Below are 70,982 nucleotides of genomic sequence, written 5' to 3'. Positions count from 1 at the left end.
CTTTGAGTTATTATATGGACACCTCCCCCATGGCATACTAGATATCGCAAAAGAAATCTGGGAAGAGGAACCCAATAAGGGGAGAAATATAATTGACCATGTATTGCAGATGTGAGAACAGATAGCCCAGGTCACCCCTATTGTACAGGAATATTTGGAAAAGGCGCAGGAGGCCCAGCAAATCCATTACAATTGCCAGGCAAAAGTCTGACAGTTCCAACCAGGGGATCAGTTGATGGTGTTGGTACCCATGGCAGAAAGCAAGCTTCTGGCCCAAGAGGCCCTGATCCAAGGAAATAACCTACATGAGCAGATCAGGATATCCCCTGATCTGACACTGAACCAGAATAAGGAGGTAACTGAGATGATCAACCAGTACCAGGACGTGTTTTCAACCACACCAGGCTGGTCCACTGAAGCGTATCACCACATTGTCACAGACCCTGGGGCAAAGGTAACTTTAAGGCCCTACTGGGTCCCCGTGGCAAAAAGGGAGGAGATCAAGGCAAAGGTAAAAAGGATGTTGGAACTGGGAGTCATAGAAGAGTCCCACAGTCAGTGGTCGAGCCCGATTGTGTTGGTGCCCAAACCCGATGGCACCACTAGGTTTTGTAATGACTTTTGCCAGCTGAACGAGAGATCCAAATTTGATACATACTCCATACCCTGTATTGATGAGTTAGTTGACCACCTGGGCAATGCCCAATTTTTGACCACCCTTGATTTAACAAAGGGATACTGGCAGATTCCCCTTGTCAAAGATGCAAAAGAAAAGATGGCATTCTCGACACCAGTGGGTCTCTTTCAATATAGTGTTCTTCCTTTTGGACTGCATGGGGCACCTGCCACCTTCCAGCATCTTATGGACAAGCTCCTGCGGCCCCATACCAGTTATGCAGCTGCACACCTGGATGATGTAGTTATCCATACCCCCAACTGGGAGATCCACTTGGAAAAGGTGGAAGCAGTTCTGGACACGCAAAGATGGGCTGGCCTTACAGCCAATCCAGCCAAGTGTGCTAGCTGAGGCTAAATATCTTGGCTACATTGTAGGAAGGGGCATGGTCAAGCCCCAACTGAACAAACTGGAAGCTATCCAAAATTGGCCCCGGCCAAATTGGAAAAAGCAAGTCCAGGCAGTCCTGGGCATGGTAGGGTACTGCCAGAGATTTATTCCCCATTTCGCTACCAGAGCGAGTCCCCTGACAGACCTGATAAAAGCCCAGGGTCCCAATATGGTGAAATCGGCTGATGCTGCTGAGAATGCATTCACGGATCTACCAACAGACCTCTGCAGTAACCCTGTGCTTATAGCCCCAGACTTCAACAAAGAATTCATTTTACAAACAGATGCATCTGAAGTAGGATTGGGAGCAGTCCTATTGCAGATGGTCAGAGACGAAGAATACCCAATCCTCTACCTCAGCAGGAAACTCCTCCCGAGAGAGCAGAAGTATACCATGGTTGAGAGAGAGTGCCTTGCTGTGAAATGGGCTATGGAAACACTGTGTTTTTACCTGCTGGGACAACGGTTTACCCTGTGACCGACCACACACCCCTCCAGTGGACGCAGCGAAATAAAGAGAAGAACGCAATGGTGACCAGATGGTTTCTGTTCCTACAACCTTTCCAATTCACCATAAAACACTGGGTGGGAAGCCACCATGGCAATGCAGATGGTTTGTCACGGGTACACTGCCTGACGTCCCAAGTTGTCCAAACCCGTGGTGTTGAGCAGAGTGGGGGGGATATGTGACAGGGTCAGGCCAGATGGCTACAGGAGAGTGATCCTATTGGGATCCGGGAAGTGGGTGGGCGAAACCCACCCACTGCTAAAGGATCCCCCCCCCAGCCTAAGAGGGGGATCCACAGAACCTGGACACCAAATAAATATGGGGTACAACTAATGAAATAACAGGGACAGGAGTGTGGTCAAAGGGTCTGTCATAAATATAAAGGGAAGGGTAAACACCTTTTAAATCCCTCCTGGCCAGAGGAAAAACCCTTTCAGCTGTAAACGCTTAAGCAGCTAGGATAACCTCGCTGGCACCTGACCAAATTGACCAATGAGAAGACAAGACACTTTCAAAAGCTGGAGGGGGGAGAAACAAAGGCACTCCCTGTCTGAGTGACACTTTAGCTGGGGACACAACAGGAATGGAGTCTTAGAACTTAGTAAGTAATCTAGCTAGATATGCGTTAGATTCTGTTTTCTTTAAATGGCTCAGAAAATAAGCTGTGCTGAATGGAATGTAGATTCCTGTTTTTGTGCCTTTTTGTAACTTAAGATTTTGCCTAGAGGGATTCTCTGTGTTTTGAATGTGATTACCCTGTGAGGTATTTGCCATCCTGATTTTACAGAGGTGATTCTTTTACTTCTATTAAAATTCTTCTTTTAAGAACCTGATTGCTTTTTCATTGTTCTTAAGATCCAAGGGTTTGGGTCTGTGTTCACCTATGCAAATTGGTGAGGATTTTTTATCAAGCCTTCCCCAGGAAGGGGGATGTAGGGTTTGGGGAGGATTTGGGGGGAGGGGAAGACGTTTCCAAGCAGGCTCTTTCCCTATTATATGTATATGTTAGACGCTTGGTGGTGGCAGCAATAAAGTCCAAGGGAAAATAGTTTGCACCTTGGGGAAGTTTTAACCTAAGCTGGTAAAAATAAGCTTAGGGGGTTTTCATGCAGGTTCCCACATCTGTACCCTAGAGTTCAGAGTGGGGAAAGAACCTTGACATGGTGGCAGAGCAGTGGGATTAATTTGAAATCATTTTGAGATCAATTTGAGATTTTTTGAACCAGAAGCACAGATTTTAAAAGGAATTATTTTTTCCTTTGGGCTGCTGGAAAGCAGGTTTTAAGCTGAAAGCAGTTAGAGTTTTTTTTCCTCTGCTTTGGGGCCAGAGCAGAGACAAAAGGGAATTGTCTTTTTGTGAGCTGGAGTTTTCTCTACCTAAAGGCAGGGTAGTTAACCTCCTGCAGGGAAATTTATAAATCTTCACAGACCTGAAGAAGTTTTTTTTTTCCTAAGAGCAACTAGCGGGGTTTTCTGCCTATTTACCTGGAGACAAAGGTGTTAGGTTTTTTTTTTTTTTAAGGATTTTTCTGAAAGCTGACAACCACTATCAGAGAACATGGGTATCCAGACAGCACCGCAAAATTTTACAAGCCAAGGTTTTTTTTGTTTTGTTTTCTTTCTAACTCTCGGGTATAAAGTTAGTTAAAAACAGAGAGGTTAGGATGAAGACTGCACTGTTCAATAGAAGCTGGAATTACCCAGATTTGAGGCTGAGGAAAGACAAAAGGAACATGAAAGACGGGTAGAACTCAGACAGATGGAGATGGATGCACAAGCAGCCAAAGAAAAAGAAATGGAGGCTGCCCACAGGAGTGAACTGGAGGCAAGGGACAAAGAACTGGAGGAGAAGGAAAAAGACAGGAAGCATGCACTGGAAATGGGGAAGGCAAAGGCTCAGCAGAATATACCAACAAACCCTAGCAAGCCTTCTCCAGGTACCACTTCCCATCCCAGAAAGTTCCCCACCTACAAGGCAGGCAATGATACCGAGGCCTTCTTAGGAAACTTCGAAAGGGCCTGCCTTGGGTACAGCATCTCTACAGACCAATACACGGTAGAGCTGAGGCCACAGCTCAGTGGACCCTTAGCTGAGGTGGAGGCTGAAATACTTAAGGAACACATGAACAAGTATGAACTGTTTAAAACCCAGGCGAGAGTCAGAATGCGGCTAACACCCGAGCATTCCCATCGGCGGTTCAGAGCCCTAAGGTGGAAACGAGACGTGTCATTTACCCGACGTGCCTACCACATTGTGAAACATTGGGATGCCTGGATATCAGGAGCAAGTGTTAAATCTCCAGAAGATTTGCCCTTCCTAATGCAAAAGGAGCAGTTCTTAGAGGGTGTTCCTGAGGAAATAGAAAGATACATCCTAGATGAGAAGCCCAAAACTGTAATCGAGTGGGGGAGATTGGAGCCAAATGGGTGGAGGTGGCAGAGAAGAAAAAAACTGGTCACAGTTGGAACGGATACCAGAAGAGACAACCTCAGACCACCCCCTACTACCAGGGGCTGCCCAAGGCCCCAACTACCCCCCAAGGAACCCTCCAGACACCTTATCGTCCCGCCACACCATTCTCCAGCAACCCACCTCGCCCCAGTGACCCGTCAGCTGGACGATATTTTAAATGTAACGAGCCGGGGCATGTAAAGGCCAGCTGCCCCAAGAACCCCAACAGATTACAGTTCATTGCACCGGAATCACACCAGAGGTCCTCAGGCCCAGATACCTCCCAGAAACCCTTGGAGCAGAGGGAAACTGTGAGTGTGGGCGGGAAGAAGGTCACCGAATAGAGGGACACCGGAGCACAAGTGTCAGCTATCCATGCTTCCTTAGTGGACCCCAATTTCATCAACCCAGAGATCCCAGTGACAATTCAACCCTTCAAGTCCAACTCTTTCGATTTGCCTACAGCCAAGTTCCCTGTCCAGTACCAGGGCTGGTCAGGAACGTGGACTTTTGCAGTCTATGATGATTATCCCATCCCCATACTGTTGGGGGAAGACTTGGCCAATCATGTGAAGTGGGCCAAGAGGGTGGGAATGGTCACCCGCAGCCAGGCTAAACCAGCCGTCACGCCTAGCTCTGTTCTGGAAACTTCTACTAGGACCTGGTCAGAGGTGATGGACCCGGACCCCAGGCCAATGTCTGCAACAGCAGTAGTGGATCCAGTCCCAGAGACCCAGACAGAGCCAGTCCCAGAACCAGAACCGGCGGAACAACTAGCACCAGACCCATTGCCAGCACTAAACCCAGTACTTGCAACCCCAACACCAGAGGGCCCCACCAAACCTGAACCGACAGCAGCCGATAACCCTACACAAGAGGCTCAGCCAGAGCCTGAACCCCAACATAGTGCACCAGGAGAGAGCAGTTCACAGTAAACGGAAACAGCCCCATCCCCTACATCGCTTCCAGAGGGACCAAGTATAGGTCCACAATCCAATGAGGAACTGATGTCTCCAGCATCAGGGGAACAGTTCCAGACTGATAGGAAGCAGATGAAAGCCTCCAGAAAGCTTGGATGGCGGCACGGAGCAACCCACCGCCTCTCAGCTCTTCTAATCGATCCAGGTTTGTGGTAGAAAAAGGACTTTTATATAAGGAAACGCTTTCTGGTGGACACCAGGAAAACTGGCATCCTCAGAGACAGTTGGTAGTTCCAACTAAGTACCGAGCTTAGCCCATAATCATCCTAGTGGCCATGCTGGGGTGAACAGGACCAAAGACCGTTTGGGGAGGTCATTCCACTGGGAGGGAATGGGCAAGGAGGTTTCTACCTATGTCCGGTCTTGTGAGGTATGCCAAAGAGTGGGAAAACCCCAAGACCAGGTCAAAGCCCCTCTCATTGAAGTTCCATTTCAGAGATTAGCTGTGGATATTCTGGGTCCTTTTCTGAAAAAGACACCCAGAGAAAAGCAGTACATACTGACTTTCATGGATTTTGCCACCCGATGGCCGGAAGCAGGAGCTCTAAGCAACACCAGGGCTAAAAGTGTGTGCCAGGCACTAGCAGACATTTTTGCCGGGGTAGGTTGGCCCTCCGAAATCCTAACAGATGCAGGAACTCATTTCCTGGCAGGAACTATGGAAAGCCTTTGGGAAGCAAAGGCATGGTGGAGAAGTTTAATGGAACTTTGGGGGCCATGATATGTAAATTCATAAATGAGCACTCCAATGATTGGGACCTAGTGTTGCAGCAGTTGCTCTTTGCCTACAGAGCTGTACCACTTCCTAGTTTAGGGTTTTCACCATTTGAAATTGTATATGGCCATGAGGTTAAGGGGCCATTACAGTTGGTGAAGCAGCAATGGGAGGGATTTACACCTTCTCCAGGAACTAGCATTCTGGACTTTGTAACCAACCTACAAAACACCCTCCGAACCTCTCTAGCCCTTGCTAAAGAAAACCTACAGGATGCTCAAAAAGAGCAAAAAGCCTGGTATGATAAACATGCCAGAGAGCGTTCCTTCAAAGTAGGGGACCAGGTCATGGTCTTAAAGGCGCTCCAGGCCCATAAAATGAAAGCGTCATGGGAAGGGCCATTCACGGTCCAGGAGCACCTGGGAGCTGTTAATTATCTCATAGCATTCCCCACCTCCAACCGAAAGCCTAAGGTATACCATATTAATGCTCTAAAGCCCTTTTATTCCGGAGAATTAAAGGTTAGTCAGTTTACAGCCCAGGGAGGAGATGATGCTGAGTGGCCTGAAGGTGTCTACTACGAAGGGAAAAGTGCTGGTGGCGTGGAAGAGGTGAACCTCTCCATGACCCTTGGGCATATGCAGCAACAGCAGATCCAGGAGCTGTGCACTAGCTACGCGCTGATGTTCTCAGCCACCCGAGGACTGACTGAACGGGCATACCACTCCATTGACACAGGTAATGCTCACCCAAGTAAAGTCCAACCTTACCGGGTGTCTCCTCAAGCTAAAACTGCTATAGAACGGTAGATCCTGGATATGTTACAGATGGGTGTAATCCAACGCTCTGGCAGTGCATGGGCATTTCCAGTGGTTCTAATTCCTAAACCAGATGGGGAGATACGTTTTTGCGTGGACTACCATAAGCTAAATGCTGTAACTTGCTCAGACAACTATGCAATGCCACGCATAGATGAACTATTAGAGAAACTGGGACGGGCCCAGTTCATCTCTACCTTGGACTTAACCAAGGGGTACTGGCAGGTACTGCTAGATGAATCCGCCAAGGAAAGTTCAGCCTTCACCACACATGTCGGGCTGTATGAATTTAATGTACTCGCTTTCGGGCTGCGGAATGCACCCGCCACCTTCCAAAGACTTGTAGATGGTCTCGTAGCGGGAGTAGGAGAATATGCAGTCGCCTACCTTGACAATGTGGCCATATTTTCGGATTCCTGGGCAGAACACCTGGAACATCTACAAAAAGTCTTTGAGCGCATAAGGGAGGCAGGACTAACTGTTAAGGCTAAAGTGTCAAATAGGCCTAAACAGAGTGACTTACTTGGACACCAGGTGGGTCAAGGAACTATCAACCCCCCAAAGACCAAAAAGAAACAGCCAAATGCTGTTCAGTGGACCGAAGAGTGTCAGAAGGCCTTTAACCAGCTTAAAGCAACACTCATGTCTGACCCTGCACTAACGGCCCCAGACTTTGACAAACCGTTCCTAGTAACCACAGATGCATCTGAGCATGGTGTGGGAGCAGTTTTAATGCAGGAAGGACCGGATCAAGAATTCCACCCTGTAGTGTTTCTCAGCAAGAAGCTGTCTGAGAGGGAAAGCAACTGGTCAGTCAGTGAAAAAGAATGTTACGCCATTGTCTATGCTCGGAAAAGCTACGCCCATACATTTGGGGACGGCGTTTCCACCTGCAAACCGACCATGCTGTGCTACAGTGGCTTCATACCGCCACGGGAAATAACAAAAAACTTCTTTGGTTGAATTTAGCTCTCCGAGATTTTGATTTCAACATCCAACACATCTCAGGAGCGTCTAACAAAGTGGCTGATGCACTCTCCCACGAAAATTTTCCAGAATCAACTGGTTAAAAACATCCTTGAGATGTGGAAAATATTGTTAGTCTTTATATACTTTGTAGTATATTTAGAGGTGCATGTGTCTTATTAACTCTGTTTTCTCCTAGAGCTCCAGGAAGAAATCACAGCCAGCGTTTCACCCTATCTGTGATTTGGGGGGTGTGTCATAAATATAAAGGGAAGGGTAAACACCTTTAAAATCCCTCCTGGCCAGAGGAAAAACCCTTTCAGCTGTAAAAGGTTAAGAAGCTAGGATAACCCCACTGGCACCTGACCAAAATGACTAATAAGGAGACAAGATACTTTCAAAAGCTGGAGGGGGGAGAAACAAAGGCTCTCTCTGTCTGTGTGATGCTTTAGCCGGGGACAGAACAGGAATGGAGTTTTAGAACTTAGTAAGTAATCTAGCTAGATATGCGTTAGATTCTGTTTTCTTTAAATGGCTCAGAAAATAAGCTGTGCTGAATGGAATGTAGATTCCTGTTTTTGTGCCTTTTTGTAACTTAAGGTTTTGCCCAGAGGGATTCTCTGTGTTTTGAATCTGATTACCCTGTAAGGTATTTGCCATCCTGATTTTACAGAGGTGATTCTTTTACTTTTTCTTCTATTAAAATTCTTCTTTTAAGAACCTGATTGCTTTTTCATTGTTCTTAAAATCCAAGGGTTTGGGTCTGGGTTCACCTATGCAAATTGGTGAGGATTTTTATCAAGCCATCCCCAGGAAAGGGTGTGTAGGGTTTGAGGAGGATTTGGGGGGGAAAGACGTTTCCAAGCAGGCTCCTTCCCAGTTATATATCTGTTAGACACTTGGTGGTGGCAGCAATAAAGTCCAAGAGAAAAAGGAAAATAGTTTGCACCTTGGGGAAGTTTTAACCTAAGCTGGTAAAAATAAGCTTAGGGGGGTTTCATGCAGGTCCCCACATCTGTACCCTAGAGTTCAGAGTGGGGAAGGAAACTTGGCAGGGTCAAATGAAGGGAACCAGATGGGGACACCGAGCAGAGAACCCCGGACAGCGCCCACTGCTCCTCAAAGGCATCAAGGGAGTCAGTGGATGCCGCCCAGAGGAACTCTGCCCGGATACGTGAACGGACCGAGGATCGGAAATAGGCCCCACAGTCACAAGAGACTCCATCGGCCAACCTCCTCACTCTGGTTTTATAGGTGGCCATTTTAGCTAGGGCTAGGAGGAGGCTGACCAGGAGATTCCGTGACTTTGTGGGGGCTCGGATAGGGAGTGTATAAATAAGAAGGTGAGGGGAAAAGTGCAACCAAAAATGTAATAAAATATTGGTGAGGAGCCGGATCCTGGCATACTCCAAATATATGTGTGCCAAGGTTTCCCTCACGCTGCAAAAGGGACAGGTATCCGGGATAGGCGTGAACTGCGCCAAGTACAGGCCCGTGCTCACGACTCTGTGAAGGAGCTGCCAACTGATATCCCCGGCGGGCCTCGGGACCAAGGTGGAATATAGGCTGGCCCACTGGGGGTCCTCACCTTCCAAAGGTGGCAGGAGGTCCTGCCATTTTGTATCAGGGTGGGACACGAGGGTGAGGGCGTGAAGGGTGTGGAGCATGAGCGTGTATAGATGTTTCCTTGGCGCGGTTTGGAAGCAGACCAGCTGCAGCTCGTGCAGCTGGCTCACGGTGAAGGGATGGGGAGGGTCGGTTGGGTCCACGGGGTAGGGGCCCAATTAAAAGGTCCAGTGGGCCTGGGGTGGAAGGTGCGGGGGGGAGCGCCCTCATGCAGGACCCGGTAGAGGTAAACCCGAGCAGCGGGCGGCAAAGCGGCCTTCACCTCCTGAAGTACGCACAGGGCAGTACGAGGTCTGGAGAGCCCCATGCGCTGAGCGAGAGTCAGGGGATCCAGCCAGTCTCCCTGGTCATAGTCCAGGAGGTCTCTGACTCTTGTGACTTCTGCCAGGACCAACCTCTGGCACACCGAGGGGGAATCCGCCACCTGCACATGAATCTGGGGGTTTTGTAGCAGGGGCTCCGCAAGGAGATCTGCCCCCTCAGTGGCCGCCATGGACCTGGTCATTGAAAGCAGTTTCCAGGTCCGGAAGAGGTCCTGGTAGAAGACCGGCAGCCCGGAGAGGTCTCGTGGAAGACCTCTCGGATGGAGATAAAGGAGCTGCTGGTCGTATCGGAGCCTTTGGAAGTGGCACAGGACGGTGTGCGCCAGTATGCTCCACGCCAGACTACCTGCAAAATAAGGAGCCTCTGCAGGGCCTAGAGGCGGAAGACATGGACCTGAGTGTGCAGACACTTCAGGCCCTGCCCTCCCTCCTCCAGGGGTAGATGGAGAACCTCTGCAGGGACCCAGTGCAGTCCTGACCAAAAGAACTCCAGAATCGATGTCTGGAGGTTGGCCAGGAAACCCGGGGCTGGGACCAGGGTGTTGAGCTGGTACCAGAGCATGGACAGGACTAGCTGATGAAGCACCAGTGCTCTCCCTCGAAGGGAGAGACACCGGAGTAGTTCTGTCCATTTCCGGAGCCGTTTTATCACCCCGCCCTCTAAATTGTGCTAGTTCTCCGGTGGAGAGGGATGCATGGCAGAAAGGTAAACGCCGAGATGGAGCAGTGGACCTGCGCTCCACCGGATCGCCTGAAGTGCGGGTGGGAGGGAGTTCGCCTGCCAGCCGTCCCCGACCACCAGGCCAGAGCTCTTGACCCAGTTGACCAGGGCGGAGGAGGCTGCCGAATAGATGGCCTGGCAAGCCTCCACCTGCGCTAAGTCACCCGGGTCCTGGACCACGAGGAGCACGTCGTTGGCGTACGCCGACAGGACCAGCCTCAGCTCCGGCTCCTGCAGCACCAACCCCATCAACCTCCTGCGGAGGAGACAGAGGAAGGGTTCGATCGCCAGAGCGTACAGCTGGCCCAAGAGGGGACACCTCTGCCGTACTCCTCGCCCGAAGCTGACCGGTTCGGTCAGGGTCCAGTTGAGCCTGACCAGACACTCTGCGGAGGCGTACAGCACCAGGAGAAAACCCACAAACTGGGGTCCGAAGCCAAACGCTTGCAGAATGCTTAGGAGATACCCGTGGTCCACCCTGTCGAATGCCTTCTCCTGATCCAAGGACAGGAGGGCGAATGACAGACTATCCCTACACCCGAGTTCCAAAAGGTCCCAGACCAGATATAGGTTGACAAAGATGCTGTGGCCCGGGATGGTGTAGGTCTTGTCTGGATGGATCACGTCTGCCAGCATGGACCCTACCCGCAGCGAGATGGCTTTTGCCACGACTTTGTAGTCCATGCTGAGGAGCGAGACAGGACGCCAATTTCGTAAATCACGGAGGTCCCGCTCCTTCGGCAATAAGGCGAGCATGGCTTGCCTGCATAAAAGAGGGAGAACCCCGCTCTGCAAAGACTCGGCCCAGATGGTGACTAGGTCTGGGCCGAGGATGTCCCAGAATACGCGGTGGAACTCCACGGTCAGCCCGTCCATGTCTGGAGATTTATTGGTGGGCATGCAACGGAGGGCTTCCGAGAACTCGGCCAGAGTGAGAGGCAGCTCTAGCCGGTCTTGGTCGCCCATGTTGACCGTAGGGAGCTCCTCCCAGAGCACTCTGCAAGCGTTAGGATTGATCGGATCCGGGGAGAAAAGGCTTGCGTAGAAGGCTCTCACCCTCCCGCACACCTCCACCGGATCCATGAGGGGGGTGCAGTCTTCTGCCAGAAAGCAGGTGATGTGTTTCTTGGCCCCCCTCTTTTTCTCCAGGGCATAGAAGAAGTGGGAGCCGTGATCCATCTCCAGAAGGAGGCGGAGGTGGGATCTAACAAAGGCACCCTGAGCCCAATGGTCCTCGAAGGCCCGGAGCTCCTCCTGCTTCTCCTGGCATGCTCTGCAGAGGGGCGGATCCTCAGGCCTGGCGGCCAGACGCCTCTCCACCTCTAAGACCTCCCGTTCCAAGTGCTCTATCGCCGCATCCCTCCATTGGCTGGTGCTCTGGGTGTAATCACGGCAGAGGAGCCGGGCGCGCATCTTCCCCAGGTCCCCCACCGCCGTGCCGAGGGAAAGGCACACCGCTGCCCAACCCAGGCCAGCCAGAACTCCCAGAAGGATGTCACAAAGCTCACATCCTCCAACAAGCTGTTGCTGAAATGCCAATAGGCCGGCCCCAGCCTCTCCACGCAGAGGGAGGCCATCACAGTGGCTAAATAATGGTCAGAAAATGGGGCCGGCTGGATGCTGGAGGAGTGGGCTCGTGAAAGGTGGAAGTGTGATAAATAAATGCGGTCCAACCGGGAGTGGCGTGATCGATGGGCCTCCACCCGGACAAAGGTGAACGTGGAAATGTCATCTGGGTGGTGGTCGCGCCAGACGTCTACCAGGAAGTGGTGTTAGACTATCTCCCGGAGGCAGCCGGGCACTGCTCGGTCTCCGAGTGGTCCTGCTCTTCGAGGGTGGTGTTGAAATCCCCGCCCAGGACCAGGCACTTGTGAGGATCCAAGGTGCCGAGGAAGGTGGATGCCTGCTGATAGATTTGCAGCCGCTCTGGGCCCAATGTTGGGGCATAGATGTTAACGAGGTTGACCACGAGCCCCTCCATACGGACCCGGAGGTGCAGCAGGCGGCCCGGCACAGCCTCGGCGATCCCCAGCACCTTGGGCCGTAAGTCAGGGGAGAACAGGGTCACCACTCCAGCCGTACGAACGGTGAGATGGCTAAAGTAGACCCTGTCCCCCCAGTCCAGCTGCCAGCTGTCTTCGGTGGCCGGATCCATATGGGTCTTTTGCAGGAAAACCACAGAATACCCCCCTCCCGAAGGAAGGAGAACACCTGGGACCTGCGGAGACCCATCCTACAGCCCCTAGTATTCAATGGTGCAATGATGAGAGGTGCCATGAGGAGGGCTGGGGGGGATCCTCGCTGGCAGGGATGTTCACGGCCCCCATTGGGCCACGCAGCAAACCGTGACCTATCCCGTAGGTGAGCAACGAGTCACAGAAGCTATGGACTTGCGGTGACCTGCTTCCCAGTCCTTTTACCCTCCCCCATAAGGGCCCTTGCGGCCCAGAGGATCTGATGAAAGTCCCCCCATCGCTGGAGAGCAAGCTGTACCTTGTTGCGGGAGCCATGGACGTCTTCTAAAAACTCCCGCAACTCCTCTCGCAGCGCATGGTGGGGTAGGGTTACTGTCTCCTGGTCATCCCGACGGGGCCCCTGGCACAGCCCCGTGGCCCACCGAGACGGGCAGGCAAGGTGTGGACCCCCGACGGGGCGCCCAATGGGCTGGCGCCACGTGGCCCGCCTCGAATCCTGGGGCAATAGGGGGCGGCAGAGGGAAGATAGCAGCCCCTAGTGGGTCAGGACAGGGAAACACGAAGGCCACTCCCTGCAGGTCATTTGTCAGAAAAGGGAAGGAGACAGGCCCAGGGCAGCAATAACATCGCAGGAGGTGGACGGGATAGGGACAGGGTCAGCATCAAGGGCAGGGCCAGCATCAAGGGCAGGGACAGGGGCGAGATTCTGGGCTTCAGAAGCCAAGCAGCTGGATGGTGGCACCTCCCGGTCAGGCTCAAAGGTTGGAGGGGTGGGGAGTGGGCTCTCAGCAATGCCGGGAGCAGGCTCTATGGTGGGTTTGGCAGCCACGGTATCAGGAGGTGGACTATCTTCTGTAGGGCCCCCGCCCGGGAAGGAGGTTGATTGCTCCACACCAAAGAGGGGTGCCCCTGGTGGCTCGGGTCCTGGCCGCGTGGCACTGGCCATCGCCTCAACAGGCTCGGCAGCCGTCTGAAGGGTGCCTTCTGCGGCTGGGTTGATAGAGGAGTCCAGGGGCTCCTCAGAGGTGGGAGTGGAAGCAACGGTTAGGGGAAGGGAGCATGGGGAAAGGGGGGCTGAAGGAGGTAGCTCAGATCGAGGCCCGCTGGCAAAGGGTTGTTCTCCCCCTGGGTGACCAGGGTCAGACCCAGGGCCTCGATCTCCTCATTATGGATCGGAGATCACTTTCCACCACTCCGTGGTTCTCCGCACTGGCACCTGAAGCGATGGTCGCCTCAGGGCTCACAGGGGCTTCAGATGGTACTGGGGCAGGAAGAGCTCCCTCGGGGGCCTCGGAGGGGAGGGACTACCGTGGAGGGGAGATACTGCCTTCTGGTGCTGCCACGTCTTCCCCAGCTGGCACCGGTGGATGGAATACACCCGTGGGCAAAGCGGAAGGCTCGGCATTGGTGCCCCCTTCCTGGTCTTCTAGGGGGCCTCCACAATGGATGGAAGAAGTGGAGCTCAAGCCTTCCACTTGCCCCGCTTCCCCTGAAGTAGGGCCCAGCCCTCCATGGCATCATCCAGGGGCTGGCTAGCAGGGGTCATGTCAGGGGGCAGAGGCGATGGCTCAGGGACTCGGGGGAGTAATGGTGGGGCAGCACGAGGGTGGGAGGATTCCCCCGGGGGGGGGCTCTCTCCCATGCCCGGCGGTGTCCCTGCTGCACCCTCCTTCACAGGCCCCGCCAGATTGCAAGCAGTGGAGGCGGGGCTCTCCCGCTCGTCTGGGCATAGTGGGGGAGGTGCCCCTTGGGTCTGAGCGGGAGCAGTGGTGAACTGGGAAGGAGGAGGAGTGGTTTTGGGCGCCGGGCAGCCAGGGGCGCCGGCAATGAAGGGGCCGGTGCCCTGCCATGGCTCGGGGGTCCCAGATGCCCCTCCTTGCCGGGCCAAGGGGCAGCCCCTCTGGACGCGCCCCATCGCCCGGCAGAGGTAGCACTGGGCCTCCCCCACAGAGTAGTGGACCTGGTAATGGGCCCCCTGTAGAGGATCAGGAATGACCCCTCGAGCGCCTCTCAGTCACGCGCTGCTGGCGGCAGTTGAAGCTGCACCTGCCGGTGGAACGAGAGGACATGACGGAGGGCGGGGTCTTTGCAGCCCAGTGGGAGAGGGCTGACAACGGAGATGGGTTTCCCCAGGGTAGAGAGGGTGGGTAACAGGGCGGCATTGGGAAGAAAGGGAGGGACAGAGGTCAGGACCAGACGGACGCCCAGGTCCTCTCGCAGCTCTAGGGGGACAAACCCCCCCCCCCCACCACCAGGCCCTTCTCCACCGCCCCCCGGGCGGCGGCCTCTGCTGCTAAGAAGATGACGACCTTTCCATACATTTTGGAGGCCGCCACAATGGCCGTGGGCCCCACCACCCTCGCCAACACCCGCATGTAGGTCTCCACGTGGGACAAGGCGGGGACCAGGAGGCAACGGATGCCGTGCTTCCTGGTCAAGGTCGGGAAGGGGCCTCGGCTGCTATAGGTGGTAGCAGAGGCGGTGGGCAGGAGAGATGATGTAGCAATAGGCGGGGGGACTGCCACCACCTGGGCATACGCCCTGGGGGCCGGACACCCACAGTGCTGGTGGAGGGAACAGCAGGGAGGGACGCCGCGGCCGGTGGCGGGGCCGCGGCAGTGGAGGCAGCTCCTGCAAAGGGGGGCTTGGTCTTTTTTGTAGGGCCCTTACCCTTCTTTTTATCCTGGCCCTTCCTGCCGGCTGCAGGGGCTTCCCCAGAGTCGGAGGGGGCGAGGGACGTGGCAGCAGCGGAGGTCACCCCGGTGTCCACCGCTGCCAGTGCTTCAGCGGGGGCAGTAGCAGGTGGTTCAGCAGCGGCAGTGGAGGTAAGGGCTCGGGAGGGGCAATGGGGTGGCAGGTCGGGGAGGGACGGTGGGGTTTTCTGGAGGGGCCCCACCCGTCTCGTCCCCTGCCATTGTGAGCAGGGAGGGAAGGGGAGACACCAGAAGGAGGAGGGGAAAGGGGAAGCAGGTCGATCACTCCTCCCCGCTAGGCTGCAGGCAGGGGAGGAGCGCGCCAAAAGGGGTGGGCGGATGAGGGGACAAACCAGGGGCTAGGGGTGAGTTGCCGACACGGGGTGGAATTCCGCCTCCCTTAGCTGCACTAGGGGAAGGGGGAATACAACAGCATTAGGGGTGCAGTGAAGAGGGTTTAAACTAAAAAAGGGGGGAGTGGCACAAGCGTATGGGAGGGGACATGGGCGCACAGAGCAAGGGGCTAAGCGGGCTGGAGTTAGGGCAGGGAAACCAAGGGGCTAGCTTCAGTGGCTGAGGCGGGGCAAACAGAACAAAGGCTGCAGAGGGAAATGGGTGGGGCAGGCAAACAAACTGAAGCTAGTAAGGGGGGCTGGGGTAAAAGGGGGGGAAGGCTGCAAGGGGCAAATGGGACAGGTAGCAAAGTGCAAAGCTGTGGGGTGGGCAGTCCGGGGGAGGCAATGTGCCCCCACGTGCTCTTGCACAAAGTCTGTTTAGGCTGGCTGCTGCTTCTGGCCCAAAGGGTGGAAATAGGACATAGCAAACCAAGCAAGCAGCTGAGTCCAGAGGCAAGAGCTGAGGCAGATGGTAAACAGCCAGTGGGGGTGGTGGAGGGGGCAACGGTGGTGGGGATTGAGGGGGACACAGGTGGATTGCGGGGCAGCTCCACACCACACCCCCTGTGTCCCTACAAACACAGTCAAAACTCCCACCACAAGAGCACAGTTTGAAAGTTACTCAGTTCGAAAGGCCCCCTCCATGGTAGTCTGCAAAGTCTTTAGTTGCTCCCCCACTAGTAGATGGTCCTCTTCTTCTCCTCCTCAGGGCTTCAGCAGCTCCAGGCAGCAGACTCCACAGCAGCAGCTCCAGGTGGTGGTTCAGGTAGACAGAAAGGACCCCTCTCAGGTGGTGGTGGTGTCCACAGCAGCAACGGCTGGGGCTGGGGTCCCTCACTCCCCCCCCTCTGGGGAGTGGGCTAGCAAGCCCGCCCCCCCACAAGGGGCTGCAGTTGGAGCAGTAGCAGCACCCGAGGGTGTGGGGTCCAGCAGCCAGCCAGCAACCAGGTAGCAGAGAAGGGGGCTGGTATCTGGCCCAGCCAGGGGAGTAGCTGAAGCAGCAGGGAGAGCTCAGGGCCTAACAGCAACAGGAGCAACAGTCCTTTTGACACGGTCTCCCACAGTATTCTTGTCAGCAAGTTAAGGAAGTATGGGCTGGATGAATGGACTATAAGGTGGATAGAAAGCTGGCTAGATTGTCGGGCTCAAAGGGTAGTGATCAATGGCTCCATGTCTAGTTGGCAGCCGGTATCAAGTGGAGTGCCCCAAGGGTCGGTCCTGGGGCCGGTTTTGTTCAATATCTTCATAAATGATCTGGAGGATGGTGTGGATTGCACTCTCAGCAAATTTGCGGATGATACTAAACTGGGAGGAGTGGTAGATACGCTGGAGGGGAGGGATAGGATACAGAAGGACCTAGACAAATTGGAGGATTGGGCCAGAAGAAATCTGATGAGGTTCAATAAGGATAAGTGCAGGGTCCTGCACTTAGGATGGAAGAATCCAATGCACCGCTACAGACTAGGGACCGAATGGCTAGGCAGCAGTTCTGCGGAAAAGGACCTAGGGGTGACAGTGGACGAGAAGCTGGATATGAGTCAGCAGTGTGTCCTTGTTGCCAAGAAGGCCAATGGCATTTTGGGATGTATAAGTAGGGGCATAGCGAGCAGATCGAGGGACGTGATCGTTCCCCTCTATTCAACATTGGTGAGGTCTCATCTGGAGTACTGTGTCCAGTTTTGGGCCCCACACTATAAGAAGGATGTGGATAAATTGGAGAGAGTCCAGCGAAGGGCAACAAAAATGATTAGGGGTCTAGAACACATGACTTATGAGGAGAGGCTGAGGGAGCTGGGATTGTTTAGCCTGCAGAAGAGAAGAATGAGGGGGGATTTGATAGCTGCTTTCAACTACCTGAAAGCCTGTTGGAGACAGAACGACAGAATGAGGAGTAATGGTCTCAAGTTGCAGGGGGGGAGGTTTAGATTGGATATTAGGAAAAACTTTTTCACTAAGAGGGTGGTGAAACACTGGAATGCGTTACCTAGGGAGGTGGCAGAATCTCCTTCCTTAGAGGTTTTTAAGGTCAGGCTTGACAAAGCTCTGGCTGGGATGATTTAACTGGGACTTGGTCCTGCTTCGAGCAGGGGGTTGGACTAGATGACCTTCTGGGATCCCTTCCAACCCTGATATTCTATGATTCTATGATTCCTCTCCCTCCTTTTCCCTCCAGGCCAGAGGGCTACAGGAGAGTGATTTTTTTTTTGAAGCAAAAGATGTTTTTTATTTGCATAACACACTTACAAAGTAAAAACAGCAGCATATGCAATGTATAACACAGCAACCAATCACAATTGTTTTCTCATTAGCTTCAGGGGAGAGAAGTGTTCAAGCTTGCCTGGGTCCAGAGTGGGGGGCTTCCTCAACTCTTGTGGTCTTCCACCCTCTCGAGTTACCTGGTGCCACGCCCGAGTGTCACCAACAATTCCCTCCTCTGAAAGCACCCAACAAGAGGGGAGGCTGTGGGGTTGACAATTGGGGGGGGGCACGCGCACCCACGTGTGAAAGGACCCCTCTAAAGTGGTGGTGTCCACAGCAGCAATGGTTGGGGCTGGGGTCCCTTACTCTCTCCCCCAGTCAATGGGTCAGACAAAGGGACTCGGATGGGGACACCGAGCAGAGAACCTTGGACAGCGCCCACCGCTCCTCAAAAGCATCAAGGGAGTCGGTGGACGCCGCCCAGAGGAACTCCGCCCGGATATGTAAACAGACTGAGGATTGGAAAACGGCCCAACAGTCACAGGAAACTCCATCGGCCAACATCCTCTCTCTGGTTTTATAGATGGCCGTTTTAGCCAGGGCCAGGAGGAGGTTAACTAGGAGATCCTGAAACTTTGTGAGGCCACAGATGGGGAGTGCATAAATAAAAAGGTGAGGGGAAAAATGCAACCAAAAACATAATAGGATATTTGCGAGGAGCTGGAACAGGGGCTGCAGCCTGGCGCACTCCAAATATACGTGTGCCAGGGTTTCCTTCATGCCACAAAAGAGACAAGTATCTGGGACGGGGGTGAACCGCGCCAAGTACGTGCCCGTGCTCACAGCTCCATGAAGGAGCCGCCAACTGATGTCCCCGACGGGCCTCGGAACCAAGGTGGAATATAGGCTGGCCCACCAGGGCTGCTCACCCTCCAAAGGTGGCAGAAGGTCTCACCACTTTGTGTCAGGGCGGGACACTAGGGTGAGGGCGTGAAAGGTGTGGAGCACGAGCATGTATAGATGTTTCCTTGGTGCGGTTTGGAAGCATACTGGCTGCAGTTCATGCAGCCAGCTCGCAGTGAAGGGGTGAGGGGGTCGATTGGGTCTGTGGGGCAGGGGTCCAATTAAAAGGTCCAGCGGGCCTGGGGTAGAGGGTGGGTGGGGCGTGCCCTCGAGCAGGACCCGGTCGAGGTAAGCTCGAGCAGCAGGCGGCAAAGCGGCCTTCGCCTGCTGAAGTACGCGCCGGGGGGTGCGAGGTCTGGAGAGCTCCATGCGCCGGGTGAGCGTCAGGGGATCCAGCCAGTCTCCCCGGTCGTAGTCTAGGAGGTCTCCGACTCTCGTGACTTCTGCCAGGATCAAGCTCTGGTGCACCGAGCGGGACTCCGCCACCTGCACACGGAGCTGGGGGTTGTGTAGCAGGGGCTCCGCCAGGAGATCTACCCCCTCGGTGGCCACCACGGATCTGGCTGTTAAAAACAGTTGCCAAGTCCGGAGGAGGTCCTGGTAGAAGACCGGCAGCCCCGAGAGGTCTGGCGGAAGACCTCAAAGACAGAGATAAAAGAGATGCCGGTCATATCGGAGCCCTTGGATGCGGCACAGGATGGTGTGAGCCAGTGTGCTCCACACCAAACTGCCTGCACCATAGAGGAGCCTCTGTAGGGCCTGGAGGCAGAAGACATGGACCTGACTGTGTAGACACTTCAGGCCCTGTTCTCCTTCCTTCAGGGGTAGATGAAGAACCCCTACAGGGGCCCAGGGCGTTCCTCGTTTTCTCCAGAGCATAGAAGAAGCGGGAGTGGATGAGGGATCGAACAAAGGCGCCCCGGGCCCGATGGTCCTCGAGGGCCCGGAGCTCCTCCCGCTTCTCCCGGCACGCTCCGCAGAGGAGTGGGTCTTCGGGGCTGGCGGCCAAACGCCTCTCCAGCTCTAAGACCTCCCATTCCAACAGCTCTATCGCCGCATTTCTCCGTCGGCTGGTTCCCCGGGTGTAGTCGGGGCAGAAAAGCCGGGCGCGCACCTTTCCCAGGTCCCACCATCACCGCGCCGAGGGAAAGGCACGCCGCTGCCCTTGCCAGGCCTGCCAGAATTCCCGGAAGGACGTCACAAAGTCTTCGTCCTCCAACAGGCTGTTGTTAAAATGCCAATAGGCTGGCCCCGGCCTCTCCGCACAGAGGGAGGCTGTCACGGTGGCTAGGTGATGGTCAGAAAATGGAGCCAGCCGAATGCTGGAGGAGTGGGCTTGTGAGAGATGAAAGCGTGATAAATAAATGCGGTCCAACCGGGAGTGGCTCGACCGATGGGCTTCTACCTGGACAAAGGTGAACGTGGAAGTGTCATCCGGGTGGTGGTCACACCAGATATCCACTAAGGAGTGATGTTCAACTATCTCCCGGAGGGTGTCCGCGGCGGCCGGGCTCTGCTCGGTCCCCAAGCAGTCTCGCTCCTTGAGGGTGGTATTAAAATCCCCTCCCAGGACCGGGCACTCATGAGAATCTAAGGTCCTATTGGGATCCAGGAAGTGGGTGGGCAGAGCTCGTCCACTACAAAAGGATCCCCCCCCCCCGCCTAAGGGGGAGATCCACAGGGCCTGGAGAGCCAACTAATTACGGGGGACAACTAATGAAAAACAGGGACGGGAGTGCGGTCAAAGGGTCAAACGAAGGGAACCAGACGGGGACACCGAGCAGAGAACTCCGGACAGCGCCCACCGCTCCTCAAAGGCGTCAAGGGAGTCAGTGGACGCCGCCCAGAGGAACTCCGCTCGGAGGCGTGAACGGACAGAGGATCGGAAATAGGCCCCGCAGTCGCAGGAGACTCCATCGGCCAACCTCCTCACCCTGGTTTTATAGATGGCCACTTTAGCCAGGGCCAGGAGGAGGTTGACCAGGAGGTCCTGCGACTTAGTGGGGCCACGGACAGGGAGTGCGTAGATAAGAAGGTGAGGAGAAAAGTGCAACCAAAACCGTAACAAAAGATTGGTGAGGAGCCGGAATAGGGGCTGCAACCTGGCGCACTCCAGATAGACGTGCGCCAGGGTTTCCCTCACGCCGCAAAAGGGGCAGGTGTCCGGAATTGAGGTGAACCGCGCCAAATACACGCCCGTGCTCACGGCCCCGTGAAGGAGCCGCCAACTGATATCCCCGGCGGGCCTCGGCACTAAGGTGGAATAGAGGCTGGCCCACCGGGGCTCCTCACCCTCTAGAGGTGGCAGGAGGTCCCGCCACTGTGTCAGGGCGGGACGCGAGGGTGAGGACATGAAGGGTGTGGAGCACGAGCGTGTAGAGATGTCGTTTTGGCGCGGTCTGGAACCGGACCGGCTGCAGCTCGCGCAGCCGGCTCACGGTGAAGGGGGGGGGGGGGTCGGTCGGGTCCGCAGGGCAGGGGCCCGATGAAAAGGTCCGGAGGGCCTCGGGGGGAGGGTGGGCGGGGCGCACCCTCCCGCAGGACCCGGTCGAGGTAAACCCGAGCAGCGGGCAGCAAAGCGGCCCTCACCTCCTGAAGTACGCACAGGGCAGTACGAGGTCTGGAGAGCCCCATGCGCTGAGCGAGAGTCAGGGGATCCAGCCAGTCTCCCCGGTCGTAGTCCAGGAGGTCTCCGACTCTGGTGACTTCCGCCAGGACCAACCCCTGGCGCACCGAGGGGGACTCCGCCGCCTGCACACGGAGCTGGGGGTTGTGTAGCAGGGGCTCCGCGAGGAGGTCTTCCCCCACGGAGGCCGCCACGGACCTGGTCGCTGCGAACAGTTTCCAGGTCCGGAAGAGGTCCTGGTAGAAGACCGGCAGCCCGGAGAGGTCTCGTGGAAGACCTCTCGGATGGAGATAAAAGAGCTGCCGGTCGTATCGGAGCCCTCGGAGGCGGCGCAGGAAGGCGTGCACCAGTGCGCTCCACGCCGGACTACCTGCACCATAAAGGAGCCTCTGCAGGGCTTGGAGGCGGAAGACGTGGACCTGAGTGCGGAGACACTTCAGGCCCTGCCCTCCCTCCTCTAGGGGCAGATGGAGAACCCCTGCAGAGACCCAGTGCAGTCCTGACCAGAAGAACTCCAGAATCAATTTCTGGAGGTTGGCCAGGAAATCCGGGGCCGGAGCCAGGGTGTTGAGCCGGTACTAGAGCACGGACAGGACCAGTTTGTTGAGCACCAGTGCCCGCCCTCGAAAGGACAGACACCGGAGCAGTCCTGTCCATCTCCGGAGCCGCTCTACCACCCTGCCCTCTAAACCGTGCCAGTTCTCCGGCGGAGACGGATGCGTGGCTGAAAGGTAAACACCGAGATAGAGCAGCAGACCCGCGCTCCACCGGATGGCTTGAAGCGCGGGTGGGAGGGAGCTCGCCTGCCGCCAGTCCCCTACCACCAAGCCAGAGCTCTTGACCCAGTTGACCCGGGCGGAGGAGGCTGCCGAGTACACAGCCTGGCAAGCCTCCACCCGTGCCAAGTCGCCCGGGTCCTGGACCACGAGGAGTACATCGTCGGCGTATGCCGACAGGACCAGCCGCAGCTCCGGCTCCCGTAGTGCCAACCCCGTCAACCTCCTGCGGAGGAGACAGAGGAAGGGCTCGATCGCCAGAGCATACAGCTGGCCCGAGAGGGGGCACCCCTGCCGTACTCCCCGCCCGAAGCTGACCGGTTCGGTCAAGGTCCAGTTGAGCCTGACCAGACACTCCGCGGAGGCGTACAGCACCTGGAGAAAGCCCACAAACTGGGGACCCAAGCCAAACGCTCGCAGAGTGCCCAGGAAATACCCGTGATCCACCCTGTCGAACGCCTTCTCCTGATCCAGGGACAGGAGGGCAAACAACAGACCGTCCCTACACCCGAGTTCCAAAAGGTCCCGGACCAGATAGAGGTTGTCGAAGATGGTGCGGCCCGGGACGGTGTAGGTCTGGTCTGGGTGGATCACGTCCGCCAGCACGGACCCCAGCCGCAGCGAGATGGCTTTCGCTACAACCTTATAGTCCGTGCTGAGGAGCGAGACGGGACGCCAATTCCGTAAATCGCGGAGGTCCCCCTTCTTTGGCAATAAGGCGAGCACGGCTCGCCTGCACGAAAGAGGGAGGACCCCGCCCTGCAAAGACTCGACCCAGACAGTAACTAAGTCTGGGCCGAGGACGTCCCAGAACGCGCGGTAGAACTCCACGGTCAGCCCGTCCATGCCCGGAGATTTATTGGTGGGCATGCGGCGGAGGGCTTCCGAGAACTCAGCCAGAGTGAGAGGCAGCTCTAGCCGGTCTCGGTCGCCCGCGCTGACCGTCGGGAGTTCCTCCCAGAGCACCCCGCAAGTGCCAGGATCGGTCGGACCCGGGGAGAAAAGGTCTGCGTAGAAGGCCCTGGCCCTCCCGCACAACTCCACTGGATCCATGAGGGGGGTGCCGTCCTCTGCGAGGAGGCAAGTGATGTGCTTCTTGGCCCCCCTCTTTTTCTCCAGGGTGTAGAAGAAGCGGGAGCCGCAATCCATCTCCCAAAGGAGGCGGATGCGGGATCGAACAAAAGCGCCCCGGGCCCGATGGTCCTCGAGGGCCCGGAGCTCCTCCCGCTTCTCCCGGCATGCTCCGCAGAGGGATGGATCCTCAGGGCTGGCGGCGAGACGCCTCTCCAGCTCGAAGACCTCCCGTTCCAGCTGCCCCATCGCCGCATCCCTCCGTCGGCTGGCGCCCCGGGTGTAGTCGCGGCAGAAGAGCCGGGCACGCACCTTCCCTAGGTCCCACCACCGCCGCGCCGAGGGAAAGGCACGCCGCTGCCCTCGCCAGGCCAACCAGAACTCCCGGAAGGACGCCACGAAGCCCACATCCTCCAGCAAGCTGTTATTAAAATGCCAATAGGCCGGCCCCGGCCTCTCCGCACAGAGAGAGACCGTCACGGTGGCCAGGTGATGATCGGAAAATGGGGCCGGCCGGATGCTGGAGGAGTAGGCCTGTGAGAGATGGAAGCGTGACAAATAGATACGGTCCAACCGGGAGTGGCGCACCCGACGGGCCTCCACCCGGACAAAGGTGAACGTCGAGGTGTCGTCCGGGTGGTGGTCGCGCCAGACGTCCACCAGGGAGTGATGGTCGACTATCTCCCGGAGGACGTCCGCGGCGGCCGGGCTCTGCTCAGTCCCCGAGCAGTCTCGCTCCTTGAGGGTGGGATTAAAATCCCCTCCCAGGACCGGGCACTCATGAGAATCTAAGGTGCCGAGGAAGGCGGACGCCTGCTGATAGAATTGCAGCTGCTCCGGGCCCGATGTCGGGGCATAGACGTTAACGAGGTTAACCACGAGCCCCTCTATATGGACCTGGAGATGCAGCAGGTGATGCGGCACGGCCTCGGCGACCCCTAGCACCTCGGGCCGTAGGTCGGGGGAGAACAGGGTCGCCACTCCAGCCTGCCGAATCGTGGAATGGCTAAAGTAGACCCTGTCCCCCCACTCCAGCCGCCAACTGTCTTCGGCAGTCGGATCCGTATGGTCTCCTGCAGGAAAATCACAGAGTACCCTCCCTCCCGAAGGAAGGAGAGCACCTGGGACCTGCGGAGAGCCATCCTACAACTCTGGGTGTTCAACGTTGCGATGGTGAGAGGTGTCATGGGGGGCCAGGAGGGATCCTCACTGGCAGGGACGCTCGCATCCCCCAGCAGGCCACGCAACAGTCCTTGACTCATCCAGTAGGTGAGTAATTGGTCACGAAAGACGCAGACCCACCAGTAGGCCGCGGCATCCTGCTTCCCTGTCCCTTTACCTTCCCCCATGAGGGCCCTTGTGGCCCGGAGGATTTGAAAAAAATCCCCCCATCGCTGGAGAGCAAGCTGTACTTGTTGCGGGAGCCATGGACATCCTCTAAAAACTTCCGCAGCTCTCCTCGCAGCTCATGTGGGGGTGGGGTTACGGTTTCCCAGTTGTTCCCCGGCGGGGCCCTTGGTGCAGCCCCGTTGTCCACTAAAACGGAGAAGCAGGGTGCGGATCCCCGACGGGGTGCCTGATGAGCTGGAGCTTCTAGGCCTGCCTCAAGCTCTGGGGCGATAGGGGGCAGTGGAGGGAAGATAGCAGCTCCTAATGGGTCGGGGCAGGAGAACACAAAGGCTGCTCCCTGGTGGTCATCAGTTGGGAAGGGGAAGGAGACAGCCCCGGTGGCGGCAATAACATTGCAGGAGGTAAATTGGATAGGGGTTGGGGCAGGGGCAGGGGCAGAGGCGAGGTTCTGGGTTTCGGGAGGCAAGCAGCTGGATGGTGGTGCCTCCTGATAAGACTCGAGGGTTAAGGGGGTGGGGAGGGAGCTCTCAGTGATACCGGGCGCGGGCTCTATGGTGGATTTAGTGGCTACAGCATCAGGAGGTGGATTAACTTCTGTTGGGCCCCCGCCCGGGAAGGAAATCGATTGCTCTGCACCAATGGGGGGTGCCCCTGGCGACTTGTGTCCCGGCTGCGTGGCGCTGGCTGTCACCTGAGCAGGCTCAGTGGTTGTCAGCGGGGTGCCATCAGTGGCCGGGTCGATGGAGGAGTCCAGGGGCTCCTCGGAGGTGGGAGCAGAAGCAGCAGTTAGGGGGAGGGAGCATGTGGAAAAGAGGGGTGGAGTGAGGTTGCCCAAATCGAGGTTTGCTGGCAAAAGGTCATACTCCCCCTGGGTGACCAGGGTCAGATCTAGGGCCTCGATCTCCTCGAACACGGAGGAAAGGACACTTTCCGTTGCCCCAGGGTTCTCCCTGCTGGCACCCGCCACGGTTGCCTCGGGGTTCACAGGGGCTTCGGGTAGTGTCAGGACAGAAGGGGCTTCCTCGAGGGTCTCGGAGGGGAGGGTCTCCCGTGGAGGGGAGACACTACCGTCCGGTGCTACCACGTCTTTCCCGGCTGACACTGGTGGATGGGACACACTTGTGGGCAAAGTGGAGGGTTCGGCATCAGTGCCCTCCTTCCTGGTCTTCCAGGGGGCCTCCGCCTCGGGTAGATGAGGCGGAGCTCGAGCCTTCCGCTTGCCTCGCTTCCCCTGGACTAGGGCCCAGCCCTTCATGGCATCATCTGAGGGCTGGTTAGCAGGGGTCGTGTCAGGGGGTAAAGGCGATGGCTCAGGGACTTGGCGGGGGATGGTGGAGCGGCATAAGGGAGGGAGGATTCTCCCTGGGGCAGGCTCTCTCCCATTCCTGGTGGTATCTCTGCCACACCCTTCTCCATAGGCCCCGCCAGATTGTCATCAGCGAGGGTGGGGCTCTCCCGCTCATCTGGGCGTTGTAGGGGAGGTGCCCTTTGGGCCTGAGCAGAAGAAGTGGTGGTCCGAAGAGGAGGGGGGGCGGGTTCGGGTATCAGGCAGCCAGGGGTGTTGGCAATGACGGGGCCGATGTCCTGCCGGGTCTCGGGGATCCCAGATGCCCCTCCTTGCCGAGCTAAGGGGCAGTCCCTCCGGACATGTCCTGACGCCCGGCAGAGGTAGCACCGGGCTTCCCCCGTGGAGAAATACACCCGGTAACGGGCCCCCTGGTGGGGGACTAGGAAGGACCCCTCGAGCGCCTCTCCGTCATGCGCCGCCAATGGCAGTAGAAGCTGTACTTGCCGGCGGAAGGAAAAGATGTGATGGAGGGTGGGGTCCTTGCAGCCCAACGGGAGAGGGCTGATGACAGAAACAGGTTTCCCCAGGGTGGAAAGGGCGGGTAACAGGGCAGCATTGGGGAGAAAAGGAGGGACAGAGGTCAGGACCAGGCGGACGCCCAGGTCCTCTAGCAGCTCTAGGGGGACAAACACCCCCCCCACACCGCCACCAGGCCCCTCTCCACCGCCTCCTGGGTGGCAGCCTCCGCTGCCAAGAAGAAGATGACCTTCCCATACATTTTGGAGGCCGCCACAATGGCTGAGAGCCCCACTACCCTCGCCAACGCCCGCACATAGGTCTCCACGTGGGGCGAGGCGGGCACCAGGAGGCATCGGACATCGTGCTTCACTTGTCATGCTGGGGAAGGGGCCCCGGCCGCTGTTTGATGGAGGCGGTGGGCGGGAGAGATGACGAGGTGGCAGGCGGGGGGGGGCTGCCGCCACCCGGGCATACATCCTGGGGGGTGAGGGAGGGACCCCCGCAGAGCTGGTGGAGGGGGCAGAGGGGAGGGACGCCGTGGTCGGTGGCAGGGCCGCAGCAGTGGGGGTGGCCCCTGCCATGGCGGGCCTGGTGGTTTTAGCTGGGCCCTTCCCCTTCTTCTTGCCCTGGCCTTTCCCGCCGGCTGGGGGGGCTCCCCTAGAGTCTGGGGAGGTGGTGGGCATGGCAGCGTCGGAGGTCACCCCGGTGCCCTCCATTGCCGATGCCCCAGCGGTGGCAGTGGCAGGTGGTTAACAGGAGTGGGGTCAGGTAAAAAGGGACAGGCTGTGGGATGGGCAGTTCGGGGGAGGGGGGTGGGCACATGAACCGCCGTACGCTTGTCCAGAGAGTCCTGTTTGGTTGGCTGGTGCTTCTGGCCCACACGGTGGAATCAGGGCGAGCAGCTAAGTCCAGAGGCAGATATTAAACAGCCAGCAATGACGGTGCAGGAGGCAGTTGTGAAGATGGTAGTGTGGGGGTTGGGAGGACACAGATGGATCGGGAGGCAGCTCCGTGCCATACCCCCTATGTCCCTACAAACACAGTCACGACACAGTCAAGGCCTCCCCCCACACGAGAGCACAGTTTGAAAGTTACTCAGTCTTGGGCCCCCTCCATGGTGATTTGTAAGTTCCCCGGGCAGTGTTCCTCTGGTAGATGGCTGTTTCTCTTTCTCTCTGTTCTGGACTTCGTCCGCAGCTGCAAAATTCCAGGGATGCCGGAGCAGATGATAAAAATTCCTGTCGGCCAAATACGGGTCCACAAACAAACAGCAAGCGGCTGGGTCTGGGGGCTGGGTCCCTCCATTCCCCCCCTCCGGGGAGCGGGTCAGCAGGCCCCCCCTCTCTCGGGGGGGGATTCAGCTAGAGCGGCAGCAGCGTCCGAGGGCGGGCGGGGGAGCGCTAACAGCCGGCCAGCACTCTAGCAACAGCAGAGAAAGAAAACAAACAACAAAAAGAAAAGAAAGGGGGGAGAGCGTCTGGCCCGGTTGGGGGGGAAGGCGAAAGCAGGGGCAAAAAGCAAGGAAAGCCCAGACCAGAGGGCGGCGGCGGCAGCAGCAGCAGCAGCAGGAGAGCAGGTTCAGTAGGTCCCTTTTCCCCGGGTAAGGTAAGAGGGAAGGTTTTTTTGAAACAAAAAGAAAGTTTATTGGTAACGCTTACAGAATTACCAAAAAAACCAAAACAACTATGCAACAAAACAACGCAATCAGAAGGTATAACACAGCAGCTTTCAGGAGGGAGAAGTGTTCAGGCTAGCCTGGGCCCAGAGCGGGGGGGCTTCCTCGACACTCGTGGTCTTCCACCCTCCTGAGTTACCTGGTGGCCTAGAGCGGGGGGGCTTCCTCGACACTCGTGGTCTTCCACCCCCTCGAGTTACCCAGTGCCGCGCCCAGTGTCACCGATCCTCCCTCTCCTGAGAGTGCCCGGTAAGATGGGCACGGCTGCGGGGTGGGCGGTTTAGGGAGGGGGGGGTAGACACCCATGTATTATAGGACCCCTCCTAGATGACAGGAAAGATGGTATCCACAGCGGCAATGGCTGGGGCTGGCGTCTCTCGCTCTTCCCCTCAATCAAAGGGTCAGACGGAGGGAACCGGACGGGGTCACCGAGCAGAGAACCCCAGACAGCGCCCACCGCTCCTCGAAGGCTTCAAGGGAGTCGGTGGACGCCGCCCAGAGGAACTCCGCTCGGATACGTGAGTGTACTGAGGAGCGGAAAACGGCCCCACAATCGCAGGACATTTCATGGGCCAACCTCCTCTCTCTGGTTTTGTAAATGGCTGTTTTAGCCAAAGCTAGGAGGAGGTTGACCAGAAGATCCCGCGACTTTGTGGGGCCACGAATGGGAAGTGTATAGATAAAAAGGTGGGGGGAAAAATGAAGCCAGAAGCGTAATAAAATATTTGTGAGGAGCCGGAAAAGGGGTTGCAATCTGGCGCACTCTAAATACACGTGCACCAGGGTTCCCCTCACATTACAAAAAGGACAAGTGTCCGGAATGGGGGTAAACCGTGTCAAAAACACGCCCGTGCTCACAGCTCCGTGAAGGAGCCGCCAACTGATGTCCCCGACGGGCCTTGGGACCAGGGTGGAATACAGGCTGGCCCACCGAGGTTGCTCACCCTCCAAAGGTGGCAGGAGATCCCGCCACTTTGTATCGGGGCGGGACACCAGGGTGTGGGCGTGAAGGGTGTGAAGCGTAAGTGTATATAAATATTTCCGTGAAGCAATTTGAAAGCTAACCGGCTGCAGTTCGTGCAGCCGGCTTGCAGTGAAAGGGTGAGGGGTGTGTTGGGATCTATGGGGTGGGGGCCCGATGGAAAGGTCCGGCGGGCCTGGGGTAAGGGATGGGCGGGGTGTGCCCTCGCACAAGGCTCGGCTAACATAAGCCCGAGCAGCGGGGGTCAAGGCGGCCTTCACCTCCTGAAGTACGCGCCGGGGGGTACGGAGGCTGGAGAGCCCCATGCGCCGAGCGAGCATCAGGGGATCCAGCCAGTCTCTCCGGTCGTAGTCCAGGAGGTCTCCGACCCTCGTAACTTCCGCCAGGACCAACCTCTGGCGCACCGAGCGGGACTCCGCCACCTGCACACGGAGCTGGGGGTTGTGTAGCAGGGGCTCCGTGAGGAGATCTGCCCCCACGGTGGCCGCCACGGACCTGGTTGTTAGAAACAATTTCCAGGTCCGGAGGAGGTCCTGGTAGAAGACCGGCAGCCCGGAGAGGTCTCGCGGAAAACCCCTCGGAGAAAGATAAAAGAGCTGCCGGTCATATCGAAACCCTTGGAAACGGCGCAGGAAGGCGCGCGCCAGTATGCTCCACGCCGAACTACTTGCACTATAAAAGAGCCTCTGCAGGGCCTGGAGGCGGAAGACGTGGACCTGAGTGTACAGACACTTCAGGCCCTGCCCTCCTTCCTTCAGGGGTAGATGAAGAACTCCAACAGGGGCCCAGTGCATTCCTGACCAAAAGAACTCTAGAATCAATCTCCGGAGATGGGTCAGGAAACCCGGGGCCGGGGCTAGGGTGTTGAGCCGGTACCAGAGCGTGGACAGGACTAGTTGGTTAAGCACCAGTGCTCTCCCTCGGAGGGAGAGACATCGAAGAAGCCTCGTCCATCTCCGGATCCGCTCTATCACCCCGCCCTCTAAATTTTGCCAGTTCTCCGGCGGGGAAGGATGCGTGGCGGAAAGGTAAACGCCGAGATAGAGCAGTGGACCCGCACTCCACCGGATGGTCTGAAGTGCGGGTGGGAGGGAGCTCACCTGCCGCCAGTCCCCCACCGCCAAGCCAGAGCTCTTGACCCAGTTGACTCGGGCGGAGGAGGCTGCCGAATAGATGGCTTGGCATGCCTCTACTCGCGCCAAGTCGCCCGGGTCCTGGACCACGAGAAGTACGTCATCGGCGTACGCCGACAGGACCAGCCGCAGCTCCGGCTCCCGCAGCACCAACCCTGTCATCCTCCTATGGAGGAGACAGAGGAAAGGCTCGATCGCCAGAGCATACAACTGGCCCGAGAGGGGGCACCCCTGCCGCACTCCTCGCCCGAAGCTGACCGGTTCAGTCAGGGTCCAGTTGAGCCTAACCAAACACTCCGCGGAGGCATACAGCACCCGGAGAAAACTCACAAACTGAGGTCCAAATCCAAACGCCTGCAGAGTGCTCAGGAGGTACCCATGGTCTACTCTATCAAACGCCTTCTCCTGATCAAGAGACAGGAGGGCGAACGATAGACCATGTCTCCGCCCGAGTTCCAAAAGGTCTCGGACGAGAAAGAGGTTGTCAAAAATGCTGCGACCCGGGACAGTATAGGTCTGGTCTGGGTGGACCACGTCCGCCATCACGGACCCTAGCCGCAGCGAGATTGCTTTCGCTACGATTTTGTAATCCGTGCTAAGGAGTGAGACGGGACGCCAGTTTCGTAAATCGCGGAGGTCCCCCTTCTTCGGCAGCAAAGCGAGCACCGCTCGCCTGCATGACAGAGGGAGGACCCCGCTCTGCAAGGACTCAGCCCAGACGGTGACTAGGTCTGGGCCGAGAATGTCCCAGAACGCGCGGTAAAACTCCACGGTCAGCCCGTCCATGCCCGGAGATTTATTGGTGGGCATGCGACGGAGGGCTTCCGAGAACTCGGCCAGGGTGAGAGGCAGCTCTAGTCGGTCTCGGTCGCCCACGCTGACCGTGGGGAGTTCCTCCCAGAGCACCCCGCAAGCGTCAGGATCGGTCGGGTCCGGGGAGAAAAGGCTTGTGTAGAAGTCACGGGCCCTCCCACACATCTCCTCCGGACCCGTGAGGGGGGTGCCGTCTTCCGCAAGAAGGCAGGTGACGTGTTTCTTGGCCCCCCTCGTTTTCTCCAGGGCATAGAAGAAGCGGGAGCCGCGGTCCATCTCCCGAAGGAGGCGGATGCGGGATCGAACGAAGGCACCTCGGGCCCGGTGGTCCTCAAGGGCCCGGAGCTCCTCCCGCTTCTCCCGGCACGCTCCGCAGAGGGACGGGTCCTCGGGATCGGCGGCCAGGCGCCTCTCCATCTCTAAGACCTCCCGTTCCAGCTGCTCTATCGCCGCATTTCGCCGTCGACTGGTGCCCCGAGTGTAGTCACGGCAGAAGAGCTTGGCGCGCACCTTCCCGAGATCCCACCATCGCCGCACCGAGGGAAAGGCACGCCACTGCTCTCGCCAGGCCAACCAAAACTCCCGGAAGGACATCACAAAGCTCTCGTCCTCCAACAGGCTGTTATTAAAGTGCCAATAGGCCGGCCCCGGTCTCTCTGCACGGAGGGAAACCGTTACAGCGACTAAATGATGATCGGAGAATGGGGCCGGCCGAATGGCGGAGGAGTGGGCCTGTGAAAGATGGAAACGGGATAAGTAAATACGGTCCAACCGAGAGTGGTGTGACCGATGGGCCTCCACCCGGACAAAGGTAAACGTGGAGGTGTCATCTGGGTGATGGTCACGCCAGACGTCCACTAGGGAATGATGGTCAACTATCCCTTGGAGAATATTCGCAGCGGCCGGACTCGGTTCGGCCCCTGAGCGGTCCCGTTCCTCGAGGGTGGTGTTAAAGTCCCCTCCCAGGACCAGGCACTCGTGCGAATCCAGGGTGCCGAGAAAGTCGGACACCTGCTGATAAAATTGTGGCCGCCTGGAGCTCATTTGCGGGGCATAGATGTTAACAAAATTAACCACGAGCCCCTCCATACGGACTCGAAGGTGCAGCACGTGGCCCGGCACGGCCTCATTGACCCCTAGCACCTCAGGCCGTAGGTTGGGGGAGAATAGGGTTGCCACTCCAGCCTGCCAGGTCGCAAAGTGGCTAAAGTATACCCCGTCCCCCCACTCCAGCCGCCACCTGTCCTCGGCGGCCGGGTCTGTATGGGTCTCCTGCAGGAAAACTACAGAGTACCTCCCCTCCCGAAGGTAAGAGAGCACCTGGGACCTGCGGAGAGTCATCCTACAGCCCCTGGTATTCAGGGTCGCAATAATAAGAGGCATCATACGGAGGGCTGGGGGGGTGGGGGTCTTGTATTGGCGGGGGGGTTCAGGGCCCCCGGCGGGTTGCGCAGCAACCCATGACCCATCCCGTGGGTGAGGAGATCGCTTCGGAAGCTGCGGGCTCGCTCGTAGGCCGCAGCACCGCGCTTTCCTTGCCCCCTGCCCTCCTTCATAAGGGCCTTTGTGGCCTGGAGGAGTTGATCAAAGTCCCCCCATAGCCGAAGAGCCAGCTGTGCCCTATTGCGGGCGCCACGGGAGTGCTCTAGGAACTTCCGTAGCGCATGCCGCAGCTCATGGGGGGGTGGGGTTACAATTCCCGAGGTATTCCCTAATGGGCCTCTTAATACAGCCTTGTGGTCCGCTAAGGCAGGTAGACAGGGTGCGGACCACCGACGGGGCGTCTGACAGGCTGGGGTTATTAAATTCATTTCACGCCTTGGGGTGGAGGGGGATGGCAGGGGAAAAATTGCCACTCCTAACGGGTCGCGACTAGAAAGTGCAAAGACTGCTCCCTGGGGGGAGTCTGCAAAAGGCGGAAAGGAAATAACCCCAGGGGCGGCATTAACATTGTAGGAGGAGGGACCTTGGGCAGGGGCAGGGGTGGGGGCAGGGGCAGGGGTAAGGCTCTGGGGTGCAGGAGGCGAGCAGCTAAAGGAAAGTGCCTCCTGAGCAGAATCAAGGGTTAAGGGGGAAGAGGAGGGGCTCCCAATAATGCTAGGTGCTGGCTCCATGGTGATTTTAGCGGTCACGGCATCAGGTGGTGGACCGCCTTCTGCAGGGTGCTCACCCGGGAAGGCAAAAAGGGGGAGGGAGCATGGGGAAAGGGAGGCTGGGGTAAGGCTGCCCAGCTCGAGGCCGGCCGGCAGCAAATCATCCCCTCCCTGGGTGACCGGGGTCAAATCTAGGGCCTCAATCTCCGCATACACGGAGGAGAGGCCAACTCCTGCCACCCCGGGGGCCTCTCCTCTAGGGCCAGCCTCAACGGCCGCCTCGGGGTCCGCGGGGGGTTCGGGTAGCATCCAGGCAGAAGGGGTGTCCTCAGGAGTCTCGGAGGGGAGGGTTTCCCGTGGAGGGGGGATTCTGCCCTCCAATGCCAGTCCGTCTTCCCCTCCCGACACCGGCGGATGGATCTCGCTCGCGGCCGTGGCGGGAGGCTCGATAGCAGTGCCTCCTTTCCTGGTCTTCCGGGGGGCTTCCGCGTCGGGTGGATGCAGCGGAGCTCGAGCCTGCCGCTTGCCTCGCTTCCCCTGGACTAGGGTCCAGCCCTCCATAGCATCATCTGGGGGTTGGTTAGCAGGGGTCGTGTCGGGGGGCGGAGGCGATGGTTTAGGGGTTCGGGGAGGTAGCGGTGGGGCAACATGAGGGGCGGGGGCTTCTCCTTGGGGAGGGCCCTCTCTTATACCCGATAACATCCTTGCCACACCCTCCTCCATGGGCTCTATTGGGGTGGTACTAGCAAGGGTGGAAACCCCTTGCTCGCCCGGGCATTGTAGGGAAGGTATCTCTTGGGCCCGGACGGGAGCAGCGATGGGTCGAATAGGAGGAGGATTGGTTTCAGGTACTGGGCAGCCAGGGGCGTCGGCAGCGACGGGGCCGATGTCCTGCCGGGTCTCGGGGGTTTCGGGTGCCCCTCCCCCCCGAGCCAAAGGGCAGTCTCTGCGGACATGCCCCGCTGAGCGGCAGAGGTAGCACCGGGCCTCTCCGGTAGAATAAAAGACCCGATAGCGGGCTCCCTCGTAGGGGACTAGAAAGGACCCCTCAAGCGCCTCTCCGTCACGCGCCCCTGCCGGTGGTAGAAGCTGCACTTGCCGGCGGAACGAAAAAATGTGACGGAGGGTGGGGTCCTTGCAGCCCAACGGGAGAGGGCTGATGACAGAAACAAGTTTCCCCAGGGTGGAAAGAGCGGGTAACAGGGCAGCATTGGGTAAGAAGGGAGGAACGGAGGTAAGGACAAGGCGAACGCCCAGGTCTTCTAACGGTTCTAGGGGGACAAACACCCCCCCTACCGTCAGGCCCCTCTCCACCGCCTCCTGGGCGGCATCCTCCGAGGCTAAGAAGAAAACGACCTTCCCATACATCTTGGAGGCCGCCACAATAGCCGTGGGTCCTACCACCTTCGCCAACGCCTGCACGTATGTCTCCACGTGGGGCGAGGCGGGCACCAGGAGGCAACGGACGCCGTGCTTCCTGGTCAAGGCGGGGAAAGGGCCTCGGCCGCTGGTGATGGTGGCAGAGGCGGGGGGGGCGAGATGACGAGGCGGCAGGCAGCGGGGAGCCCGCTGCCGCCCGGGCATACGTCCTGGGGGCCGGGGGAGGGACAATCGCAGAGCTGGTGGAGGGAAACGCTGGGAGGGGCGCCACGGTTGATGACGAGGCCGCAGCGGTGGGGGCAGCTCCCGCCATGGAGGGCTCAGTGGTTTTAGCGGGGCCCTTTCCCTTCCACCCGCCCTGGCCCTTCTTGCGAACCGGGGGGGGTTTCCTAGAATCTGGGGGGGTGATGGGTGCAGCAGCAGCAGCAGCAATCACCCTGGTGCCTCCTGCTACCGGTGCCCCAGCAGGGGGGGTGGCAAGTACCTTAACAATAGTAGTAGGGGGGGGACCTTGGGGGTTGGGCTGGGGTAGTGGTGGGGAAGGGACAACTAATTTTATTGAAGCAGTCTCACCCCTCTCGTTCCCCGCCATTGTGAGCAGGGAGAGACAGGGAGACACCGGAAGGAGGGGGGGGGAGGGAAGAAGGCAGAATAGCCCCTCCCTCCGCTGGCTGCGGACGGGAAGGGAAAAAATGCCGAGGGAGGGGGTCTGGGAGGAGGGGGGGAACAAAATCGGGGTCCAGTAAAAGGGGCAAACTGTGGGATAAGCAATCCGGGGGGGGGGGTGCAGACCCACACACGTTTGTCCAAAGAGTCTCGGTTGGTCGGTTGTTAGGTCCGGTCTGGAAGGCAAAGTTCAAAGCAAACAGCTGGATCCGAAGGGAGATGGCAGATTGCCAGCAGGGACAGACTGCGGGGGGGCCGTGACAGTTGTAATAACGATGGGGGGGTAGGGGCACCGATGGATCGGGGGTGGGGGTCTCCACGCCACACCCCCTGTGCCGCCACAAACGCAAGTAATCACAGTCAAACTCCCCCCCACGAGAGCATAATTCAAAAAGTTACTCAGTCTTACGGCCTCCGTCACGATGATTTATATTATTTCTTCTGTCCGATGGAATCTCCGTCTCCGGCTGTGTTGGCTGTGTTCCAAGTCCTCCGGTATGTTAAGAATGCTATAAGGTCCGAGCTACTGGCGAAACGGCTGGGTCTGGGGGTTTCCACTCCCCCCTCCGGACAGCAAAATCGGCAATCTTCCCCCCCCTCCTCCGGGGGCTCAGCTGAGGCAAATAGCTGCGCCCGAAAGCAGGCGTGGGGGGGATGGCCGGCGAAGGACGTAGACAAAAAAAAAAACACAAAAAATGAAAAGAAAAATAAAAAAAAAGCGTCTGACCCGGTCGGGGGGGACTAAGGCAGGTGCAAAAAGTAAGAAAAATCCGGGCCAGGGGGCTTTAGGAAAGAATAGAAAGCAGATAGCTGAGGAGCAAGCAAAAGACGTTCCGTTTCCTAACAGGGAAGGTTCCAGAACAATCAGGAACTTTCTGGAAACAATTAAGGCAGACAGGCTGATTACACCACCTGCAGCCAATCAAGAAGCTGCCGGAATCAATTAAGACAGGCAGGCTAATCAGGGCACCTGGGTTTGAAAAGGAGCTCACTTCAGTTTGTGGTGTATGTGCAAGGAGGTGGGAGTAAGAAGCTGAGAGTGAAAAGGCAGACTACTGGAAGACGGAGAAATACAAGTATTACCAGACATCAGGAGGGAGGTCCTGTGGTGAGAATAAAGAAGATGTTGGGAGGAGGTTATGGGGAAGTAGCTCAAGGAATTGTAGCTGTCACGCAGTTGTTACAGGAGCCACTGTAGACAGCTACAATCCACAGGGCCCTGGGCTGGAACCTAGAGTAGAGGGCGGGCCTGGGTTCCCCCATCCCTCTATTTCCCCCCTCCCCTAACCCCCCCCCCCCCAACTCCCTACTTGATACTGGAGGAGTTGACCTGGACTGTGGGTTCCACCAGAGGGGAAGGTCTCTGGCCTGTTCTCTGATCCATTAGGTAGAGCAGCAGAGACTGCAGGGATTGTTCTTCCTTTTCCCCATACTGGCCAGTGATGAGGCCAACTGAGTGAACGGCAGATCTGAGCCACAAAAGTGGCCAAACTGAGCACTGCTGTGAATCTCCGAGGCGAGCAAATCTGCCAATAAGCGCAAGACCCACCAAGGTAGAGGAGGAACTTTGTCACAATATATTCTTGATTAAATATGAACTTGTATACAATTAACAAAAAACAGATTTTTAAAAAGAAACCTAATTATATGACTAATTACCACAACTGTGTAAATGGGTAGTTAAATACTGTAAATAGGTAGTTAGATATTTAACTATCCATTTATATGTGCAGCTACAGTAATTTCACATGCTAATGTAGGCACACAATTGTACACACAATTCTGTTCATGCAAGTGGGCTTCAACCCACTGAAAAAGTGGTCATTAGCTGATGAAGAATTAAGAGAAATTCAAAGTAAAAAAAAATTAGAACAAGTAAAATAGCATGCAATTAGACTGTGTACCTGCCTAATAAACTATAATAAGAAATATATAAATGTATTACTAAAAGTGCAACCAATAATAATTAAAACTTCTGATGAAAGAACAAAGCCAAGAATTAACTAGCACATAATTCAAGGGAAAGTGTTTATAAATGTCAATCCATTATACAGGCTTACAACATCTGAAATAATTCACCAGCTATTCCCACTTTGTTCTAGAATAGGGAAACTATAATAAAGCCTTAATTTGAAACAGTATGTATCTGTGGTTACAGGATATGGACAAAATATGATCTAATGCTACTTAGAAGAACATTCTGACAGTACATGGAACTGTTCCCAGACATCATCAGAAAGAAGCTTAGTCACAAAACAGATTTGTAGGAAACTCTAGTGACTGATTGATATTTTAATGTTAAAAGTCCTTCCAAAAAGAACATTCTGGTAAGTCCAAAATTCTCTGAATTAATTTTTTCACAGACACCACCTCCACACCCTGTGCATCTGACATAGCAATCAAGTGATCTGATTTGGTATCCTGCAGTTGCAACATACATTGCAATTGTACATGTCCCTTTCTATTCTAGGAACACAACTTAAGTGTCACTTTCATGTATCTTCTTGTAATACTTTGCATTTATTGAGTGTCTTTTTATAAGGTTTTGTCCACAGTTGCTTAAGTTTCACAACAATCATATGAGATAGATAAGTATTATTATTTCCCCATTTTACAGATGGAGAAACTAGGGATATAAAAGTTTAACTGGTTAACCAATAAACATCAGTCTTATTGGTTTTGGTTAACAATTAAACTCTGCTGCTGGCCCCACCCAGGGTCCTGGCTGCTGGCCTGCACCCAGGGATCCACTGCCAGCCCAGGCACAGGGCAGGCAGTGGAGTCCTGGGTGCTAGGCCAGCAGCTGGGAGCCCGGATCCTGGGCGGCAGCAGCCGGGAGCCCTGAGTAACACATGGGGGTGCTGCAGCACCCCCACAGCCCTAGTTCCCTGCCTTAACAGTTAACCGTTTAACCGATAGAATTTTAATAGGTTACATGGTTACTATTTTTAAACCCTGTTTACATCCCTAGGAGAAACTGGGGCACAAAGAAGTTAAATACTTGATTCACAGCAGTTCTAGTGTTACAAACTATTTTCAACTGGACTAAGATGGATAGACTCCCAAATGGCATAAATTATCATAGCTCCATTGACTTCAATTCAGTGCTTAATTTGTAATGAAAGAGATGCAGGGGCTCAAGCAATTATTTTACATTCATAACTGATGCAGCAAGTCGACAAATTAAACACTACTTCAATTAAACCATTGACTTCAATGATGCTATGACCATTTAAACCAGCTGAGGATCTATCTGCCCGAGTGTACACTAGAGGATTATGATCTGATTTATTTTAAATTCCCTTTGAGAGTCTTCGTAGACACATGTGCCAAAAAGGGCATTATGCATTATAAATGTTCAAAAGGCACCTAGGAAATTCATCAGCAGATGGTGACAGCTAACATGTGAATGTGTTTCTAGTCATTACATAATGCAATGAAGGATGGCTATTCCGTGTAATCAAAACAGGCAGTTGCTTAGTGCAGGAAGGTATTAGGGACAGCAAAACATGCAGTACTTGTTTACTGTGAGAGTGACAGTAAGGTGTTCATTTGCCAGTTTGCTTAAAGCATCAGGAGGCTGCCATTATATCCAATGCCAATATGTAAAATACAGAGTTTAAACACTTGTACACAAGTGTACAGCTATCTTACTTTCCACATCACAGCTACAATCTGAATTACCCTCCCAAGAAATTGCAAATTGCAATAACCTGCTGCAGGTCATACAGCAGGTCACTGTGAGTCCAGTAGTCTCCCAAGAGCACCCCCAGGCTAAAGGATGCATTACATTATGTCATTTGGGATTATCTGTGGGTTTTTAGGCAGTATTAATGGAAAGAAAGATTAAAGATTTTTCAAAGGCTATTAAAAGGTGGTAGCTTCCTCTTGGAATTTCTTCTAATCTATTACACTGATGTCATGTGTGTGCCAAATTTAGAAAGCATTTGATTTTAAAAAATCTGTCCAGCCATTTTAAGGCCTTGGCTTATGTTCAAAAAATACTAAAACTAAAAATAGAATAAAGTATTTCCTGGTATGCAAGAGAGACCAACATTTAAATACTTAAATTACAGACATGAAGTTCAGACTGCTGAGAAATTAAGCAACTTGTACTTTTGACAAATATCCTGATACATACGCATTTTAAGCAAAAAGCTCTCTACAAGTGATCAGTGTTATTATTTATATTAAGTCTATATCATATGTAGTTTAGGACTGATTTGGTTCTCTTCTTGAAAGAAGGAAGGTGGCTGTGTTGGAACTTCTACCCGTCTTCAAATGGAAGAGACTGCACTCGGGTGGCAGGTAACTGAGGAGCGTATTGAAACGATCTTGTCATTGATATAACTGATCCATTAGTATTGGCTCAATTTTGGCAGCTTTCATGGTCTTTCATTCTAATAATATGTCCATACTAACAAATTCCGACGTGTATTTACCAAGAAATGCTGCTACATAGACAGCGATCACACGGACATCAAAAGCTTCCGTGGCAGGGAGGATCTTCATTGGGAGCAAGATTTGGTACTTTATCTGTGTATTCCCCAGGGATCAGAATGGTTCTACACTGCTGATACTTGCAGAGCTGCCAGCCCTAAGTGTTAACATTAATGAGTCAGACCCCTGACATTACGAGATTGTCTTAAAAATCCTGAGATTTTAAAAATAAAAAGTGTAGGGTTCTTTATATTTGACTTCCGGCTTTGTCGCCTCGAGCAGGAGGCCAGACATTTACTGCTTGTAACAATGAAACAGCCCAGCGGAGAGTCTCACCAGTCTCTGGGCTCCAGACGCTAAGAACAATACCAAGCCCCAGAGACTCGCAGCAGAACACGCAGCGCTAGCACCAGAGCGGTTGGCTCAGGCCCTGCGCGGAGCCCAGCCTGGCGCGGTATTTTAGCTAACAGCTCAGCCGCCGGTAGCGCAAACCCCGCTGTGCCGCCGCGTTGCACAGACCAGCCCCGCCTCCCTCCAGCCCCCACTCCCAGGGCTCCGCGCGCGAACCCGACGGCCTGCAGCCTCCGCCCCGCCCTGCACGGGCCCCAGCGAACCAGCCAGCTCCGCTCCGCTCCGCTCCGCTGTCAACGCCCTCTTCCCGCCTGCCCCTCTGCCCCGCCTCTCGACGGGTCACGTGTCCCGGCGCGCTCTGGTGAGTTTCCGGCTCGCTTGCGGCTCCTGGCAGGTAAGGTGACGGTGACCGCCGGCGCTTACCTGAGGGCGCGCGGTGTTTGATGGGCACGGAGCTGGCCTCAGGGCTGGGCCCCTCGGGGGGGGCAGGGGCTGAGTAGTCCCCGTCTCGTACCCGTCCTTCCCAGACAGCCCCGGCGCTGCCCGCTGACTGTGACTGCGGTGCTAGGGGTGTTGAGAAAGGCCTTGGTGTGCGCCCCCCGCCCCAAGGAACACGCCCTGCTCGCCGATTGCTCCCTGTTCAACCGAAGGGGCCTGACTCGGAGCAGCGCCGCTGGTTGAGCGGAGCTGATCTCGCTTGAGGAGACCCCACTTCTCAGCCGGCTCCCGAGCCGTGTCAAGCTCTGGCTGAAAGCTGTCAACTTGAACGCCAGGTGGGAACTAAGCGGCAGCTCGCGTGGCTGGCGGAGCACGGGTCTGAGGTGCGGAGGACAAGAAGCACCACCTCACAAGTGGGCTGCCACATTCAGCACTAGTCTCCATTTCCCTGTGTCTGCAATCAGTAATAGGCTGGGGAGAGTGTGCCTTGTGGTGGCCTGGTTTCAGAGTGACACAGATGTGATAAGAATAACAAGACTGACATTCAGAAAATCAGTTTGTTCTGATGACCAGCTCAAGATGAAAAAAGTGCTCTTGGCTTCAGCTGTTATCTAGGCATCTAGAAGCAACCTGTAATCTAATAAATTCCCAGATTGTGGACCTGTGTTACAAAAGACAACTGCACTCCATCATCAAGGGTGCCAGTGTAATGTTCACATGCTTTCATCCAGACTGCCTAGATACTACAGTGCTAGGGGCCATATAAGTAATTATGGTGTGTGTTAGGCAGCATATTGGATTAGGTTATTATAATGGACCCTGCAGCCTTAAAATCTAGATATAGATACCACAGTTTCTATCTTTGTCTAGTGAGGTTAGCCCCTCTTCCAAACCATAGTGTCATGGATGTGAGCAGCTGCTGTAGAAATGGGTATTGTCATCATAACAAAAACACTACAGCCCATGTCCCCTCTTACTAACATAATAGGTGGGATGATGATGTAGAACCCCATGTAAGGGCACCTTTGGGGTTCAAAGATAAAGGCGAGCCATTCTAAAAGCTACCAGTTGTCAACAGTTCCACATGATAAAGAATTGCAAAGGCAGACTGTGTAGCAGATGACAGAACAAGGTGCAATGGTATCAAGTTGCAGTGGGGGAGGTCTGGGTTGGATATTAGGAAACACTATTCCACTAGGAGGGTGGTATAGCACTGGAATGAGTTACCTAGAGAGGTGGTGGAATCTCCATCCTTAGAAGTTTTAAGGCCCGGCTTGATAAAGCCCTGGCTGGGATGATTTAGTTGGTGTTGGTCCTGCTTTGAGTAGGGGGTTGGACTAGATGACCTCTTGAGGTCTCTTCCAACCCTAATCTTCTATGATTTGTTCAGTAGCAAAAAACATTTTGCTGAACAATCCCACAGATTAGAATTAAGATTATTGTTATATTTGGCAGGGTGGGTTTGATTTAAATCAAGTTTTGTTATAGCTTTTACTGCTACTTCTTGTAAGTATTCTGCTGTGCGTGCATTTCCTGATGTATCAATTGTTTCTGTAAGGAAGACATTTCCTTCTGTTGTCATATAAGCACATACAACTCAATCTAAAACGATGGTACCAGAGAGTAACTAACAACTATATTTTTTGCTCAGACTTCAAGAATAGTCCAGAAGGAAGACAGGCAGTCCTTAAGAAAGTAGCATGAAATAAAAAAGTTTACCAACCTGAAGATCCTGCATGTTCAGACATGTTCCTTTCATAATCTTCAACGCAACTTCCTCTTGAGAAGGAACACTTTTCATGATGTTGTTTCATTTGAGCAACTAGGCCGTGCATTTCTTTGTTGCACTGTTTATATTTTGCATACCTGCCTGTCTTACCCACAGGCAGAGGAACTTCATTAAAATATTCCTAAACTGGGTCTCTTTTATGGCCTGCTGCCATGATAGGCTTTCCCTTCTAGTGAGAGAATGGTATTGGTAGATCTCAAATCAATGAAGGCTACACTCAGAAAGACCTCAAGACTTCTGGAATATGCTGCTCAAACAGTTTCACTTTTGTTTCTATTGCCTGTCTCTCCCTTCTCACATTTATCTCCAGACTTCTTCTCCTTGTCCAGATCTATTCTGCCCCCAACAATCTTCTATTCATTGAACTTTTTGAAACTCTCTTCATTTTTAGAGAGAGGTAAGGGATTGACTCTGTGTTTCACAATTTGCAGAGAGACAAATCTGTTGAGGTCTCGGGGTTATTTCTCTGAGGGTTATTTCTCACCTCTATATATTATTTATTTATTTATTTAAAAACATTTTTGCTGTTAACAAGCATGTTATCTCTGGAGACACAAATCCACAGTTTGAGAACTGCAAAACTAAGCATCTCTGATGGTATCAACTAGACTGAGCACTGAGTCCCATTGGGTAGATAGAAAGATTAACCTAAATAATCTATACAGAAACCCCTGGAACCGCATAAAATTGGGTCCCTAATCTATGAACTATTGGAATTTATTTACAAAAATTTTCTTAAACATTACATGAATATATTGTCTCATACTATAGAATTTGAATTTATAATCCCTATTCCTTGATGAGACATCTTTGAGGTATAAAGTATGTTAATTAAAACTATCTTTAGATAGGTTTTTTCCTCAAAAAGCATTTTCTCAAAAAAATCCAATTTTTTTAAAAAAATCATTGATTTTTATCCACCCTGATATTTGGGGACTTGTAGATTTTTTTTTTTTTTAATCTTCAGTCTATATAACTGACATTTTTCAAACTAGTAAATTCATTGTATAGTTCTCTAGAAGTGCGATTGGATGATAATTGATTCAATTTGGAATGACATAAGACAAGTTTTATGAAATGTCAAAAAGCAGGGTGGATAAATATCAATGATTTTTTTAAAAAAAATCAGATTATTTTTATTTAAAATCAGATTTTTTAAATCAATTTGATTTAAATCAAATCCACCCTGATTTCATTGTATCTTTTCTGTTCACAGTGAAGAAATGAACCGAGGGATGATGCTGAAACTGGAAAACCTGGTCCAGTTACATTGTGCTTGCAGACAGCTGCACAGTCTTTCTTACAGGAAAATTCACAGAACACACTGGAAGCCTGTGAAGTCATCCACATACCCCATGCGGCCAATTCAGCCACACCCACAGCTTTGGCAAACAGACACATTCATCAGTGCTGTGCTCTCACAATATAGGCTTTTAGCTACAAAGGAGGTAATGAACAAGTTCCAACAACTACTTTATCCCTGTCTGAAAGTACAAAGTGCAAAAAAAGCAATTTTTGAGCATTTTCATTATATAAATAGAAACTCTGTTAGTGATTAATTTATTGTGTATAAGATTGTTACTCCACTGTATAGAGAATTTACTTTAGATTTACAAGACATATTAATATATATGTAGATGCATTGCAGCTCTCTCCCGAACATTCATTTCAAGTTTTTTAAATCCAAATGTTGCAACACCAAAAATCTGAAAGAAAAACAGACTATAAACAAAAGTGAAAATGATTTTCATTGTTCAAAATGAGCGAGATGCAAAAAACAGTAAAAATGCTGCAAAGTGATTTTTAAATATTCACTATTTTAACAGTTCTTTCAGTAATTTTTTTGTAATGTAGGTAAAGAAATTTGTTTACAACTTACAATTTTTGTTTTCATTGGCCCTTTAAATATTGTTTATTAGTCATTCCTTAATTTATGCCACCCATGCATCCTTACGCACGTGTCTTACTCCTTTGTAGGGGAAAAGACCAGGGAAACAGAAATTACCACCAATAAAACCTAAAATAGAAAGGCAGGAGGTAGAGATACAGCAGAGGATGACAGCTGAAGATCTTGCAAGAGCTATGGATAAAGACATAGGTGAGCCAATTTATTCTTTTGAAAGAAGATCCAGCAATCTTCTATTTAAGACAATAATGGAGTTTTGAAGAATGCTATAGGAAATGTCATGCTGGAATTATCTATATTATAGTTGGATTAACACACCTTGTCTCATCAGGATCCACAATAATCCCCTGTCCATTGCCAGACAAACTTCTTATATCAGAGTTTTAACAAAATGAAAAGAAAATGTTAGTAGCCATATAATCCTGATTATGAACATTTTGTGGAACACCACCGTTAGATAAGACATATTTTTGCCTTAATTGAGGTGACTTTTTTTTTTGTATATATGTCTCTGTCACCTACATCTTCTGTATGTGATTTCCCTCCTCCCCCCATGTTCTTCATTTTCCAGCCAACAGGTAGAGAATTAGAATAGCACCATCTTCCTATGGTGAAATGCTTTACATATGAGATAAATTGTGAATGAAATTGACTAGGATTATGCAACTGTTTTTAAGCAAATGTTTCAGTGCAGAAGCATAGTACCACTCTAACACTACATCTTTAGCACAGCTTTCCACCGGACATCAGTCAGGAAGGGCTTGGTGTGTTGAGGTCCCCAAGCTGAAAACTGATGGTAAAAGACCAAACAAATCGCAGTGGTGTTGCCATATTAGTGCATGTTTTGAGCAGCGTGTATAGTTCTTGACTTTTCACTAGCAAGCAAGCAAGCAAATTATAATTCCACTCTTTTAAAATATTTTCTCATCTAGAACATTGTGGGCCTTGTCTGCATTGGAAATTAGCCTCAATTTCAACCATTGCTGTAGCTGTACTAGTGCAAAACCCAAATGTAGGCAGAGAAAGCTGGGATTTACACCAGTAGAGCTTACATCTGTTTGAAACAGGAGTAACCTCCGTCCATGCAAATTGCAACTTCCCTTATTTACATTAGAGGTTTTGCAGTGGTGCAGCTGCAGTGATGGCTGAAATTGGGCTATTTTCCCAGCGCAGACAAAGTTTTACTTACTAATATAAACTAATAAAGTTTTAGGGGCATAGTGCTACATTTTTACACTTTCAGCAAATATTATACAATTGATGCCTGAAATCGTTTATCAGAATCATATTAATTTTCAGGGGTTTTTTTATACCTAATTCTGTACTCATGTAAATGCCCACCTTAACAGCCTTTCTCAGCACAGTGCTGAGAATAAAGAAAATCTGCCATGTCTCTTTGTGTATGTCTGAGATGTCTGCTTACTCACTAAGTTTTCCAATAGTGCTCATGTCACTCATTAGCAGCTCTTAATTGTTGCAATGTTTCCTGCATTTCCAGTACTACAAAAGAGGGGGAATGAACCGATTTGCCTGAGAGTTTTGTCATCCTCTGTGGCACTTCTCTACCATCAAATTCAGATGAGTTGAGTTCCTTTGATCTGGTAACCGCTGAAATAAGTAAATAAAACAATTGGATCAACCTAGACATTTTTAAAAAATGTTCCCCAGGTGATAGGAGAAAGTGTCCTCTTATTTGTTGGTGCTGTAGCACACTCAGTATGAATTATAATGGGATACGCTGGGATAATAGAGGAGGTACGTCTGCAAAATAAACCCATTTGCTCACTTTCTCAGAAACCTGGTGGGGGAGGAGAGTCTTACCCTTGGTTGTGCATGCGTTAGAGGGCAGAATTCGGCTGTTAATTTTGGCTGGTTCCTATTTGCAATTGTACGGTCCCCCCTGCCCCCCTTCACAGTTGCATAATATACCTCTGGCAACTGCTGCTATAGAACTAAATGGGAAAGTGTTTTCAGCAATCCCTAATGCAGTTTAACACCTGGAAATAAGGAACCAGCGCCATGTGACCAGCATATTTCCATGGACCACCAGTAAATACTTTTTTTGCATCACCAGTTGTCCGGGTTTTGCACTACCACATGTACATGAAATTTCGGTTCTATTACTAGTCATTTGTCCTGTGCATAGGATGAAAATATATCATTGTATACCGTTATACCAGGCACTGGTGAGACCTCACCTGGAATACTGTGTGCAGTTCTGGTCTCCCATGTTTAAGAAGGATGAATTCAAACTGGAACAGGTACAGAGAAGGGCTACTAGGATGATCTGAGGAATGGAAAACCTGTCTTATGAAAGGAGACTCAAGGAGCTTGGCTTGTTTAGCCTAACTAAGATAAGGTTGAAGGGAGATATGATTGCTCTCTATAAATATATCGGAGGGATAAATACTGGAGAGGGAGAGGAATTATTTAAGCTCAGTACCAATGTGGACACAAGAACAAATGGATATAAACTGGTCATTGGGAAGTTTAGACTTGAAATTAGACAAAGGTTTCTAACCATCAGAGGAGTGAAGTTTTGGAATAGCCTTCCAAGGGAAGCAGTGGGGGCAAAAGACCTATCTGGCTTTAAGATTAAACTCGATAAGTTTATGGAGGAGATGATATGATGGGATAACATGATTTTGGCAATTAATTAACCTTTAAATATTCATGATAAATAGGCCCAATGGGATGTTAGATGGGGTGGGATCTGAGTTACTACAGAGAATTCTTTCCTGGGTATCTGGCTGGTGAATCTTTCCCATATGCTCAGGGTTTAGCTGATCGCCATATTTGGGGTCGGGAAGGAATTTTCCTCCAGGGCAGATTGGAAGAGGCCCTTGAGGTTTTTCTCTTTCCTCTGTAGCATGGGGCACAGGTCACTTGCTGGAGGATTCTCTGCTCCTTGAAGTCTTTAAACCACGATTTGAGGACTTCAATAGCTCAGACATAGGTGAGAGGTTTATTGCAGGAGTGGATGGGTGAGATTCTGTGGCCTCCATTGTGCAGGAGGTCAGACTAGATGATCATAATGGTCCCTTCTGACCTTAATATCTATGAATCAAAAAATTGAAAATTATGCATATTAATAAAATAATTAAATCATCTAATTAGATGATCCTGTTTCAGAACAGCTTATTGAAGATGATTGGCCCATATAAATATACAATATTATAGGAATGTTTTATATTAATAGAATATTTTGGGAAGATGTACATTAACTACTGTGTGTATAAATCATTTATTTATACTATTTATTCACGTACAACATACCGAGAAAAGGAAGGAAAACTGCTACTTTTCCTTCACTGCCCTGCACTTCCTTGAATGGAGCATTGGATGAAAGCACATACTGTATTAATGGGTACCTCTATCTCAGGTATCTTCTGGAGGATCAAGTGTTAAATGTTTTTACTATTTCTTTAATCAGATCATGTGTTTGAAGCCCTGCTACTCACAGGCATTGACCTAGACTCACTAGAACCAGATTCCGTTTTGGAAGAAGTCTGGATCAAGGAAGTTGTTAAAAAATCAGGGATGAAGTACAAATGGGCAAAATTAAAACAAGAAAAAGTCAGAGAAAATAAAGATGCTGCGAGAAGGTATAATTGTGATTGTTCTTTTGATTTTTTCCTACTACTATTAAAATAGCTCATTTGGGATACACAGCTGATAATATTTAAAAGATAAATTTTAACTTCTGGTTTGATTCCTTTGCCCATGTAATTGCTACATCAATGTTAAGACGCTTTCTGTTTTAATTTATGTTGATTTTTGTGAAACTGTCTAAAAATGTTGCTTCTTGCTTCATCTAATTGGGATTGCTGTATTAATTGATGCTGATTTAAGTAAGATTGTTTGCTTTAGTTAGCAATGATTTTTTATTACATTTATTTCTTTGTGAAGACTGGGGAAGAACTTGACTGTTCTATTAAACACTGAGCTATGATACATGGCTACTAATTATGCATAGAGGTCGTTATTGCCCATCGATATTACACAGAGTGTTTGACAAAACGAATGTTTTGCTATTATTTTAGGCCTCCTGCTGATCCAGCTTTATTAACCCCAAGGCCTCCAGTTGTTACTATATTGGGCCATGTTGATCATGGGAAAACAACTTTACTTGACAGTCTGCGAAAAACTCAAGTGGCGGCAATGGAAGCAGGAGGCATCACCCAGCATATTGGTGCCTTTCTTGGTATGATTTAACCATACATATAACAGTTTGTTATACACTATATATAGTAGTCAGCTTTGCTTACAGTTTACTTGAACTGAATACAATTATATGCAAGGTTTTTTGCTATATAGCAGAAAAAAACGTGAACATACTGCTTGGATGGACCTTAAAAGCATTAAGCATACCATTTGCAATGTTGAAACAATACTATAAGGTCTCGGTCATTTGGGGACATTAAAGATCCCGTGGCACTTTTTGCAAGAGTGAGGATTTGAAAAAACCCTGCATCCTAGCCCAATTCCAATTTTGGTAATTGTAGTGTGCCTACCTGCCATTCTTCTTGTAGTTACAATTGGATATGTTGTTCTTCCTTCCTGTCCTAGAGAGAGGTAGCATGGTCTAGTGGAGAGTACGTTGGGTTTGGATTCCGCATTCTTTTGTTTTGTTCACAGCTCTGCCACTGACCTTGCTGTGGGCAAGTCATTTCATATTTGTGCTTCAGTTTCCCTGCCTGTAAAATAATTATACTTCTCTTCTTTTATAAAACTCTTAGAAATACATAGATTAAAAGTGTTACGTATAGTTTTATATAAATTAAAGTGTTGGATAGTGTTGCTTTTTTAAACTGAAGGCTTGCTGTGCTTCACCTCAAAACTCTCTCTGCATTTCAGTGGTGGGTGAAGTGATGTATGTACTTTAGGATGTTTATGGATAAAAGGCCCTGTGATAGATTTTTCAGAGGGGACTGAGGCAGTCAGGCATCCAACTCCCTTTCGATAAGCGTCCAGTTCCGATTGTAGATCTGCTATAGATCCCCTTGGAAGCCCCAGTCTTTATAAATTAAACTCGTCGTCATCCTTTAACCACTGAGTTTGTCTCTAGGGTTATGCTTATTAGTAGCACTGCTTTTTTCACGTTTTTGATATCTGCTATGACAGAAACAGTGTGTTAACTTTCATAGATGATATACAAATTGTTCATAGAGGAAGGTGTATTAGTTCAAACAAAACTATGGGAAAGATTATGCTTGAAGTGTATTGTGTTTTAAATTATGTTTTCACAGTATATTTGCCTTCTGGGGAAAAGGTAACTTTTCTTGATACTCCAGGACATGCTGCCTTTTCAGCAATGAGGGCAAGGGGTACACACATCACTGATATTGTCATATTGGTTGTAGCCGCAGAAGATGGAGTAATGAAACAAACAATAGAATCTATTCAACATGCTAAAAATGCCAAAGGTACAGTATATTTGACCTTTTAACATTTCATTTTTTTTACATTTGTGGTGTGTTAATATCCAGCACTATAAACCAAGACATGCTGTAGTAACAATTCAAAGAATAAACATGCGTACAAAACATATATCAGCCTGTCCTCTCCCACAAAACATAATCCTCGAACCAAATCCAAGTCCATTCAGGTTGGGGATGTTTTTCTCCTTAAAACAATCCTATGGAATAACTGAATGTATCCAGTGAAGTGAGCTGTAGCTCACAAAAGCTTATGCTCAAATAAATTTGTTAGTCTCTAAGGTGCCACAAGTCCTCCTTTTCTTTTTGCAAATACAGACTAACACAGCTGCTACTCTGAGACTCTTGTGTATCAATATAAATGTCTAATACATTCTGAGGCCAGAAGGGACCGTTGTAATCATCTAATCTGACCTGTATAGCACAGCCCATAAAACTTCCCCAAAATAATTTAATAGAAAACATCTTGTAGAAAAACATCCAATCTTGATTTTAAAATTGTCAGTGATGGAGAATCCACCACCACCTGTGGTAAATTGTTCCAGTGGTTGGTTACTCTCAACTTCTGGCCATTGGATAAGATTGTACCTTTCTCTGCTAGACCTGAAGAACTCATTATTAAATACTTGTTCACCATCGAGATACTGTAATCAAGTCACCCTTAACTTTCTCCTTGTTAAGCTAAATATACTCAAAGAGCTCAATCTATCACTATAAGTCATGTTTTCTACTCTTTTAATCATTCCCATGGCTCTTCTCTGAACTTGCTCCAATTTATCAACATCCTTTTTCAATTGTGGGCAACAGAACTGGACATAGTATTACAGCAGCAGGTGTACGAGTGCCAAATACTGAGCTAAAATAAACCTTTCTACTCCTACTTGAGATTTCCCTGTTTATGCATCCCAGGATCATGTTAATTTTCTTGGCCACAGCATCTCATTGGGAGCTCTTGTTCAGCTGATTATCGACCACAACCCCCAAATCTTTTTCAAAGTCACTGCTTCCCAACATAGAGTCCCCCATCCTGTAAGTATGGCCTACCTTCTTTGTTCCTAGATATGTACATTTACATCTAAATTTAAAATGCATATTCTTTGGTTGAGCCCAGTTTACCAACCAATCCAGATCTTTCTGAGTCAGTGGCCTGTCCTCTTAGTTGTTTACCACTTCCCCAACTTTTGTAAACTTTTACCAGTGATGATCTTATGTTTTCTTCCAGGTTATTGATAGAAATATTGAGTAGCATACAGCCAAGAACTAACTCCTAAAGGACCCCACTGGGAATTGTACCTGTTCAGTGCTTTCCAGATCATATGTGGTCTTGGAGGAATGTACTACCTACGCCTGATCCCACTGATTGCTTTTTAACCCCAATCTGCAGAGTGGAGGGACTTCAGTAGCATCTCTCTAGAATCATAAGGCTAGTTCCCTCTACTCATTTTATAGAGAAATCAGAATTATTCAGGTGTAGCAGTTTCATAATTCCATTTTGAAAATGTCTTTGCAATTTCAGAAGTCTTTGTCAGCTTGTCATTCTATGGTCTAAACTTGTTTCCAAATCACTTTCAACTTTTCAGGGTCTTATAATCCTTAGTTTTTTCACATAGAACAGTGACATGGCCATCACTGGGATTTTTCAGTATCTTCAGTATTTTTTTTTCTTGATTTCTATAGGCTTAATATTAATTTTTTTATCGTAGCCTAGATATTATCACATTAATTACAAATATATTTGCGTGTAACTCTTTAAAAAGCTTTCTGTAGTATTACTAACTCAAGGCAACTGATTTTTCTTGACATGTGTGGAAGTTTTTTTTTTTCTTTATCATTATCACTATAGTTAAGGTGGAACTTTTATTCATAGGAAGGTAAATTTCAATAATGATTTTGCAAAATATTTTTTTTAAATAGCTCTAAAGTTGTTTTGTGGGTTAGATCTGTGCCAGTGAACGACAGTAAAGTCTTTGATATTCAAATATGGGCTCCTTGCTAAAGAGACCTTTTTGAAATATGCTGATGGTTCTTTTGCTATCTCAAGATTTTCTTCTTGAGCTTCTTGTAATTAGCTCTTCTACCACCAAAAGAAAAATGGATCTAAACAATGCTATGAAAAGACATTTTCCATCTTGGGCCACTCACGTGATCTCAGCAGCCTTAGCTAGGTTGCATTGTAATGAACTCTTTTACATCAAATTGACCAGGGCTTAAATTCCCATTTTTTTCACAGTGTATAGGTTAGGCAGGAGTTTGCAGAATCACTTTGAGTGGAGAGAAGATTAAATGTTCTAAAGTAGTTTTGGCAAATGCACCACCACAAAATTGTTCTGACTTTTGATGAAATTGAGAGCAATGTGATGCACAGAGAAGAGAAAAAAGGTGCTTTTTTTCCTCTACAGTTCTCAGAGGGTGGACCCCCAGCTGCCGAAGGGTCTCTGTTATAATAAACTTCCTTGACTGAGGGTGTGGGAGGGTAGGTGGCAACCCCTTTGACACCCATTAATGCTGCATGTAGCTAGGCTATATGGATCACTACAGAGGGAGGCATGAAGAGTTTCCTTTCGTGCTGCTTCTACACCACTGGTTACAGCCCACCAGGCATGAGAATCCTTCCAGATTTCCAGTTCACATGCTAAAGCATATGTTTTAAAGCCCAGAATGGGACATCAGAAAACTTTATTTGTGGTGGACAGAGAGAAGCTAACTTTGCACTTGCAGAATTCTACTATAGTTATTACACCTACATAACTACACCTCTAGCTTTTGTGAATAGAATTATTCCTTACTACTTTAATTTTGCTAGTGAATACAAATGAACATTAGTGTTGATTCTCTTTGTTGACTGATGCATATTGTGCGGTTCCTTAATATAGATATTGGTAACAGGCATCTTAGAAACAGCTAGGATAGATAGTACTGAGTATTATAGGTTCATAGATTATAAGTAGGGTCCTACCAATTTCAAGGCCATGAAAAACATGTCATGGACTGTGAAATCTGGTATTTTGTGTGCTTTTACCCTATAATATGCAGATTTCATGGGGAAGACCAGCATTTCTCAAATTGGGGGTCCTGACCCAAAAGGGAGTTGCGGGGGGGTTGCAAGGTTATTTTAGGGCAGTCGCGGTATTGCCACCCTTACTTCTGCGCTGCTGCCTTCAGAGTTGGGCAGCCAGAGAGTGGCGGCTGCTGACTTAGGCCCCAGCTCTGTGAGCAGCATCCTAGAAGTAAGGGTGGCAATACCATATCATACCATCCTTACTTCTGCGCTGCTGCTGACGGTGGCTGTGCCGTCAGAGCTGGTCTCCCGGCCAGCAGCAGCTGCTTTCCAGCTGCCCAGCTCTGAAGGCAAAGCCACCACTAGCAGCAGTGCAGAAGTAAGGATGGCATAGTATGGTATTGCCACCCTTATTTCTAGGCTGCTGCCTGCAAACCTGGGCCCTCAGTCAGCACCCGCCACTCTGTGACCGCCCAGCTCTGAAGGTAGCAGTGCAGAAGTAAGGGTGGCAATACTGTGACCCCCCCCCCCCAATAACCTTGCAAACCCTCCCCCCCCCCCCCCCCCACAACTCCCTTTTAGGGTCAGGACCCCCAATTTGAGAAACACTGATCTTCCCTGTGAAATCTGTATAGTGTCAGGTAAAAGCACACAAAAGACCAGATTTCACCATCTGTGATGCATTTTTCGTTGCTGTGAATTTGGTAGGACCCTAATTATAATAATCTACTCTGACCTCTTGCATAACACATATTAGTAACATTCTATTATATTGGGTAAGGACACAGTAAGAAAAAGATACTTGGATATGATACTAGAGATACTTTAGCACTACTGTCTATTTACAAAATGTCACTCTGGAGCTAGTGTTCATGGCTTTATTGCAGTGTTACTAGCACCAGTTTTAATAAAAACAGAATAAAAAATACTTCTTGTGTTTTCCCATAATTTTGCAACCCAAAACAGCAGTGGTATCATTTTATTAATGTAATTTTCAATGTTTAGACAGTTTATGAGCATTGTTTTAAGCCTAGCAAACAAACGTGCTTGCTGAATGTATAAACAGGATTCACTTGTGTTTCATGTAGCAAACAGTAATAACTGAAGAAAAGGCACATTTATCTAAGCTCTAAATTAAGGTAATCTTGTGATACTGGTATGAGAGAGAGATACTTATTTCTTTCTCAGTTCCTATCATCCTTGCCATAAACAAATGTGACAAACCTGAAGCTGATCCTGAAAGAGTGAAGAAAGAATTGCTGGCTCATGATGTGGTTTGTGAAGAGTATGGGGGTGATGTTCAGGCTGTACATATGTCTGCACTTAAGGTAAAATTTTGATGGTTTCGGTCATGTTCGGGAAATTCTGCCATGTGGAATACTTTGATTTGGCATTTGGAAAATGAGTTTTGACTTGGGGCCTACTCCTGGAGTATGCTGAGTGCCCTGAGCTCTCAATGGAGTCAGTTGGAACCAAGAGCTCTCAGTTTCTTGTTCCCTAAAGGCCTGAACTTGCAAGAGACTATCAGTAGAATTACAGACTTCCAGTTGCCTCTGATTTTTGTTAGTGGGTATTTGTTCCAGACTTCTGTCATTGACTCATATTTGTGCTTTAAGTAAAAGGCATCCAGAGGAGTTAGTGCTGAAGTTAGGCAGAAAGAAATAATTCAAAACCAAGTATAAACCTTCATAATAAAGTTTGGACACAGCTAGCAGGAGAGAGTAAGCCTCATAAATCTACTTCCTGTAGACAACTGGTAGTTAATTACTATAATCTGAAATCCTAGCTTTGCTACTGGTACTTGATTCTGTGGTGACCAAAATTATCTTTATCTTGCCAGAAATTAAATCTGGAACATTGCAATTACTTTATTGCTGTCTTTCTGAATTGAACCTATTAATGGGAGCGCTGAGGAAGCTGGGGACAGCTGCTCAGAGTCAGGAGAGAGAGGGCAAAATTAGTTCTGAAATGGGAAAAGGGTGCACCCTAAATACCACACCAGTTTTCTCCTCCTACCCTATTTGCTCCTTGTCCCCACATCCACCTCTCTCCACTCCTCAAAAAAAAAAAAATCAATTGTGGAAAATATTTTTAAAAGAAATGTTTTACTAATAGGAAGATTAAACTCCCTTCCTATTTCCAGCACTAACCAGACTGCTATTGTTCATGATATGCAAGGCCCCCTCTCTCCCCTTCATGCTTCCTGATCTTTATTACTTGCATTCAGGACTGCTAGCACTGCAGTCTTAGGCCTTGATCATGTATTACTTCGGTGACCCCTCTGGTCTATTGGATTGCATTGTGGAATTGGGAACTATGGATCATGTGTATTGGGACAGATGCTGGTACTCAAAATTCATCTTCTGATCCTATTGTAACTAGCTGCCTCCTTAATTCTTAACTGTTTGTTGGTACAGGGTGAGAACCTAATGGCTTTAGCAGAGGCAACTGTTGCTCTAGCAGAGGTTTTGGAACTGAAGGCAGACTCCACAGGCCTAGTAGAGGGAACCATAATAGAGTCTCGCACAGATAAAGGAAGAGGGTAGGTCAGCTAATTGTCTGTCTTCCTTCCAATTTTAATTAATGTTTCTGTTAAGTTTATTCCAGTTGACTTGGTTAAAGAGTCATTGTCCAGGTGGTTTCCAAAATTAAGGTTTTAATTGAAAAAATATATATATAAAACTCTAGTATTCTTAGTATATTTCAATAAAACTTCATTTTTAAATGAAAAAAAGATTGTTTGGGTTTAACAATTCGTCAGCAATGTTTGCAATCCAAACGTTGCAGTATTTATTGCCTTATTGCATGGGAATCAGAAAATGAACAGTTAAGAACTGATTGGGCTATTTTATTTTCCAGTGGAACAAAGTGTTGTATAAGCAGACAGCATATATGGTAAAACATAAACTAAATTTGTTTAAATAAAATATTAACAACGCAGATTTTTTTTAAAAATTAAAGAATATTAATCTGACAGTTTTTTAACCTACATAGTTTACTTACTATAAAAGAGAACTTTTTATGAACAATCCCCTAAAAAGTGTCTTTGTTCTTTAAAATGGTGATATTTATAGGGTACGTGCAAAAGAGAGAAATCAATTTTTATATTTCTTTATATATAATATAAAGGGAGACCTGGAAGGTTTCTTTTCAACAAATTCTGCTTGATGTTTATTACCTTAGAAATATAAGCAATGTGTCTGGTACTTCCTGGATTTTCTGGAGGACTGTTTGGTGTCCCATATTTTGTGATTTTTCTCAGTGCCTAATTGAAGAGGAGGAGGTTGCTGAATTTTTAACATCTTTATACAACTAAAGATACTAAAAAGGATACAGCCCATTTTTTTTTCTTTGCAAATCTCCTTTAAAACTCCCTCTGCAAGGTGGTGAAATGTTTAATAGCTGTGTTCTGAGATCATAGCCCATACTGTTCTATATATGCTTTTTTCGTCTTTTCTTAAATGCATGTAACTGTAAATATGATAGCAAACTTACCTTTTTCTGTCTTCCCCTTTCGCCTCCTCCTAGTCCAGTAACCACGGCCATAATTCAGAGAGGAACTCTGAGAAAAGGATGTATTCTGGTTGCAGGTAAAAGCTGGGCAAAAGTGCGCCTGATGTTTGATGAAAACGGCAAAACAGTAGATGAAGCCACTCCCAGCATGCCGGTGGAAGTTGTGGGCTGGAAGGAAATCCCTTCAGCCGGAGCTGAAATCCTTGAAGTAGAATCTGAGGTATAGCAAGAATAACTTGATGCATAGCTAATACACTTGTATTGCAGTATGTAACGTAGATGGAATTAAATACAAAAAAGGTAATGTTCATTCAAAATGAGCCATGGTAACTAAGGCTTGAAGACACAACCTGGGTACTAAATGTGGCCTGGAATAGGTTTTCCACAACAGGATTGAAGAACCCACTGAAACACACAACCCTTATTCCCTCCCCTTCTCCAGCACTTTCACGTTGATCTGCTCCACATTTAGCCAAAGAAAGCAATCTATCAGTGGGATGGAAGTGTAACCTGTGGTCTCCTATTTCCCTTTACTTCTGCTTGACTAGCTGGTGTCTGGGTGGCTTCTCTTTCAGTATTGCCTTGGCTGAGTGTCCAGGAATAATTACTAATTTCTTCCCCCATGCCTCTCAAAGGACTTAGGTTGTCCGCTTTTAAGTAGCATATAATAATAATTACTTTAAAACATGACATAAAATAAACCAAGAATTAATGGGCTCATTATTCTTAATCTTAGAATTAATGAGACTCAAAATAAAACAAATTGGGGTGCATAACTTGTTTTAACTTAAACTCTGCCAAAGCTAATGGAGGTAGGTACTGTTTGTGTCATTAGAGGGAACAAGCAGTATCATTTAAGACTCCAGCCTCTCCAAAGCTTCCTGTGTTTTTCCCTGACCCTTTTATAAGACCAAATGTCAGAAGCCCACCTCTGATATCAGGTTTCTCAGCTCAGCGTTCTCCTTGTGACCTTGGAGTCCCTTAAATATACCTTTCCAGTGACTTTTTGATATCAAATAATCTGAAGAGAGGCTACAACAATCTCTTATGAATTGGCCATTGTATGTTTTCTAAATCCATTTAGGATTCTGTTTGTTGCTTTGGATAAATGGTTCTGGTGTCAGTTTTTTGGTGCCATGGAGTGAGGTGAGAGATACCTTGGAGCAAAATAATGCAGTTTATTCCACAGTAGTTTATGGAATTGTTACCATGCCCTTGTATGTTGGCTTGAGAACTTGTCTATCTTGGGCACCTCTCCTGTTGTCTTCTGTGTAAAATTAGGTTGTTTTGCTTTTAATTTTAAGTATTATTTTACAGTCTAGCTAAACAAAGTTAAAATTAAGAAAGCGCTTGAATGGTGTCCATTAGATAATCATCTAGAAAAGCGTTTAAGACCAAGCTGCCCAGTACTATATATTGATAAGTAACAGTGCTGTCTCTTCTGCCAAGCAAAGGGCACGTGAAGTTGTTGACTGGAGAAACTATGCTGAACAACAGGAGAAGATCAAACAGGATATGGAAGTTATTGAAGCAAAGCAAAAGGAACACAAAGATGCATACAAGAAAGAGCGAGAGAGCCTAGCCAATCTGACCTGGAGACAGAGAAAAGCAGCGTTATATAAAACCAACAAACATCTAATAGCTATGAGGTCTAAAGAGAGAGTGGAGAGTGACAGAAACGTGCTACCTGTAATTGTTAAAGGTGCTGTTATGTTTTAGTGCATATTTCCCAAGTCTAAATGTAAACCTATTGTAATTATAGGTGTTTCTTTGAGTGAGTATCCATGCAGATTCCACTCCTGGTGCGTGAGATCTGATTCTTGTGAATAACACTGTTGGGGTTTCACCTGTACCCTTCTTGCTTCCTGTAGCTGAGGGTATAAAAAGGATGGGGAGGCTACAATGCACATTTTGTTCCTTACTGCCTGTGGCTGTGAGATGGCACCCTTTAGTGTTCACATCTCTTGCCCTGAGCAAGTTAGCTGACACAGTTCTATTAGTTTATTTTTTGCTTAGATAAGTTTTCTTTGCCCATTGACTTCTAAAAACCAAAAAACCCTTAGGTTTTCTCTCCCTTTGTACAAGGGTCTTACTCCTTGTACACACCCCTCTCCCTTGTATAATGGCCCATCTACTCTCACCCCCCCAAACAAGAACTTAAAATGACTGACTGCGGGTCACTAGGTTTTAAGGTCTGTCCCTCCTGTGACACAGGGATGCCAGTCACAGATGCTGCTGTGCCTGGGAGAGGACCTTGCTCCAGAGTGCTTCTTGATTGCCGAGTCCTTCTCCAAAAGGACTCAAATAGTGAAGGAGGCAAAACAGAAATATATCCTCTTGGGAAGGTCCATGCAAGCCTTATCAGATTTTGGCAGACTTTTTAAGACACTCCTGATATGGGGCCTATCCCATGCATTGAGTGCCCCAGTGAGCTGAGATGCCACTCTAAGCTCCAGGGCAAGCCCTGCTTGCCAACCATATTGGCAATATTTTCAGAAAAGGCTTTTAAGGAGTTCTCCCAGATACTTATCCCCCTTTCCAAACAGGATGGAAAGTCTCCTGTAAGGCTCACTATTCTAAAAGCCTAACGGTGGAGTCCCATTTCAGTTCACCTACAGCAAAACCCAAGCCAACACCAACAGTCTATTCTATTCATATGTAGGTTCTTACAGCGCACTCATCGCTGTAATATCTGAGTGCCTTCAGTAGTGCATTAAGCAGTGTGATTAAAGTCTGTCAGCTGTTGTCAGTTAGTTAGAGCAGTGTTTTTCAAATCATGAGTCGTGACTCAGTACTGGGTCGTGGCATTTAAGGCATTGGGTCGCCTTGCTCTGGTCAGCAGCGCCGACCGGGACTTTAAAGTCCCGACAGCAGTGCAGCCCAGCTAAGGCAGGCTGGTGCCTACCTTTTCCGACACTGCACAGCGCCCTGGAAGCAGCCAGCAGTGGGTCCGGCTTCTAGGCAGGGGTGCAACAGGGTTCTGCGCACTGCCCGAGCACCAGCTCCGCACTCCCATTGGCCAGAAACCAGCCAAAGGGAGTTGGAGGGTGGGCGGTGCGGTGCCTGTGGGTGAGAGTTGTGTGAAGTTGCTTGCGTGCGCCTCCACCTAGGAGCTGGACCTGTTGCTGGCCGCTTCCGGGGTGCAGCGCAGTCTGTGGCGCCAGGACAGGCGGGAAGCCTGCCTCTGCATCCCGGCTGTGCTGCTGACCGGGAGCTGCTGGAGGTAACTCTGCACCTCAATCCTCTGCCCCAGCCCTGAGCCCCCCCAAACCTGGAACGCCTTCCTGCACCCCAAACCCCTCATCCCTGGCCCCATCCCAGAGCCTGCACCGCCCCCCAAACCCAGAACCCCTTCCTGCACCCCAAACCCTGCAGCCCCGGCTCCACCCCAGAGCCCTGACCTCCTCCTGCACCCCAGCCCTGAGCCCCCCCACAAACCCTGAGCCCCTCCCACACCTAAACCCCTCATCCCCAGTTCCGTTGGGTCATGGGCATCAACAATTTTCTTCAACTTGGTCCCCAGAAAAAAAGTTTTAAAACAACTGTGTTAGAGATCCTCTTCCCAGGGGGTGAAGCGTATGTCTTGTACTGGTAGATAATTTTTTTTAAAGAAAAAATATAAATGTTGCTATGTATTTGTATTTAATGCACGTTAAAGAAATGCACCTTGCATTTGGAACAGAAGGTGGTGAGGTTTGTGATGGTCCTTAATTTTGCAGGGAGTTCATTCCAGTCTGGGACTAACCCCAGGAAAAGTTCTGTCTCCTACACAGATGAGTTTTACCCTTATTGTAGAGAGTTTTATTGTGCCAGAAAAGGAAAGTTGTTGACCACACTCTTTATCCTGGAGCTTTAGGCAATGTTTCTGGTATCCTGAGCCCAGGCCATGCAGCACTTTGAAGATAAGGATCAAAACCTTGAACTTGATGCTTTGTTCTATGGGAAGGCAACGTAGAGAGCGGAGGACAGATCTGATGTGCTCTCAGTAGCCTGTGCTGCTGAGGAGACATGCTGCAGCATTCTGTTCTAGTTGGAGTTCCTAAGTGCTGAAGGCTTCAGGTATGTTGCCTTGCTGTAGTTCAGCAGAGCACTGATGAAGGCATAAATAACTGAGGTCCGGTTGTCATCCAAGAGGATGGGACTGGGCCTCCTAGCCAACTAGAGATGATAAAAGCATTAATCACATTAATCTCCCTGTGTTCTTCCTTGTCTATTCCGGGTGAAATAAACCTCTATGTGTTTGAAGTCATCTGGGCATTGCACTTTATCTGGATAGGACCAATCCATTCAGGTGCACACCTGTCATCAGGGAATCCAAGCGTACTCCTAAACTACAGACCAAATTGATCAGTTATGGATGTGTGCCTTTAACCAAAGGAAACTGTACCGTGGCTGCAAACTATTCAAAAGGCTTTCCTCTGCCCGCTAGTATTACCTCTGTCTTGCTCGGGTTCAGCTTCAGTCAGTCATGCATGTTCTTCATGCATGAGCTGATTTTATCCAAGCTGTGGACCATATTGGATCTCTTCCTTCACTAATGACTGTACTGCCTCTGCTACCTACAGCAAGGTAACAACCACAGCACTGAAGCCCCTGGCACAAAGTACTTTGGTATGGTCCATCTTGGCATAGGGTATGCCCATATTGAGACCCACCACTGTGGTATGCGCTACTCACCTCCTTGGCACTGACTGAGGTATTAACTACAGTAGATGTAGGACTCCATATCAGCACTGATGCATGGCATGGAGACATCTTTCAGTGGGACAGATGTCAGATTCTCCTTACAGAGAGGCTATGGGAGGTCATTGCTAGATCAACCTCAGTGGTGATCCCAAGACAAGGCACAGCTGACAGAACTTCCCCTCTGCTGGAAAAGACATTTCTTTTCATCTCAGAGTTCACCCAAAGTTTCTCCCTAAAGGAATTTCCAGCTTTCACATCAATCAGTTGATTCATCTCTCTGTGTTCTTCCCTTGTCTATTCCGGGTGAAATAAACCTCCATATGTTTGAAGTCATCAGAGCATTGCCCTTTTATTTGGACCAATCCATTCCTGTGCACACCTGTCTTGGACTCTCTTTTTGGCATTCACTGAAAGGATTATATCGAGTGAGTCTCGGACTACTTCAGGACTTATGATTTGGCTAAGAAAGATCCCCCTGGACATATTAACACTGAAGCGGCCTCTGCAGCATGTTTGATTAACATCTGCATAGGAAGCAACATGGAACTCAATCTAAACATCTACACTTGCTATTCCCTGGCACAAGCGTCCAGATTGGATGCTAGCTTTGGCATGGCAGTCCTGCAATCTGTATTAAAGTAGAACTCCTGCTGCCTAGTTACTGGTAAATAGGCAACTGTTTGTTAGTCACCAAAAGTGGAATCTGTGGACAATCACTTGAACAGTTACTTACCCTACAGTACCTGTGTTTTTTTTGTTTTTTTTTTAGATGTGTTATCCACAGATTCCATGACCCCCATTTCATCCCTGCTAATTGGAGACCTGCTTCCAAGAGATTCTTATTGGTGAAGGAACTGAGGTGTGCACCCCGCTTTTCATACACTTGGCTTCAGGGAGTAAGCGAGTATTCAAGGCACAGGGGCAGCCTCAACAGACATTGCTATTCAAAAGAATCCAATCTTGTGCATGTGGGCTGCATGCACCCCTAGAGTGGAATCTGTGTGAAAATGTCTTAAATAACCACAGTTCTTAACCACTCTGTTCCAGTCCTAAAATTAAGCACTGGCTTGTAATCTTTTGAGAGAGAACTTCCTGAAGGGAATGTTGTTTTTCTTTATGAAAGTTAATGTAAGCATAACTTAATGACTACAATAACATTAAAGTACGGTTTTACTCTGAAAAGTTACTATGTAGGTATGGTATATTCTTACTCAACAGAACTGCTTCCTGGGTCTATTCAGAGACATATCTGCTTACCTTGTTAAGAAATGTATTTTTTACTACTGTCAGCTCTGGCGAACCAGCAACTATGGGCTTCTCTTCTGGTTCTTACCTTAGCAACAGCATTGCTCAACTAAAGCACTAATCCTGCAAAGACTTAAGCAGGTGAGTAACTTTGAGCAATCCTATTGAAACTCATGTGTGTAAACACATAACTCACATGCTCAAGTATTTGTAGGATCGGGCCCTAAATTCCAGTTGCAGGGCTATCAGTGCAGACTCATAGTCTGCAAGTATGCCATCAATTATATTGGCTCAACTCCATTGGCAATAGTGTTCCATTGGTAGAACTGAGGCCATGCAGAATCTTTACTGATGATGCAAGAGCCAGGAAGAACCCAGCTTGACTTTAGTATCCCAGGCTGAATGTGCAGGGCTGACGGTATTTGCAAAACTAAGCAAACTTGATCTGAAAATCATTGAGACGCAACAAACATTGACCTTCCTCCCCCCAATGATGTTGCATTCAGTCACTTTTCAGACTAGAACACCACACTTTCAAGTTTGTGCAATATGTTCAGTAGTCTCTTATGTATGCCAAAAAGAATAATGCACCAGATATTACATCTTTTTTATGACACTGTACAATCTAGAATTCCCATGTAGCAGCATTTGTCTTTTTGTTTGTTAATTTTGGTATTGGTTTATTCTGATTTTACAATGCCTAGTAATAGAACATTTGATCTATTTAGGTGATGTAGATGGTTCCACTGAGGCCATTCTAAACATTCTGGACAGCTATAATGCCAACGATGAATGTGAATTGGATGTGATCCATTTTGGAGTAGGTGATATCAGTGAAAATGACATAAATCTTGCTGAAACATTTCAGGGTAAAGTATAAATTTAGACAGTTATCTTACAATCAGTATGGAATCCTTCATATTTTATTAAATGAACAGGGTAGCTGTGCTTTCAGTTTTTGTTTCTCCTGTGTACTAATTAATTAGCAATACAATCAATGTAAATTTGTATGAAACATAAAAATACTAGTTTTCTTTCATAGAAAATAAATACTAGTACCTGTGCAAACAGGTATCCTGCTAGAACTCTAGTGAAAATGCAAGTAATGTAGACAAGGGTATACAAAATACTGTATTGTCTATAATGTGGCAGACAATACCTGCAAACTTGTGTGTTGGAGACAGTGCTCTAGATTTGAACCCTTATTCTGGTTGCCTTACGCTGCTTCAGCAGTGCAAAGCAGTCAGACAACTGGCTTAATCAGATCCCAGAGGATTCATTTGTGCAGGGAAGTCCTGGTGGGGGAGGTGGTTGGCCGGCATAGTGGTTCCTGTTGTAACCTCCTCCCAGTGCCCCTATGCCTGAGTTAATCCCCAGTTGCTGGAACTGCCCTGGGCCATAGCTGGGACTAAATTAGAACCTCCTTCAGACTGCTCTGATTTATGCTGGAGACCAAGATAAGGAGCTGGCCTTTTCTGGACCCAAGATAAGTAGCTCCCTTTCAATCCTGCTCTTTCATGTACCATATTGCTCAGCCGGATCACAGGATCTGACTGGCTGGCTATCTGCTTTGTTACATTTAATTGTATCATCTAGGAATTGAGAGAGACAAAGTGGGTGAGGTATATCTTTAATTGGACCATCTTCCGTTGGAGAGAGAGAGAGAGAAGCTTTTGAGCCACATAGAGCTCTTTTTTTCAACCTGAAGAAGAGCTCTGTGTGGCTTGAAAGTTTGTCTCTCTCCCCAACAGAAGATGGTCCAATTTAAGATATTACCTCATCCATCTTGTCTCTCTAATATCCTGGGACTGACATGGCTAAAACTACACTGATCTAGGGACAGTATTTTGTGGAGGTTTCCATTGAAGCAACTCTTCTTAAAGTAAGATAGCATTGTTATGTACATGGTGCTTAGCGTACGTGCAGTGACCCAGTATCTGATCTCTGATTTAAAAATGGATGGAAAAGCTAAAATAAGGAAACTGCAAAATGAAATTTTATAATCAGTAATGTTGCTTTTACTAGCACTCAATTTCAGGATATCTTGACTCCTGATTCCAAAAGGAAGAGAAAAGAGGATTGTAATTCAAATTAGTAAATGTGAAAATCTCAACCCAAGTAAAACAAACAATTTTTAGTTAAGTACAGACTGTGCTAAGAATAAAATATTACATTAATATTTCAGGACAGCCTTTGCAAGCTCATTTCCAAACGTTTTCACTTACTGCTTGAAAAACAAAGAAGTTCCTCTACTTGGAGTGTTTGTATTTAATAATTAGCTGTGGTGGTTTTATCTGTCAGGTGTCATATATGGATTCAGTGTGAATGCAAACAAATCTATTCAGCAGCTGGCTGCGAAAAAGGGAATAAAAATTAAACTTCACAATATTATCTACCATCTTATTGAAGACTTGAAAGATGAGTTGAGCAGCAAATTGCCCCCATCTGTAGTAGAGCATATAATAGGTAAGTTTTCACTGGATGGTAAATATTGCCTTGAAAAACTAGACCTTTCTTGTGGGGTAGTCCTTGATTTAAAATGGTATGTTGAGGAAATACACAAAGCTCATTCTCCAGGATAGTTTTCCCACTATACTGGATTGCGTAGAATTCTTCTGCAGTTATTCTCCTCAATACACAGTAGCAGAATGTCCAGAAGACTTTAAAGTTTTGAGAGCACAGCAAAGCATTGCATTCATTACTGATGGAGTTTGTATTCTGTTCCCTTGCACTTAGTCCTTCCATATCTTTCCATAGGGGAAGCCTCTGTTCTTGCTACCTTCTGTGTCACGGTAGGAAAAAGCAAGGTTCCAGTGGCTGGCTGCCGAGTACAAAAGGGGCAGTTAGATAGAAAGCTGAAGTTTAAACTAATTCGTAACAGAGATGTTGTTTGGAAAGGTAAGTAAAATGGCTATCAAAACATTTATCCACACTAATATTCTACTACACATACATGCTCACCATTGGAGTTAGATTCTTAGGCCCAGATCAGGTCCTCTGATCTATACAGGCAATGGAAGTCAATGAAAATGTTTTGGTATATCTGAAGGTGGAATTTTCTCCTTAAAAAGTTGTTCAATCAACTTAATACACTATTTACAGTGGACTTCACCTAAAAAGGACATGTCTAGTTCCTGCAAAGCTTGCTTTCTTGCTTAAGCAATGCTTGCAGAATTGGTTTTGGACAGACATTTTCTTGATTAATCATCCTGGTGTTCCCTCCTCTTAAGAAACTTCCCCATGCTCTGAACCCCTGACAGCAGTCCGTGTAGGAAGGAGATAGTCAGATCAATTAAACTTTGAAAGGAGTAGCACCTGATTTTCAGAACCTGTGTAAATTATGGAGGTTCAGCATCACTAAAAATCAGAACCTTCTTGCATTGGCCTTGCCATGTAGTGGTTTTGCTTTTCTGGGGGGTCGGAGGACGGAGGTTGTTTGAAGTCCACATTAGTCTTTATATTCAATCTATTTTTTTCCTGCATTGACATTCATTCTCTCTAGGATTTTTAACCTCACTGAAGAACCATAAAGACGATGTCCAGATAATAAAAACTGGCATGGATTGTGGCCTCAGTTTGGATAAGAACATAGAGTTCAATATTGGAGATGAAATTATCTGCTATGAAGAAAAGGAAGTTGAACAGACAATTTCATGGGATCCAGGATTTTAAATAATTTTACTTCACTTGAATGTAATGGAGAAAAGGCCTTGCATTATTCCTGATCACCTTTACAGAATGTTCTTATGTTAAAGACACTTACAAAGAGACTTGTATTGTAAGAATTCATTGGGTTCTTAATGGGGGTGTCAACAGCTGATATTTCAAAAGTAAAAGGATTTGTTTTAGGGGCTATGAATGACAGGGGTGGCTTCCTCACTGCTGCAGGATTGTGCCAACTTTGTAGACCCAGGAGATCACACGACACAGGAAAGCATGGGAGCCAGCATGGCAGTGTTAACTCTTTGGGGACAGAAGAGAATGTGCTAGAATGACTCCTAGCATGTTTCAGATACAACTAAAAAGTACCTTTCTAGGAAGGAAAGGACTATTTCAGGTCACTGTAATACTGTTTGTATTGGTAACATCGTTTGGCTGATAGAAATAATTCACCTGTTAAAATATTATCTGAAAAGAATAAAATGGCTAGACAAACACAGAAGGAACCATTAGTGTACTGTCACTACAGCCTTTGAGAAAACAAGTGACTTTATATGAAAGATTTGGCCTTCATTTCAATACAGGCTGATCCACCAGATGATTTCATCTAAGATTTCAGAGTAACAGCCGTGTACTGCTGAATTGGAATTCATTTGCAAATTGGATACTATTAATTTAGGCTTAAATAGAGACTGGGAGTGGCTAAGTCATTATGCAAGGTAGCCTGTTTCCTCTTGTTTTTTCCTCCCCCCCTCCCCCCCAGATGTTCTGGTTTAACTTGGATTTAAACTTGGAGAGTGGTCAGTTTGGATGAGCTTACTCTCCCAGCAGGAGAGTGAGTTTGTGTGTGTATGGGGGTGGGGGGGATGTGAGAAAACCTGGATTTGTGCAGGAAATAGCCCAACTTGATTATCATGCACATTGTGTAAAGAGTTGTCACTTTGGATGGGCTATCACCAGCAGGAGAGTGAATTTGTGTGGGGGGGTGGAGGGTGAGAGAACCTGAATTTGTGCTGGAAATGGCCCACCTGATGATCACTTTAGATAAGCTATTACCAGCAGGACAGTGGGGTGGGAGGAGGTATTGTTTCATATTCTCTGTGTATATATAAAGTCTGCTGCAGTTTCCACGGTATGCATCCGATGAAGTGAGCTGTAGCTCACTAAATAAATTGGTTAGTCTCTAAGGTGCCACAAGTACTCCTTTTCTTTTTGCATCTAAGATTTGTGACTCATGTTTGCCTGGCATAAGGTAGTCTGATTATTAGAGCGAGGGCAAGGTTCTATCCCTGCTTTGGTAGACTTGCATATTTTGAATGCCTGAAGTTAGATATCTGCATTTGAAATGCCTCTGCCTTAACCATGTTATGCTATTTCCCCTCTGTAAAATTAGGATAATAGCAGCTACATCTCAGATGTTAAGTATCAGGGGGTAGCTGTGTTAGTCTGTATCCACAGAAACAACAAGGAGTCTGGTGGCACCTTAAAGACTAACAGATTTATTTGAGCATAAGCTTTCTTGGGTAAAAACCTCACTTCCATCTGAAATGAGGTTTTTATCCACTCCTTGTTTTATCTCAGATGTTGTGATGTTAATCTTTGTGATATGCTTTGTGGCCCTTAAATGTGCTTTGTGGTACTTAAATGCCAAGTAATTATATTAGTGATTTCTGCTACTGTTTGCATTATTGTAGTGTATATATTTAATGCTGTTCTGTGGTTGCTGCTAGAGCTCTTTCTGCAGTTCCCTCCTAAAACTGTCTCAGAAGGTTAGACTTGTACCCAGAACTGTGTTGCTGTCTATGGGTATTCATTTTACTATTGTATTACCATGGAAAGAGTTCATCTAGCTCCTCCTGGCCTTTTGTTGCTCCTAGTTAGTTTAGATGCAGGCATCTGCTGGCAAGCATAGGGGGGGCAGTGGCCTGCTCTGTCATCTTAAAGGGATTTGTGTTTTGTCTTGACTAGCCCCTAGCCAGTCACCTGAGTGCCATGCAGGGGGATGGAGCAGGGCTCTTCTTTTCAGGTGACCCCTAGCTCAACTATAGGAGTCTAGAGAAAAGACAAGGGAACTCCCCTGGTTCCCCACCCCCTCCATGCTCCCTGGGCAAGAGAGTGAAGATCCCAGCTGCTGGTTCCTTTGGGTGGGAAGGGGACGCTCCTGTTACTGATCTCCTGTACCCTGCACAGCAATGCAAAAAAGAGGAGATACTGCCCTCATGCCAAAGTTAAACCGCAAAATTGCTGCTGACTCCCCCTCCACCCTTCCCTTTGCAGGGCCAGTGCAGAGCTTGCCCCACAGCAGTAAACAAGCCATGTACAAGCAACTATCACCAAAACTGAGGCTCAAAATCCTATCGGACAAAACAACTTACCCACAACCCCTAAGGAAAAAAGTTATGTGACTTTTTTTTTAAATAAATATAATCTTCATAGTGTCTGATTTACTGATATTCTGTGAGCAGTACAGCAAGCTTCTGTAAGAGTCTAGTTTGTATGATGACAGATAAGACCATATTTAATGTGCAAACTGTGGCAAATTTAAAGAAAAACCGAGTCACTTGAATCACCTTGTCTTGTATATAAAATAATGGAATTGACCTGTACTTTAAAATGAATGTTGCATAGCTCTGGTCTACACAACAGGGTTAGGTTGAATTTAGCCGCGTTAGGGTTGATTTTAAAATTACTGCGTCTACACAACCAACCCCATTCTTTTGACTTCTGTACTCCTCCCCGGCGAGGGGAGTAGCGCTAAAATCGACCTTGCTGGGTCAAATTTGGGGTAGTGCAGACACAATTCAACGGTATTGGCCTCCGGGAGCTATCCCAGAGTGCTCCAATGTGACCACTCCGGACAGCACTTTGAACTCCAATGCACTAGCCAGATACACAGGAAAAGTCCTGGGAAATTTTGAATTTCATTGCCTATTTGTTTGGCAAGCTCAGCAGCACAGGTGACCATGCAGTCCCCCCAGAATCGCAAACGAGCTCCAGCATGGACCGAAAGGGAGACACTGGATCTGATTGCTGTATGGGGAGAAGAATCTGTGCAGGCTGAACTCCGATCAAAAAGAAGAAATGCTAATATATATGCCAAGATCACACAGGGCATGGAGGAGAGAGTATACAAAAGGGACACACAGCAGTGCCGTGTGAAAGTCAAGGAGCTCAGGCAAGCGTACCAAAAGACAAAGGAGGCAAACGGTCGCTCCGGATCAGAGCCCCATACTTGTTGCTTGTATGATCAGCTGCCTGGCATTCTAGGGGGGGAACCCTACCACTACCCCACCACTGTCTGTGGACACCTACAACGGGGGAGTCTCACACAACAGGGAGGAGGATTTTGTGGATGAGGAAGAGGAGAATGTGCAGCAGGTAAGCGGTGAATCCGTTCTCCCTGGCAGCCAGGACCTTTTCATCACCCTGGAGCCAATACTCTCCCAAGGTGGGATCCCTGACCCTGAAGCCAGAGAAGGCACCTCTGGTGAGTGCACATTTGTAACTACAGTACAGGGTTTAAAAGAATTGAGATGCATTCGCAGCCAGTACAGCTACTGGAAAAGTCTGTTAACGTGTCTGGGGATGGAGCGGGAGTCCTCCAGGGACATCTCCATGAAGCTCTCCTAGAGGTACTCTGAAAGCCTTTGCAGAAAGTTTCTGGGGAGGGCTGCCTTATTTCGTCCTCCACAGTAGGACACTTTACCACACCAAGCCAGTAGCAAATAGTCTGGAATCATTGCAGCACAAAGTATGGCAGCGAATGGTCCTGGGTTTTGGTCGCATTCAAGCAACATTTGGTCGATATCTTTCTGTGTTAGTTAGGAGAGTGATATCATTCATGGTCACCTGGTTGAAATAGGGGAATTTTTGTAAGGGAATAGTAAAAGGACCCCGTTCGTGCTGGGCTGTTTGCACTTGGCTAAAAGGGATCATCCCAGAGAATAGCCATGCGGTGGGGGGACAGTTGAAGGGATCATCCCAGAGAATAGCCACCCAATGGGGTGGAGGGAGGTCTGTGCTGCACATCCACCCAAAAACCGCAGCCCCTCCTTTTAAATGTGAAACCGAACCGGCATTGCTTGCTATGGGAAAGGAGGGCGCTGCAGTTTGAAACCATTCCCACATGTTATGAAGATGTAAGAAGCCAACCCCACATACCAAAAGGCTTACCATGGCTGCCTGGAAACCAAATTCTCTTGCCCAGCCGTGTGTGATGTGTCACCATACCGGCAGGTGCTCAATATAAAAGGCAAAATGCAACCTTGTACCTAAAGCACATGTGCTGTCTGCTGTGAATTGCTTGATTCACTGTGAAAGAGTCTCCCTTTTGTTCTCAAAATGTATCTTCTTAAAAGTCTACTCTCCCTTTTTATCCCCCCATAGGTGCAAATGTTTCTATGCTCCCCCTATCATCTCCGTCCCTGAGGTTATCGCAGATTAGAAGGTGGAAAAAATGCACTCGCAATGACATATTTTCCGAGCTCATGCAGTCCTCCCGCACAGCTTGAGGCACTCAGTGGCAGAGGCCAGGAAAGCATTAAGTGACTGTGATGAGCAGAGACAGGAGGCAATGCTGAGACTAATTGGGGAGCAAACGGACATGGTGAGGCATCTGGTTGAGCTGTAGGAAAGCCAACAAGAGCACAGACCCCCACTGCATCCATTGTACAACCGCCTGCCCTCCTCCCCAAGTTCCATATCCTCCTCACCCAGACGCACAAGAATGCGGAGAGGGAGGCTCCGGGCATCCAGCCACTCCACTCCAGAGGATGGCCCAAGCAACAGAAGGCTGTTATTCTAACAGTTTTTTGATTTGTAGTGTTCTTGTCCTTGTCCTTCCCTTCTCCCACACCCCACCCGAGCTACCTTGTCAGTTCTCACTTTTTTTTTTTAAATTAATAAAGAATGCATGGTTTCAAAACCATAGTTACTTTCCTTTGCTAGCTGTGATCGAATGGGGGCGGGTGGTTGGTTTACAGGGAATTAAAATCAACAAAGGGGGCGGGTTTGCAGCAAGGAGAAACACACACAACTGTCACACTGTAGCCTGGCTAGTCATGAAACTGGTTTTCAAAGCCTCTCTGATGTGCAGCGTGCCTTGGTGTCTGGCTACTCAGAATCAGCCACCAGGTGATTTGCCTTAATCTCCCACCCGGTCATAAACATCTCCCCCTTACTCTCATAGCAATGGAGCAAGCAGCAATAACAATGGGAATGTTGGTTGCGCTGAGGTTAGCAAACAGCACCAGTGAGCTTTTTAAATGTCCAAATGCACATTCTACCATCATTCTGGACTTGCTCAGCCTATAGTTGAACTGCTCCTTACTGCTGTCCAGACTGCCCGTGTACAGCTTCATGAGCCATAGGAGCAAGGGGTAGGCTGGATCCCCAAGGATAACTATTGGCATTTCAATGGTAATTTTCTGGTCTGGGAAGTAAGTCCCTTCTTGCAAACACCCTGGAGTTCCTAAAAATGCGAGCGTCATGCACCTTTCTCAGCCATCCCACATTGATGTTGGTGAAATGTCCCTTGCAGCACCATTGAGAAGTACCCCTTGCAGTTTATGTACTGGTTGGCAAGGT

The 70,982-nt window shown here is 49.6% G+C and overlaps 1 protein-coding gene across 6 annotated transcripts; it reads left to right on the top strand.

The window, feature by feature from the left end:
* The first annotated feature begins 39,987 nt into the window (after positions 1 to 39,987).
* Positions 39,988 to 70,318, top strand: MTIF2 (mitochondrial translational initiation factor 2). 6 transcript variants are annotated; one of them, XM_078852327.1, is made up of 15 exons: positions 39,988 to 40,084; positions 43,167 to 43,398; positions 43,928 to 44,048; positions 47,290 to 47,461; positions 47,900 to 48,060; positions 49,106 to 49,282; positions 53,481 to 53,620; positions 54,710 to 54,834; positions 55,821 to 56,025; positions 57,255 to 57,507; positions 62,465 to 62,605; positions 64,038 to 64,202; positions 64,494 to 64,634; positions 65,239 to 68,883; positions 69,783 to 70,317. In XM_078852327.1, the coding sequence occupies exons 2-14, from the start codon at positions 43,174 to 43,176 to the stop codon at positions 65,406 to 65,408; spliced, it is 2,196 nt and encodes a 731-aa protein (XP_078708453.1). In that variant the 5' UTR covers positions 39,988 to 40,084; positions 43,167 to 43,173; the 3' UTR covers positions 65,409 to 68,883; positions 69,783 to 70,317. The 6 variants fall into 6 exon arrangements, with proteins under 6 accessions (XP_078708453.1, XP_078708452.1, XP_078708450.1 ...); XM_078852326.1 differs by having other exon boundaries at positions 39,991 to 40,117; positions 49,151 to 49,282; XM_078852324.1 differs by having other exon boundaries at positions 39,992 to 40,117; positions 65,239 to 68,774.
* Positions 70,319 to 70,982: the final 664 nt, after the last annotated feature.

The sequence above is a fragment of the Lepidochelys kempii genome, chromosome 3 (genome assembly GCF_965140285.1).
Source record: "Lepidochelys kempii isolate rLepKem1 chromosome 3, rLepKem1.hap1, whole genome shotgun sequence".
NCBI lineage: Eukaryota > Metazoa > Chordata > Testudines > Cheloniidae > Lepidochelys > Lepidochelys kempii.
Note: the sequence above shows the minus strand (reverse complement) of the source record. Positions and strands in the feature narration are given on the sequence as shown.

Coding starts and splice junctions, on each gene's coding strand:
- MTIF2 (XM_078852323.1), top strand. CDS start 43,174: ATGAACCGAGGGATGATGCTGAAACTGGAAAACCTGGTCCAGTTACAT. Junction 47,462..47,899: donor AATAAAGATGCTGCGAGAAG/GTATAATTGTGA, acceptor CTATTATTTTAG/GCCTCCTGCTGATCCAGCTT. Junction 57,508..62,464: donor GCTACCTGTAATTGTTAAAG/GTGCTGTTATGT, acceptor TGATCTATTTAG/GTGATGTAGATGGTTCCACT.